This window comes from Talpa europaea (genome assembly GCF_964194135.1).
Source record: "Talpa europaea genome assembly, chromosome: 6".
NCBI lineage: Eukaryota > Metazoa > Chordata > Mammalia > Eulipotyphla > Talpidae > Talpa > Talpa europaea.
Window position 1 is genome coordinate 4,559,695 of NC_140072.1, and position 71,464 is coordinate 4,631,158.

The 71,464-nt window shown below is 50.1% G+C and overlaps 1 protein-coding gene across 1 annotated transcript; it reads left to right on the forward strand.

The window, feature by feature from the left end:
- Nucleotides 1-31,550: 31,550 nt before the first annotated feature.
- TRIB2 (tribbles pseudokinase 2) lies at nt 31,551-54,423 on the forward strand (the record flags this gene model as incomplete). The annotated part of the gene is made up of 3 exons (XM_084234582.1): nt 31,551-31,820; nt 36,465-36,757; nt 53,955-54,423. The coding sequence occupies 3 exons, from the start codon at nt 31,551-31,553 to the stop codon at nt 54,421-54,423; spliced, it is 1,032 nt and encodes a 343-aa protein (XP_084090708.1).
- Between the last annotated feature and the right edge of the window lie 17,041 nt (nt 54,424-71,464).

A 71,464-nucleotide genomic window follows, 5' to 3' on the forward strand; every position in this document is an offset into this window, starting at 1 on the left:
TAGGTCTTAATCTCTATGACAGGCTAAATTCACTGCCTGTGCAGATAACCCACCTCCCTCCAGCACGCCCAGCTGCCGGGCCACCTTGAGACGGCTCCTTGCTCCAGGAAGCCCCCCTCGCATCTTCCCTTGGCTTCCCCTTAGGCCAGGATCCTTCCAGAACCTCGAGCTGTGCCCTTTCTCACCAGCGCCCTGACATCTCATGCACACACTCATCTCTCCTTCCACCCGGACCCAGGCCCTCCCGAACACCCTGCACTGTACACTGCCCGGGTATTGGGGGGAAGTTGTCAGCCACGCTGAGCTGCAAGCTCCCTGGGGGCAGTTTCTGGGTCATTTTAAGCATCACCCTGTGGATCTCAACATCGCAGTGATCAGCATGTATCTGTGAATGGGTGGCCTGTTGACAAATAGCCACAAAATGTGCAGGAGCTTCCACCATCAAGGCTTTCTCCTCCCTCACACAGTCACTCTATTCATGGCGCTCCAATGTGGCTGCCCTCAGGGGCCACTCGGGGGCCTGGGCTGTGTCCACCGTGTGACTCTACTGTCCTCTGGCCGCTGGGGATTGCAGGGCGCCGGGAGGAGGCTGGAGGGATGCACGTTGTTTTCAACCACGGCCCTGTCAGCCAGAACACGTCACACGGCTAACCAAGAACAAGGGCGGCTGGGTGATCCCCACGCTCCACACCCTTCCCGGCACTCTGGGCCTCTGCTTCGGGCACCTGGAAGGACCATGAGGCCCTGAGAGGCCATAGCCTAGAGGACTATGCAAGCAGCCTGAGCTCTCTCTAGGGGAGGGGAAATGAATCACTCAAAACCTAATGCTCTGGAAGGCTCTCTAATCAATCCAGAGATGCTGTAGAGGGCCAGTGCCTCCGGGGCAACGGGCTGGAGGGAGGCGTGAGCAGCCCTGAGTGGGCTGGCGAATGGGTGAGCCGTCTTGCACCCCAGGCAAAGGAGCCCAGACAGTGCTCTGTAGGGAGACAGGCTAACTCAGGCCCTGGTCCTCTTAGCATCCTGCTCTCCCCACCTGTTCAAGAAGTGTCAAAGGAAGTGCAGAAAGACAGGGCCTGGAAAGGGAGGGCAAGAAGTGCTGCTTCAGGGAACCCCGCCAGGCTGACACTAAGGGACTTCAGTGCTGGCCCCCTGGCCCCTGCCCCTCTGGCCCCCTGGTCCCCTGGCCCCCTGGCCCCTGGTCCCCTGGCCTCCTGGCCTCCTGGCCCCCTGGCCCCCTGGCCCCCTGGCCTCCTGCCCCCCTGGCCTCCTGGCATCCTGGTCCCCTGGCCTCCTGGCCCCCGGCCCCCTGGTCCCCTGGCCCCCTGGCCTCTTTCCTGTGTCCACCAGTTTAGGGTTATCTCCACTTTCCCCCTTTTGCTAATCTTTGAGTCGCCGTGTTCCATTTGTTATTTCTTCTATTCAGCTTCTCTGGTCCTCCATTGCCCCTGTCGCTAATTCCCTGCCTTGAAGTCTTCCCATTTTAAAAACTTAAAGAGGCTTCTGCTTTTCTGGAATGACCCACAGGTCTGCTTTCAAATAATAGACAGTCACGCTCCCCTAAAGGTGCCGCCTTAACAACAACACTCGTGTGTTCAAAGCACCTGCCTGAACGGTGACGTCCATCGCAGACGTCCCTCTGATCAGCAAAGATCTCATCTGAAGAGAAGGCCAGTGTTTCCAGTCAGGTAATTCTGAAAGAAAAATCACCCGTTTCTTAAAGTTTTTGCAAGGAATTCAGACACATTATGATGCGCAACTTTTCTAAAAGCTTCATCAATATTTAATTTTATTCTAAAAACTACATTAGGATTAACATTCCAAAGAAAACAGGCTTTTGTTCCAAGGAAAAATGTATCTCTGGGGTATCTCTTGTTTTATCTGCCAGCACAATACCGGGGAGGGCTGTGTATTTGTACGAACAGCAGATTCTTCCCCTGAATTTACACCTCTTGCTACTTCTACAAACCAGCAGGAAGACAGAGCATAAAACTTTGCAACAGCAGGAAGTTCCTTCAAGCTTGGCAGATCTTCGGGTGATCTCAGGAGAAGGTAATGGAAGACTTTTAATAGTTTGCAGAGATTACGTGAACTTCTCTTCTTATTACCTGGGTCTGCTAACATTTGGCAAGAAAGGACGGCCCCGGGACCTCACAAATGGGTCCTGAGTCTCCCCGCTGGTCTCCTCAGAACCAATTTGTAGCTACTTCCTAAGTGCTAAGCTTGAATAGATAGGCTTTTAATAATTAATTTGTTCCTTCAAGTGCTTTGATGTTTCTGATTCATATTCAGCTGGATATATATTTGGCAACTCCAAATCTATTGTGCCAAAACAAAACTGTAATGTTGGAGGAGAAAACATCCCAGTCCCTGTGAGATTCTAGAGAAAGAAGCAAGGATGGTTTTCTGTCTTGACCCTTGAAGACCACCTTGGTGCACCTCCCCAGAAATGCCACTGCAGTTCAAACTAAAATGCCCGCGTGTGCTGGTTGCCTTGCAAGGCAGGTGTCACTCAGTGTGTGGGTGTCTTTGCTCATTCTGTGGCCTGCCTTATCTCTACCCAGCTATTCTGAATCTGCAGAGTCAACCATCACCTCCTCCAGGAAGCCTTCCTTGACTCCTTCCCCTGTTCCTGTTGGTGGACTGGGGAGCCTCCTCTGCTTTCCTGCAGCTCCTCTGCTGTCTGCAGGTGGGCCCCACGTGATCTCTGTGGGGTCTACAGCCCCTGCTGCAAGGGCTCTGGCAGCCTCGATGGCTTCTCCATGTCTGTTTCTTGAACAAAGCTGCACTGAGCTAATAATTCACAAAGTCTAGAAAAGGCCTCTGCAAAGCTGCAAAAGGCAGCAGCCGTCCCTGCAGGCCTGCGCTCCATGACCATTCCAGGACGCAGCCCAACACTCATCTCACTTGCACGAGATCGCCCGCGTGCCGGTGGGGCTTGTGTTCTCCCTTCTCCTTTTGGCTTTCTTCCTGTAAGAATTACACAACCTCCTGTCCTCCTGCATATACTGTACCTCCAGCTTTGAACAGCTAGGAGTAAAGAGAGGCAGCTGGTATGTCGGGATCCGATTACTAATTCAATAAGTGCATACCTTTCCTGTGAGTCCTGCAGTTGAGTTTTCTTGAGAATGGCAAAACCAAATAATCTTTCCATCTCCCCCTCCTGAAAATACGCATCTCAGAAAGGTTGGAAGGGCTTTGCGAGCTCAAGCGCAGGTGCCCCATCCCGGATGGGAGGGTCGGGATAACACACAGGCAGGCCTGGGCTCGGGAAGTCTGCCCCAGTGGCATCCTGCTCCTGACCTCCAGGCCAGCTACTATACCCCTCTGCAATCTGCAGTCTCCATTTCCAAAATAAGGTCAAACCCTGCGCGCAGTGTCTTGGGGAGGATTGGGTTATGCAGACATTGTTATGCAGAGTCTGGGACCTGATGTTGTAAAGTGAGTAAAAATAATAACAACCACAGTAATTTCATCTCGGGTTGCTATCGGCTGGACACCACCCCTCCATAAGGTTAAGGTTGTGAGCGCAGAATGTGGTTCTGCTTGGAGATGGGGTGGCTCAGACATCCAAAAAAGGGGAGCACTCTGGGAGGATGCAGAGGACGCCTCTGCCTGTCGAGGAAAGGTTGCTCATAGCTAACAAAGCCAGGGGGAGCACGGCAGACTGCCTCGCCCGGTCTCAGAGGGACCCATCTGCAGACACCTGCATCTTGGATTCCATCTTCCACCTTGCGAGATGATCCACTTCTGTTATTGCAGCTGCCCCGCCTGTGGTTGTTTGCGTTTGAGGACACCACACGACACCGTGCATGGAGCAGGCCTCTGGAGAAAGCTCAGCCCGTGGCGGGTCAGAGCATGTAGTTGGTTCTGCAAGGGCTTTTTGGTGAGCATCCGATTTGGTCTGTGGTTAATGTGCTGCTTGTGGTCTCCATCCAGCAGTAGGCCTCCTGAGCCTCCCTTCCCTGCACACTCCCAGCATCACCCCATTCCCCCTCCAGCCTTTGGCGTATTTGCATCTCTGAGCTCGCACCTGGGGTAGGAACTCCACCTTCCCATGGGTTTGTGATTCCGTTGGCCTGAGGTGAAACCCAGCCATTACGTTTTTAAATCTCTGAACATGATTTCCAAGTGCATCGGGGCACACAGGATTGCATGCCCCTTGAGCAGGGCCGGGGCTACCTCACCCACCATCTACCAGGGGGCCCAGGGGCTCACCAGTGGTGAGGGTTGGTCACTCGAGTCCTGGGTAACAGGCCAACACACAACTGCAATGACCGCACTGTACTGTCCACCAGTCATGAGCACGTAGACCCTGACAGCTGCCCTGCTGCCCGCAGCAGTCTCCTCTCATGTCCCCTGCTCTGGCGCCTCCTGCCCCACTTGGATCAGCAGCACTTCTCACTGCAGGAGGGATTCTGGCTCTGCACCCCTGCAGTGCGTCCATCCTGGCGCATTTTAAACAACAACCCCGTTTATTCTCAGGCCTATCCAGAAGTGAGAGTGTCCAGTGTGGCCAGTGCTCACTGTGAAATGATAACAGTGATGATCCTATCGAGAACTAAGAAAGAACGTGTTCTCCCTGTTACAAACAATGGAGCAGCTCCCCGGCATCTATTTTCAAACGTCCAATCTGCCGTCAGGGTCTAAAGCGTTGTTGTGTGGGCTGCTTGGCTTTATTTCTTCATTTCTACATGAGTGAAATCATCCAGTCATTTGTCTTTCTCCTCTGACTTACCTCACTTAGCATCATCCCCTCAAGATCATCCAAGTTGTCACAATGGCAACAGTGCATCTTTCTTTTATGGCTGAGTGGTATGAACAGAAACTCTGACAACAGAAGGGTATTGGGGGGGGCGCGGGGTTGGGGGGCGGGGGGAGAGGCAGGTAAAGTGGGTGAAGAGTCGCCTGCAAGGTGGTAGATGGAGACTAGACTTTCCATGGTGACCACGACGCAGGGCATGTAGCCTCTGATGTATAGCGCTGTGCCCTGAAAAATACAAATAATAACATAGGAAAACGTGCAGACCCCTCTTCAGCCCCTCAGTGCCTGCTGCCTTCCTTGCTCCAAACGTCCTAATCCTGTTCCTTCTCCCTGTTCGGCGCCGCGCTCCGCTGAGCCCTGGGACCTTTGCCCCTCCCTCACCCACCCGGCTCCCTCCAGCTCTGTCCTCCTGCTGCCCGTCCTGCCGAGGACGCCTCCTGCCCCACCCAGGACCTGGGCTATTTTTCAACACGTAGTCCCAGAACCTTCTTCCTTCTGGGCCTCCAGCAGGCGAGGTGGGGTCTCGGGGCTCCTGATAGAACTCTCGGCTGGTGCGAGGTGGCTTTGAGTGTGATTATGCGCTTCGTTCTCTCTCCCCGGGCCCCTCAAGTCCCGAGGCCAGTGACGGTCCTGGCCGAGCGCTGAAGGTCAGGGCTCAGCCCTGCCTCTGCACCAGGCAGGATCCCCGGCGAACACCTGTCTCGGGAGGGCGTCACCTTGATGTCATCACTGGCACTTTACGGTCTACAAACAGTCTCCACTGGCAAGTGGTGCAAGCCAGGGGAAGGCAGATCATGCCAGGGGAAGGCATATCATGCGGATCCGCCCAGCCAGGGTTCCTGCCGACCTTGCATTTGAAAGGAGTCCCCGCTCTCCAGGGGCTGCTCTGGAAACAAGCTCAGCTGCCAGGGGAGGGGCCTTGCATCTTGGGCAGAGGGACACTGATCTGATGAGCGACGGGCACCACGACAACAGGCCGCTGCCTCCTCCAGGCAGGAGTCCTGGAAGCCGGCTCTCCCCTGCCTGTGACCCACCCAGGGACAGGTCGTGCTGCGTTTCTGTCCGGGACCCAGGCCTCTCCCAAACAGGCCGCATCCTGAAAGCGAAAGGCTGCTTCCTTCTGGTGCATTCGGGCACGCAGCTCTGGGCAGTTTCTGTCAGCCCCTTGCCAAGGCTTCCCATGAAACCGTTTGGGAATGGTGAGGGGGCCAGGGTCACCTGTTAGGGAGGGAGGAAGGGAGGGAGGGTCCACGCAGCCCCTTGCAGGATCTCCTAAGACAGTAACCCAGCATTAGGATGGGGCATTGCCAGGCCCATCGCCCGCCCACCTGCTTCATCTCTTCAAATCCACTTGCATGGTCCCCCAAGTCCACACGGGAAGCGCCTGCAGAGACAAGCAGTCACCGCATTCTGCCCTGGAATCCAGGTGTGTTGAGGTTGCCCACTTGGCTCCTCCTTGTTCCAGCTTCATCGTCCCCTTTGGCTTCATCTCCTTCGGCTCTAGTCCTTCACCTCCACCCAGGAACCGGCAACTTGACTTCACATCAGCAGTCTCCGCCTGAGCCACCACCCCCCACCCTCTGTCCTCCACCACCCAGCCTCCCCCTGCCTCCAGCACCCACGGGCACATTGCGTGCTGCAACCACTGCTAGAGACTGTCCAGGATCCATGGGCCCCAGGCCTGGTCCTTCTATCCCAGCCCACCTGGGCCGCTGCCCAGCAGGGAGAGGGCCTTGCACCTAGGAACTGTTGCCGCCCACCAGGTGGCTCCGTCCTGGGCTCGCTGCCTGGCATCACCTTCGGGTGGGCTGCGAGCATATTATAAAGCCAGGCCATGCGGAGCCCCTCCTCTGCCTGCCGGGACATCTAACCACTGGGAGCAGACACAGGGATGAGGCCCATCCTTCGTGTACCCAGATTCCTGAGTCTGCCCTGGTCTCCTTCCACTTTCTTTCTCTTTCTTTGTTCTTTATTTCTTCCCTAATTTTTTTTAACTCTCAGATCCTTAGGTAGGATCTCAGATCTCAGATTTTAACCACAGGGAGTGAATAAACGAAAGGTCATGATCAGAGGCACCAAACCAGGAACCCGAGCATGCATGTCACACAGAACATCCTTTGTTCAGCAACCCAATCATTTCTTGAGCACCTACTATGTACCCTGAAGGGCGTGTAGGGGAGCGGTCGAGGGATGGACTGGATTTGGAGTGCCCTGGATGTGAACACCTGTCCCCCTGTCCACCGTGTCCGGGGAGGCTCCAGACTCTACCACTCCAGATGGCATTTCCACTCATACATGTCGAGCACTGAGTCAGAGGGTTGTGCTGGTGACAAAATGAGACATTGCTCATGAGGCCTCTGGCCCAACACGGCATCAGCGCAGCTCACTAAATGTCAGCTCTGCTGCAATTTCCAGGCAGTAGGAAGCAGGACGGCGGCCATCGGCAAGTTTGGATGACGAAACCCAGGTTGCTGTCCCGACTGCCTCCGCTTCCAGCTTCACCGGGGATGAATTGCTGGCTCAAAAGTCCTTTCTGTTCTGTAGATTAGAAATTGGCACAGGACAGATTTATTTTTAAAAAATGGCATAAAGTCGCGATGCACAATTGGGCTCAGCGCTAGAGAATTAATGATTCCATCACAGAGAAAAGTTACCCGGCAGATGGGCCCAACGGGAGCCTGCGGTGCCAGAGCAACAAATCCAGGGTGGAGAAAATGCTCCGTCTGCCCAGTAATAGGCGCAGCATTCTAGACATCGTCGCCGACTGTTGGGCTACATCAGTCTGGAATTTGATCTTTTTTTTTTTTTTCACTTTATTTTCAGATAATCTATCATGTTAACTGAACCGACCAAAAGGACATCTAGAAAGGCACAGACAGAGCGAATGAAAGAAAAGGGCTTTCGCAACCCTGTCGAGAGGGACCCTCCATCCTGCCAACGTGGCTTCTCCCCATGCCCCAACACCAGCAATTCTGGGTCACTGGGACCCCGCCTCTTCCCAGTCTCGCTGTCTGTGCTTGAAATGTGGAAAATAATAGCCACCTTGCTGGGGTGTTTGCGGAGTAACTGACACAAAACCTACAGTTTGCAATATACAATGGGAGCTTAATAATGGCTCGTCTGTCCCCGGTCTTGGCCTGTAGAGCTTTTTCTCTGGAACGTGCCCCTTTCGACTGCTGATCTAGCTGAACCCCCTCTATCTGTCCAGACCATATTCAGTTAATAATTCCTCCCAGAAGTCTTCCCTGCCCTTCCAGTCCACATGGACGTGGCACTTCTAATTCACGGCACACGGGACAGGAACTGTACCTTTGCAAGATTCAAGTCAGAAACTGGTGTTGGATGAAGCAGTCTGAAGACTCCAGTGCGTCCTTCCTCCTATTTCAGCAGAGCTGTGCGAGGCCAGCCCCCAGCTGACTACTTGTAAATACGGTAAGTATAAACCTGTGTGTGTGTGTGTAAAAGAACTGGGGTGCAGGCCAGAGGGGTGGGGGGTGAGAGGATTCACCAGAGACAGAGTGGGGAGCAGAACAGGCAGACTGACGAAATACACTGCTGAGGGGAGCAGCAGGCAAGTCAGAAGAGGTCTGCTGCGCCATGAGGGCCTCTCCCTGGCCAGGGATCGAACTCAGGCCTTAGTGGTGATAGCACTGAGACTTTACCTCTAGGCCACCAGGGAGGCCCAGTATAAACTATTTTTGAGAAGCAGGACCATGTCCATTCTTCTTGGTTGCCTTAGAGTCCAGCACTGTTCTAGAATCATAATAGGGCCCCCGGTACCTTCATTTCTTAGGAGTATTACAAGGAACCACAGACTGGGTGGTGGAACACAGGAGGAATTTATTTCCCCATAGTTCTGGGGTCTGGAAGTCCTACATCAGGCGCTGAGGTCTCGCCACAGTTTCTCATCTGTTCCCATTTCTGGGAGTCCCAGGAGTCTCCTGGCTTATATCATCACCCCCCATATCTGCCTGTGTTATCACATATAATTCTCTGCGTGTGTCTGTCTGAGACCTCACCAGATGTGTTTATAACATCATATTTCTACCAGTAGTCTCTTTAATCTAGGATTTTTCTAGTGTGAGCCTCAAGATTCCTCCAGCTTCTACCCATTATCTTATTCCCAAACCACTCCCTCATTTTTAGGACAGGACTGGCGGTGATATAGAAGGTTGATGGGGAAAGGGATCACGTAAGAGGAGATGAGTCTACCTATTATAAGCTACAGAATTGGGATTTGGAGTCTATTCCAGAATTTTTATGTTTACAAATTAAAGAAATGAAAGGTGCCATGAATTGCTGGTGAGGCCACAGCTGAGCTCACACCGTGGATCTTAGAGGCCTGAGCTGGGGAGACTCAACATGTGCCCTAATAAACATGTCCCTGTCATTTCTTTAACTTGAAAACAGAAGGAAGTTCTGCACTACACACACACACACACACACCACACACACACAAGCTACATATTCTGTAGCTTACAATATGTAGACTCGTCCCTCCTCTTACATGATCCCTTTCCCCATCAACCTTCTATTTTCCTGCCAATCCTGTCCCAATTCCCAGCCTGGGTCCTTGCTCCTCTCCACCCACTGTTAAGCTCACACCATGCGTCTCAGATGCCTGGGGTGGAGACACTCATTGCGTGTCCTGATAAACATGTCCCTCCCAGTAGACAGAAACTGTATCTTGAGAGGAGATTTATTCAGTGGCCAACAGAAGAAGGACAGTTTCCTTGTGTGTTACAACATGAAGTAATAAACCACTTGCCAGGCATGAGCTGGAAGCAGACACCCCGCACACACGTGTTCTAGCCCCATGAGCTGTTGGAGTTACCTGGTGAACAAATTGAACAGGGAGAGTGGCGGAGGGTGATGAGCACACACAGATGCCCCTGAGATCTTGGGCATATGGCAGCTTTTTTGCCAGACATTTTATTTTCTTTAGCCCCAAAGTCTTCCTAATATTTCAGAGACCTGCTGTGATTTTTCAGTAGAATGAAATTACAGCAGCTCAAAATTATATCGATAATTATATCTGCTCAGATGAGAATGCATGAGTGTTCCAAGCTGCTAGCAGGACCTCGCGCAACAGTGAGGAAAGCAGCTTCTTTGTGCCAGATAATTAGGTAGAGGCTTTCAGCAAAAGAGCTGACAGGAGAGACTGTGAGGTCACTCAGACCTGAGAAATTTGCCTCTGTCATCCACTCACCAAAAAGTTCTAGTCTCCTTATTTGAAAATTACATATGTTAATATATTCATCTCATAGAATTGCAATGATTGAAGAATCATTTTTATTTTTTTTAAGATTTATTTTATTTATTTATTTATTTATACAAACACTGGGTACAGTCAGAAGCGCGGGAGGGTGAGAGAATTCACCAGAGCCAGAGCGGGGAGCAGAGCAGGCAGAAGGACCGAAGTACACTGCTGAGGGGAGCAGCGGGCGGCAGGAGAGGTCTGCGCGCCGTGTGGGACCCTCTCCCAGTGGCCGGGGATCGAACAGGCGCTGCAGAGGCTGCGGGCAGCTTCGCAACCCAGCGTTCAACCGCTGCACCACCGGGGAGGCCCGATTTATTTTATTTATTGATGCATGCAAGAACTTGGGTGTAGGCCAGAGATTCAGGGAATGAGAGGATTCACCAGGGACAGAGTGGGGAACAGAACAGTGGATCTACTGAAATCCACTGCTGAGGGGAGCAGCGGGGAGACAGGAGAGGTCTGCTGAACCGTGTGGGTAGCTCCCTGGCCAGGATCTAGCTCAGGCCGCGGTGGCTGGCAGTAACTTGCTGGCACTGAGACTTTAAACCCTGTGCTACCAGAGAGGCTCCATTTTCATTTTTAATGAATCGTTGGACATACAAAGTCACCCATGAGGTAGATGGGCCGATGTTACACTTCGCTCTATGCGCCCCCTTCAAGATTTACATTGCTTCCGTTGATCCTGAAAATAATCTAATGGCAAAAAAAAAAACAGGATAAAAATTCGACCCCTTTTCTACCCAAGGTGGCTGGAGTCACACGGAACTAATGAATTGAAAGTGGAATTTATTACAAGGACCAACTTTCCACCAAGCGAGCAGGCAGGGGGCCACTGTCAGACTCCATGGGGGCTGAGGTGGAGAGACAGGTCCTCTCTCTTCACCAGGGGCCTCGGAGTGGGTTATTTCTGCATTTCTCCACCTTTTGTTTGGCTCAATTGATGTCGGAAGGAGGAAGGCAGGAGAGAGGAAAAGAGTGGAGCCCAACTTTTGGCCCAGAACAAATCTAATGCCATTAGAAAGCTTTTGGACAGGTGATGGGAATGCGTAACTGCAAGTGGCATAATCAGTGAGAGTTTGTAAAGGAATCTGTAAGCGCGTGAATTCTTCAGATAGGAATGTGAGTATCTCGCTCAGTTATGCCAAGTCGCTGCCATCTTCTCTCCTGTTCTCTTGTACAAAGGAGGGAAACATGGGGGTGTGTCCTTTACTTTCATGCTGCTCTTCCACATGCTGCCTCTCTCTGACACCAAGGTGTGCACTGCTGTGCATCAGGTAGTTCTGCAGGACCCTCCGGGCTGCCTGCTGCTAACTCAACTCTGACGCTCTCTAGCTTCAGATCTCCCAAAGCAAGGACTGAGGCCTGCGATAGTGCCCCCATTTCAGAGGTTAACCACGAGTTCAATTTCTGTCTGTGCTTCTGACTTAAATCAGAGGATCCCAAGACCCTCTAGAGTTACTCACATACCTTAGAAAACAGGTTTACTTAGCAGATTGCCAGTTTAAGGATATGAAAGTATACAGATCAGTAGTCCAGAAGGATCCTGAGCCCAGGAGCTTCTGTCCTGGGGAGTCTAGGCCACCTCCTGGCATGGGGATGCCAACCTGGTGACTCCTATGTTCAGAGATTTTCTGGGTTTTTATGGAGGCTCCATTACATAAGAGGACTGATTAAATCATCATCCATGGATGATTGAACTTAATCTGCAGCCCCTGTACCCACCCTGGAGGGTGGGGGTTAGGGCCAAAAATTCCACTCCTCCAATCAAGGCTGGTTTTGCTGGCAACCAGTCCCTGTCCCTAGGGGCTTTCCAAAAGTTATCTTATTAACCAGACATTGGGTATAATTAAAAAGGAGTTATGTGTTACAGAAGACACTCAATTCACCTTTATTTTTCTAGAACTATTTCTGAAACTGAGGTTAAAGCTAGATATTATAGCACATGGTGTCCCTATGGCTAGAGTGTAGGAAATTACAAAGATTTTAGGTATGTCAGGAGCAGTGGATGAAGACCAAGTACATATTCCTTCTTATAAATCACCTGTCACATCGTGGCTTTCCCTTTATGGTCTCATGATACAGCCAAAGCCTCAAGCATCACTACCTTGCACAATGAATTCAAGTCGTGAGGGACAGGAACATATTTCCCAATATATTTTCCTGACTTCCATCATTCATGATTGTATCACATATCCTTGTTAAATTGTAAGGAAGCCTGGAGGAAAATGTATCTGGCATTTTAGCCTCTGGAAGGAAAAGAATTGGAAGCCCCTAAAAGGGTCGGGGAATGTCTGCTGGCTCTGGGTAGAGGTATCTGCACATCAGTTATGTGAACACTCATAGAAGACTTGCTAATACAGATGTGGGATGAGTCTCTGTTTGCTTAGTGACACATGTCAACTTCAGTTCTCAAATGGGAACAGTAAATGATACTTTAGATTTATGATACAACCTGTGATATTTCTTGTGCTTCTCCTCTATGGAAGGGTCTCCCCATGATAAAAAATGAATTTTTTCTTAAATGTCACATGCACAGTCATGCAGAAAATGTCTTTTATCTTCCTTGATCTTACACCTAGTCAATGACTACATTAAGAAAATGGAACCAAGAATGAAATAAAGCAATAAAATCGCTGCACAATGCACCTAGAAGCCAATCACTGTGGCACCAGCTTTTGAGAGAAGAGCAATGTTTTATTATGAGTTGGCTAGCAAGAAGATAGGAGACAAGGCGCAAATATGTCTCCCCAAATTGGGATCTATGCATGATTTTATAACAATGGGATAGGGGCTTGGAGATAAACGATAGAAATGTAAAGATGATGGACTTAGCAAAGTCGGGTTAATTACAAATTGGTCCACATATGGAAAGGGTGTCTGGATGGCTGGGATGAACCTTCACTTCAAAATATGGTCTTGGTTTTCCCATTTTGTCCTCTGTTTTCTGAGTTCCATGTCAGTAGTTTCTTTGTTTTGATGGGCTTGGAATTTGGCTTAAACTTCATTGTTTCTGTGCATGCTCAGATTATATGACTCAAAGGTGAACATCACGCTCTGTTGTCTCTGTAAGATCATCAGGTAGTTAAACATGCATCTGTGGAATCAGTCATGGTTTCAAGAACAGGCGAAGATCTAGTACATGCCAGACTCTTTCCTAAATGAGACGTTGTCTCATTTAGCCCTGTCACTGACATGATGAGGCAGGCATTAACAGGAAACAGAGGCTTACTAGCTCAAGTCTTGTCACCAGTCTGAGAGCCGTGAGGTCAGAGAGCTGGTGTCCTTCTGTGGCCCACGTGACTCTAAAGAGCAACCTTTTAGGACCTGCTGGGAGGCGAATCTACAAAAATTTGAATGTGCCACTCTACTTTGTAAACACTCCAGCTGGTAAAACTCAGCACCGATAATCGGCAGATGTCTCTTTCAAGTCGTCTCTTATTTATTAATTTATTACCTCGCAAGGCCTCACACTGTCAGGCCCACTTTCATAGTCAAGAAAATCTATACAGATTGTACAATGATAGCCACAAATCACATTCAAAATGACTGAGACTAAAAATACCAAAGGGTTTGCCTGAGGTTTGCAAAACCTTTCATCCAAAAGATTACGTAATTTGTTTTTAACCTACACATTCATTATTCATTCAACAGATATTAACAGAGTATCTGCCATGCAGCAAGCCCTGTGCACATATAGATGTTTATAGATGTTGATTGTGATGAGTCTTTATTACAGCAAATATTTCCTGATTATCTATTATGTGCCAGATATTGTGATAGTTCTGAAAAGTTCAAGAAAGAAGCAAAAAGACTCCTACCCTCAGCAACACTGTCACCTAACAATTACCCTTGAATGACTGCAGAAGGAAGAAAACAATTTCCTGCCCTTTTCCCTACTAGGAAGTCACATGTGAACTGTATTAAGTTATGGGAAGCAGAGGAAGTTTCCACCGACCCCTCTATGTCCTTGTTAGTCTGGTCAGGCAATCAAATTAATATCACAGTTTAGAGGTAGAAAAAATTAATTACATACAAACGAAGAACCCGCATTGATGTGGATTCCAAAGTCAGTGGGGCAAATTGAGGATATAGAAGGCAAACAAAGGAATGGGATAGGGGCTTGGGGCTTCAAGGAGGGGAACCATGAAGACCAGATTTCCAATAAGCGTGCATTTGTCCTGCTGTTGAGACGGGCTTATTTAGTAGAAAGGTTATTTCTAGTAAACCCTAATTTGGGTAACACTCTATCTTCACTCTTCTTAGTAGTTAAGAGAGTGGTGTAAGTTTCTGGCGAGTCTTCAGGGCCTAGATTGACCTGGGCTCAGAATAATCCACATGCCAGTGACGTGTGTCTTGGGGATGCTTATTCTTTTTTTTTTTTTTTTAAATTTTTTTTTTTAATTTTTTTTTTTTAAGATTTATTTATTTATACAAGCACTGGGTACAGTCAGAAGCGCGGGAGGGTGAGAGAATTCACCAGAGCCAGAGCGGCGAGCAGAGCAGGCAGAGGGACCGAAGGACACTGCTGAGGGGAGCAGCGGGCGGCAGGAGAGGTCTGCGCGCCATGTGGGACCCTCCTCCGGTGGCCGGGGAGCAGCCGGGGATCGAACCGGCGCTGCAGAGGCTGCGGGCAGCTTCACAGCCCAGCTCTCAACTGCTGCGCCACCGGGGAGGCCCTTGGGGATGCTTATTCTGAACATCCTGGGAGGCCGCTCCTTCAAAGTGGTGGACTACGCGTGGCTATTTCTGCGTCCACTCCTCCGGGTTTATTCTCCGCTCCTGTGCACTGCCTGCTCTGCAGAAGGCCCATCCTCGTGGCCTGCATGATCTGGGCTCTTTCCCCTGATCCCTCCATGGGGCGGGGGCCGGGGGGGGGGGTGGACACCACAGAGGGCCCTGTGGGGAACTGGTAGGTGGAGGAGACAAGACAAAGATTAGTTTATTCCTTTTCTGCCACTTCTCACTTTAGCACTGTGTGTCTGGGAAGGCCCTGGTGGGGTCCCCCTCCCCTTCAGCCACCCCAGAGGTCCAGGGCTCATAGGGCTGCAGGAGCATTCATGACTTTTTATCCTTTGGCCGTAGTAGTAGTCATGCTTTTACTTATCTCTGGGCGTTTCACTTTCTTTTTGTTCTTTTAACCTGGCACACATGTCCAGAGAGGCCCTTCATTAAAATCTCAACGCTTGAACCATCGGGGCAAATCCTGCTTCCTCTGGGGACCCTGGCTCCTCAGGATGTTGAAACTGACAGAAACTTAAGAAATCATCTGACCTTTACTTTTCATTGTACACGGACTGACATGGGGTGACAGAGACTCAGTTGCCCGAGGCCATCCATTCTTTCTCATCTTGTGGGAAGAAAAAGCACCAGGCATCTGCCTCTCGGGCCCAGATTCCTGGGACCTGCACCCCACACCACCTCCCGGTGTGAGGACCCCCTCGGTGGGGTCTGATCTTCCCAACTTTGCACAACGGTCCCTTCTGCAGGCTTTTAAAGTCTGCAAGCTCGGGACATGAATGAACTGAGTCATCCCCACAGAGCTTCATTAATTTTCAGGCAATTTAAGATTTCTGAGTCATAGGTTTCAGTCATTTAGACTTTCCCAGCTGGTATGTACTTGCCTGCACACATTTTTCTTTAAAGATTGCATCTCTGTCTAGATGTGTGGCTCTGCCCACTCTTCATCAGATTGTGAGAGAAACCGACCTGGTAGAGCGACCCCTCCCGATCTCTGCCACTGCCGTCCTCTGATTCATTTTAATCTTTGCATGAGAGCTGATGCCATTAGCCGTCTGCTGCTCGCTCGGACCCTACCCGCCAGAGACGCGCACAATTCCAAATTCTATATCCAACACAATATTTTACCCAGCCTCCAAGGAAACTCAGTTAGACCATATGGTGACTCCACTCATTGAATAATATTTAGCAACTTGATGAACAAGGGCTGAATCATATCTCAACCATCTTGGCCAAACATTGTTTTATATAGCAACAGTATTAGCAATATATATGTTTTATTTTTTACACCAGCACTTCCTGCTACGCCCACTGGAAATTAAGAGCTAGACCTCACTGGAAGAAGACTGCACAATAAAAGTGTTCTCGCGCATTAGGGATCTTCAATTCAATATTGCATTGTATGTAGGATGCATTCAGAAGGTCTGCTCTTGCTTTTCCTCCAGAACAGCTGCTGGGATTGAGCAATAGTCTCCCAGGGTAACGCAGCAGGGAATCCTGGGGCACTTCCCAGACATGGAAACAAAGGAGATGTATCCATGGGGAGAAGAGGGCTTGAGTTCACCTCCCTCCCAACGAGGAGAAGTCCATATTCCTGGGATCGGGGAGGACGAGTAGCAAGTCTTTCTGCAGGGCCCCTGTGGTGGGGTGATCTTAAAGTCACTTTCCTCTCTGAGCCACAGCTCAGTGGTTCTTCAGAGATAAAAATGAACCCCTTTGAAAGAGAGTGTGCAAGTGCTGTCTGTGATTTGTGGTGTGCAGACAGTGTTTACACTTTCTATATGCGACCGTGACTAAGACGCCACCCACATGCTCCGTGAACTGACAAGTCGAAGAGAAGGACTTGCCGAGATCCTTTCAGCATACTCTGGCTCAGCCAAGGGAGGCTAAGTGGAGAGCCTCTCCGCTCAACCCGTGTCCCTGCAAGGGCTGACATTTGGGATGACTCTTGGCAGGGTTTATGGGGAGAGAAGAGCATCTCACACAGTCCAGAGTATGAGCCTCTGTGACTGGAGCATGGAGAGCATTGCACAGAGCGGCAGGGAAGAAGGTCATATCGAGAAATACTAGTTATCGTACTACAGCATCAGTGTCTTCTGAAACTCAGGAAAGGGGTCTCTAGGCGAGACCTCCGTCTTGGGTGGCAGTGTCAGCACTCCAGATGCTGTGGCAACCACTGTGCCCTCCCCGTGGAGTCCACTTGCTGTGAGATGTGCAAGTTATACCAACCAGGAGGAAGGAGTCATCCTGCTTCAGCTGGGTGCTCCTTAGCATGTGGATCCCGAAAGAAAGGGACCCCCATCTGCATTCTTGGGGCAACTTGTATTGTTCTCCATGACCCAGGGAAGCTCTTTATGAGAGTGGGGCTACCGGTGCTTAACGAATAAGTGCATAAGCCAACTGCTCCTCCTTGGGATACTGAGCATCACAGATGGGAGGAACCTGAGTATCATTTAGTGTAATGTCCTTATTTTACAGATGAAGTGACTGAATTCTAGGGAGAGAGAGTCACTCGCTCACAGGCACCTGGTGAATTAGTAGTGGAACAAGAACAGGTAGAGGTGCCCTGAATGTCAAGGGCCTTCCAAAGGTTGGAGGGATTCGGAAGCCTGCGGGCCAAAAGCAGTCATTGTTTTCTCAATGGGTCCTCACTCTCTCCCCATGTATGGGTTCCCAATACTAGGCAAAAGGGGGCAGAGGAGGGAACTCTGGACCTCAGGGAACTGGTGCTGGACCTCAGGGAACTCTGGATCCAGAAAAGGCAATGCTCAATTTATACAGTATTGACAGATTAATCAAAATGCATTATAAAATTATTGTCCAATGATATCAGACACATCCAAAAAAAAAGGGAGATATTATTCCCTTAGCAGATTTGTCAGAAGGAGGGCTTGAGATTTGCTCAATATGTGTATATTAAATATCTTAACATAGGATTTTTTTTTTTCACTCCTTTGCTTAACACTCCCTAAAGAAAATGCCTTAAAGACCAAAAAGGACACCGTACTACATTGTTTCAATTATCCATTTCTGTTCCAGTGGTGGAACAGCAATAGCTGAGTAAAAAGTAACTGGCACTTAATGGTCTTAAACAACCACCGCTGTATTAGATCGTGAATTTGTAGGGCAGGCACTTGGGCAGATGGTATTTTGGGGATCACTGTAGAATTCTGTTGGCTGCTGGTCTGGCCTGGAGGAGTCAAGATGGGGTCGTTTTCTTGCCTAAAGCCTTGTCAAGCTTCTGCTGGAAGGTCCGCCCCACTGAGGCCCCTCCCTCTCCATATAGCTGTGGGCCCTTTCTTTGTGCTTTATCCAGCAGGGGAGTTGATTGGATTTATTGCCTGGTGGCCTTAGAATTCCAAGTCACTAAGGCAGGCACTTCCAGCCCCTTCAAAGGAAAGACCTAGAATGGGTGATACTCGAGTCTGCCATTTTCTCTTGGCCCAAGCAATTTCGGACCAGCCCAGCCAAGGAAAGGGTGATGAACGCCACCTCTTAATGATATGAGTGTCAAAAGCTTGTGCCCATCTGTCCTTGACATATTTACCTCTCTACCTGTGGTCACTTTGTGTGTAAAAAACTCTTGAAGATTGAGGACTCAAGTAAGAATGTGGTAGGATATAAAAAGAAAAATTTCAGCTGAGAAGCAGGGCAGTGTGTGAGCAGCCTTGAGCTCTGCCATTCTGCCTCGAGGTCATCCTCCACCTCGCCCTGCGTGCGCACCACCTCTCAGGGCGTTGGCGCCGGAAGGTGACCCTCCGACAGAACCAAGCTAACTGATGCCTTTTACTATATTGGTTGTTATATGAGTGAATTTCTCATAGGAAACCACCAGGAAAGGTGCCAGGGGAATCTTATTGCAAAACAAGACATTTTATTGGGTTGACAAAGAGAACATTCAATTAAGGAGATTTTTTCAGAACACAATGGAACCGTTTTTGTTGTGAAATGTGGATTTAGAAAGTAATCACTTACAAAGATCCGAGAAACATTTGAAGAGTGGATGACAAAACACAGCCCCTTCCACTCAAGGGTCTCGGTGGGCTGAGGAGCAGAGGTATGGGTCTCACTGCAGAGTGTTGGTCTCACTGCTCTGCTCCAAGGCCAGGTTCTTTGATAACACTAGGCTTCTAAGAGAATGTCAGGAAGCAATGTGATGCCCACCCTGGCCCGTCACTGCACTGACATTGTGGGTATAGAGGAAAGTAGAGCACACAGGGCACAGAGCCATGCCCTCCAGGGCAACTTCTGCCAGTCATTAGAGTCTGGGGAATGTGTGGGTGTCATGAGGTAGAACAAGATGGTGGGGGCAGAGAGGTTGAGGTGATTACTGCCCGATCATGGATCTGCCAAGCCAGAGCAACACTAGAAGAATCTAGAGGCATAGCAACTCTCTCAAGGTAGGTCCACAGATTTTTGCTTCTGCCCCTTCATGAGAAACATAATCTCCACCTCAAGATTCTGATATTCCATAACGCCAGGGCAGCCACTTCTGAAATGCTCCCACCTTCTGGTGTTCGAGGCAGTTGTAGCCCCCACTCTGTGTTCAGGATGGCCCTGTGGCCTGCGTCTAATGAGCAGGATATGGCAGAGTGATGCAAGACGTCACTGCAAGATCAGGCTGTGAAGGACTGTGACTTCCCTCTGGCTGGCACTGTCTCTAGCAGCTCTCAGGAGGCAAGATGCCATGAGACTGCACCGGGGAGAAGTCAATGCTTCTGGAAAAGGAAGGTGGTCCCCAGTCAGCACCCAGTGAGGAAGTGAGAGCCTCAATCCAGCACATTTAAGAACCAGAGTTCCACCAACAACTATATGAATGACCTTGGAAGTGGAAGCCTTGGGGGGTTAATTTGTTATGCAGCAATAGATAACTGATACAGCTGTGTAAAAGAAGGAAATGCTAGTAGCTCAGGCCTGGTCTAGGGCACTTTCCATTATACTGTCTGACCTCTGGCCAATAAGGACATTTCACCCAGAGGCCAGTAGAATGAGGTCCTGACCTTCCAGCACAGCAGTTGCACTCCCCCAGGGACTAGCAGGCTCTTCTCCCCTTCCACAGCCTCTGCTTCTGCCCCAGCAAACCTGACTGCTGTGTCTGCCCCGGCAGCCCTCTGCAGCCCCTTCCTGCCTTCTTCCAGGACTTGATGCAGCATCTTCTAGAAACTGTCTTCCATTTTCACCTGCAGAAACTTTCCCTGCTTCATCTCCCAACTGGAGACATTCCTTTGTTTCTTCTCCAGAGCTTGGGAACGTAATCAGACAGAGGTGTAGGCCCTCTTTTGTGCCAGGGACAACTCTAAGGGAACAAGCAAAATCCCTTATCCTTAGGAAGTTTGTATTTTATAATTACAGTGTCCATAGGTTGGGTCACTTTATGTAAATCCATAAACTCTGAGGGCGAGGTACTCTCTTACTAATCTCTGTGATGTTAATAGTAACAAAATCTCCAGGGCACAGTGATTGTTGTGAACTTAATATGAAGTATGTCCTCCCTAAATTCATCTGCTGAAGCCATTAGCTCCCAAGGTGATGCATTTGGAGACAGGGTCTCTAAGGCGGTAACAGATAAATGAGGTCATAAGGATGGGGCCCTGATCCAATAGGTCTGTGCCCCAGAAGAGTAGAAAGGACACCAGGAGTGACCATATGAGGAAAGGCTATATGAGGACAGAGTGAGGAGGTGACCATCTGCAAGACAAGGAGAGAGGCCTCAGGACCAGGGAAACCTGCTAAGACCTTGATCTCCAGGCTCCAGTGGGATTTCCTTATGGCTGCCCGAGCAGACCATCAAGGAGTCAGTCAACCACCACCAGAGACTGAGTAGGGGGTCAGACTCACTGAGTTCAAATCCCTTCCTCTCTCTTGCACTACTCATCAAGACTCCCCCTTGCTGGATGGGGTGAGACTTGCCTCTATCTCGCTGTGATCATGAGGAAGAGGTGAAGTGGTGTCTGCACAGGGCTTGGCATGAAACAATGCAGAAAAAAAACAATTCTGTTTCCTCCTTTCTTTTCTTTCTCCTCCCAAGGAAAGACAGGGAGGCACCTGGGCCAGGTGGAGCCTGAGGCAAAGGGAAAAACTCAGAGGTAGGAACTACTCATTTTTTTAAAAGATATTTCATTTTTGTTTTTTCATTTGTATTTATTTTATTTTATACATTTTTTACATCATTTTTTCATTTTTGCACAATGTATGCATTTTATCTTGGTTATAGTCCCCGTACAGTTCCCACCCCCCTTGTTTTGATCCTACTCCCTCCTACCCACCCCCCCAGATTTATGGTCAACTAATCTTTGACAAAGGAGCAAAGAATATGCAATGGAACTATAAACCAGAGTAACTACTATTTAAGATCTGGACATGCTCCATCGCAAATTCTTTTCAGCTTTAATTTTTATTTTATATCTTACATGTTACATTCAAGTATTATCTCTTGATGATTGTGTTTTGGGGTGGCCCTTTAAGTGTGGAGGCTGAAACAAGGGCTTTGCTCTCCTCCCCTCCTCTGAGGAGGCCCACCCTGATTCTTGGTGAGTACCCCAACTCTGACATGGCCTGCACCCCAGGCCCCGGCAGGCTCCGTGGGGAGCTCTCTGGTCTGCGATGTGGGGAGATTCTCTCACCAGCTGGGGAACTTAGGGATTCTTACAGACTTCAGGGTAACATTTTTTGCGGAGACCCAGGAAGAAGTCCAGGCAGGAGGGGAGATGAACAAAGGGAAGAACCTTCCAAATGTGATTGGCTGCCAGTTTCACACGCGTGTTCCCCTGAGGACTTTCTGTGTGTGGGAACAGGGGTCTGACCTGCTGAGGCTTTGTAAGCTCCTGAGGGAGCCTCACTGTAGCCGCGCCCCCAGCTGAGCCTTCTGCTGGGGCACCTGTGCCTGGGGCACCCGTATCTCCCACCATGCCAGGGGGAGAGTGGCTTCAGGGGGGCAGGAGGCCTTAAATCACCTTGAACTTACTGTGTGGCAGAGGGTCATCTGGAAGAGACGGGGAGATATGTGGGGGGAAATGGAGTCAGGGAGGAGAAAATGACACTGGCAGTGCTGGGGTGCAGGTGGTGGGAATGTAACAGGGTGGTCCCCAGAAAAGGGGGAGGTTGGAAACCTGGAACCTCCCCCTTTCCTGGGGACCACGCTGTTATAGGAAGACTAGCCCTCCCCACTCTCCAGGCACAAGCTCTGCGCTCTCCTCCCCCTCTTCACCCTCAAGGTGCCTGAGGTCTGGACTGTTACCCTGTAGGGGCAGGAACAAGGCACTGAGCAGGTTTTCTGATCCAGCAGACCGGGTAAAAGAGGAGTCAGAGACCTCAGTGGCTTTTGCAGGCTTTTATTTAGATTTACCAGGCACATGGCAGGTAGGGGTGCTGGGGGGACCGGGAGGCTGGCAGGCCTCCCAGCCCCCAGCAGGTCTTCACTCTATCTGGGCTCTCCGGCCTTCTCTTGTGTTCTCTCTGCTCTCCTGCTTCTGTTCGTTCTTGGCTTCTCTGCTTCTGCTGGTGTCCCCATGACACGGCCCTTAAAAGCCCAGTCTCAGCCCAGGTGAATCCCATCTACCTAGGCCCACACCCTGCTCCAGGTGCCGCCCTCAGGCATGCATTCAGGACCGCAGATCCGTCATCTATCCTGATGGTGGGGGGGCAGAGAAGCCTGATAACATTTACTTACCCTACACACCCCACATGTGAAACAGCAGAAAGGCGGGTTTAGGGCTTTTCCATCATTGCCTGAGGTCACGGAGCTGCTGAACTGCTGAGTCAGTGCTCCAGCAACATTTTCTCCACCTGTGGAATGATGCTTGATTGATGTTTGGTTTTAGCTCTGCTTTCTAGTCTCAGTTTCCCTGCTTCCATCAAGGCTCAGTCCCTGTGGGCACTGAGCAGCTGTGGGAGGTAGAAAGTAGCTTCCTTCCTGGAGTCAAAGTCTCCTACAGGTCAGATTTGCTAGCAGACTCTTTTATTATGCAAACGAAGAGAAGGAAGTTGGCTCTGAGACAGACCTCCCATTTAGAACAAGGAGCTTTACTTCATCAGTCTTCTGGGTTTTTGTTTGTTTGTTTGCTATTTAAACACTGTTTGAATATTTCATCAAATGAGATATTCAAAATGTAAGTTAAAAAAAATCCAAACTTCAGAAACAAGTTTTAAAAAGTGGGTGTCATGTCCTTCCAACACGCGTCAGGGGAGTAGGCCCACACACAGATTTTGGGAATGGACTTGGTTCACCTGTTTACTATTTCTTAATGACTTAGTCAAGTTGGTAGAGAGACGATTACTTTCAGTCTGGGGGGAAATAATACATTCTAATAGTGTTGATGTCTCTGGAGGTTATTAAACAATTTTATATTATAACATTTCTATGTTATGACTTAAAAAATTTTTTATTAATTGCCAGAAATACCTAGCTCCTCAAATACTCTGAGTATTACTACAGTTTGCACATCCAGGACCAGGAATCCTTTTCCCAGCCCTCTCCTGCCCTCCCGCCACCCCACCCCCACCACACAGAGAGAAGGACCCAGTTTCTAAAGGGCCAACTTAATTGCTAGGGGCCAACCACCCAATCGAAGCAAGCCTCAGTCTTTCTGAGTGCTGGGACCCAATCTGAAGGATATAAAATCTCATATTGTCTTTAGAGATTGCAATTATACTTGGATGTATGTTTCAGTTGCCTGAAAGGAAAGAAAACCAATATTATGAAATTGGTTATTTGTTTACATGTTTGTATTTTATTAACCACAAAACACAGGCATATTTGAAAGTGAGTTGCAAGACAGGGGTGAGACATATTTATTCCACTGAAAGTCTACTCAGCAGACTTTCCCACACAGCTGTGGGGTGGGGTGGGGGGCCCTGTTCTCTGCTCCATGCCCATCTGGAGATCCAGGGCTTCTAACTGGGAGACGGCTGTTCTGTATATACCTCTGTAAGGGCAGGACTGGGCACAGTGCAGGTCCTCCGATCCAGCAGACCGGGCAAAGGAGGAGTAAGAGTCCTCAGTGGTTTTGCAGGTCTTTTATTGGGGTTCACCAGGCATATGGCAGGCAGGGGTGCTGGCTGTGGGGCGGGGAGGCTGGCAGGCCTCCCAGCCCCCAGCAAGTCTTCACTCTATCTGAGCTCTCTGGAGTTTGTTCTGCTGCTTCTCGGCTTCTCTTTCGGCTTCAGCTTCTACTGCTGCTGCTGGCGTCCCCGTGACGCCGCCCTTAAAAAAGCACAGTCTTAGCTCAGCTGAATCCCATCTACCTATGCCCACACCCTATTCCAGGTGCCCGCCATCAGGCATGCATTCAGGACAAGGATCCATCATCTATCCTGATGGCGGAAGGGCAGAAAAGCCTGACATTTTCTTTACCCTACAAACTCCTTTTTGTTTTTCAGACAAGCTTTCTGGTTTGCAACTTTTATTATTGTAGTCAAATGAAATGCTGTGCCCCCATGTGTTACCCCCAAAATGGTTATAGGGCCTCCCTGGTGACATAAGGGGTTAAGCACCACACTTGAAGCAATCCACAGCCTCTGCAGCATGAGATCGATCCCTGGGCGGCCAGGGAGAAACCCACATGGCGAGGCAGACCTCTCCTGTCTCACCCGCTGCTCCCCTCAGCAGTGTATTTCAGTCAGTCTGCCTGTTCTGTTCCCCGCTCCGTCTCTGGGGGATCCTCTCACCCCCCCACATCTCCAGCCTGTACCCCAGCTCTTGTATGCATAAATAAATAAATCTTAAAAAAAATTAAAATATGGTTATAAATGTATCTGGCTGCAGATGGAACTAGAGGAGAGTCAGCGAGGAGGGAAGGGGGTGAGGACAAGCGGCAGGGAACTGGCAGTGAGAGGAAGAAAGAACCATAACAGGAAGGGAACATGGGGTCTGTGTCTCCTGCAGTCTGTCTGGGGGCCACTGTGGAACCCCACTCTGGTCTGACCAGAGTCCCTGTCCTAGCAGCTATTTTCACAGGAACCCAGCAGGCCAGGGGTGGGGGGTATAGCTGGTGCTGGACTGGCTGGCTACTTTTTCTATCTTCACTTACCTCTTTTAGCTGCTCAGCGGGACATCACAGGGAGGCAGACAATTTCTAAAACCCAGAATATTCCCATCTGCTGGTTTCCCACCCTCTTCTGATTTAAGAGTAACCACCAGAATGTGCCTGTATTCATTTCATTTGTGAGCATTCAACAACTATAGAGCCACAAAATGGGGCCTGGGGAAAAATTTCTTCTGTGTTTTTTACATTGGACTTTTCCACGTGGATCATTTATTCAAAGAGAAAAACACATCCTTAGTCTAGTCATGCTAAAAGCAAGCAAAAGTTTGTTTTACTTTTAGGACTCAGAGGCACTACTAGGAATCACTAATTTTCATAGGTACTATTAGAGCTATTGTTCTTTGAACACAAGCTGTTTTAAACAAAAAGAAATTTGAGAAAAGAAATCATTGATAAGGACGAATGTAAGATTGATCTTACAATCTCAATGGATAGACCTCTCTAGAAAGGACTATGATATTGTAAAACACCATATAGTTTTAGAGGAAACTCATCCCTTGCCACTTCCTTCCCTGCACACACACACACATGCACGCACACACACAATCTGAACAGACATGGAGCAATGGGCCACCACGGAAAAAAATCACTTATTAATCTTTTTGGAGTCTGGTTCCCACATCTGTCAAGTGCAGATAATAATACCTATTTGGAAGGACTATATAAGAACCAGAGAGAAAGCGACTGGTCTAGCACTCAGAGGCATAATTAATGTGTAACAAACTAAGTTAAAAATAGTGCAATTTGTGATAAGCAGCCTGGACACAAGCCCAGGTCTCACGGCCACTAGAAACGGTATCCCTGTCGTGACCAGATACAAACCCCAGGATGGTGGTGGCCTGACTGAATGCCTCTCTAGGGGCTGCAGCAGCTGCAAAGGTGTGAGCCGACTTCCCTGGCCTCTTCCTTTCTCCTTACACACAAGGATGACACAAACCCTCTCTAGGCTTTACAGACTACTCAAGGAAGGCAACCAGGGGATAGCTGAGGGCAAACTAACACAAGATTAATGGAAACCTGGGTTTCCCTTTAAGATAGAGAACCTCTTAGAACTGTAACAGAGCAGGAAAGTAGGAAAAGTATCTGGATTTGGTTTCCCCTACATGGTTTTTAAATCTTGCACAGAGTAATGAGGGCCATTTTTTTTTTTTCTTGGCTACTTTTACTAACTCTGATGCTAAACAATCTGCAGATTCTATCAAGAGCAGTACCTAGGTTGCAACTTACACGTTAGCACCACAAACCTCCCCATTACTGGCCAACTGCACCCAGACTCCTGGATTTTAAACAAGCCACTTCAAACTGGGAAGCGGAGAGTTGAAAGCTGAGCAGCTGAGGAAAAGATTTGGCCAGGGTTCGTCCTAGCACAGCAGGGCACACTGATCATGGAGGAGGAAGGGCTCAGTCCTAGGTACAGAGGTGGGACCTGGAGTCCATGGGTGGTGAGCAGCTGGTGGACATGTGTCCAAGAAGAGTGGGAGATGAAATTGTTGAGCAGTTATTGAATTTCAGGCCAACCTGCCTATGCCCAGGGGTTCATGCATGACCAGAAAGGCTGTATGACTCCTGGGGTGCCATTCATAGAGATCTCAGTGTGAATGGAATGTTCTGGAGTCATGTGGTCCATAGCCTGCACATCAGCCGGAGGTGGCATACTCCACAGCCTCTCCATGTCATAGACTTTTGAGCCTAGGCATGGCTCATTATTCAAGTTATTTAGTCTTAAGAGTGGTTATCAAAAACCAAAAGTCATTTATTTGGTCGACAAGCACAGCACTTAGCTTAGGGTTTCACACCTAACAGATACCCAAACTGTATGTTTGCCAAATGTATGAACTAGTGATCGATGAAGCGAATAGAGAATGTTCCATCTCAACACAGAGAATGTTCTGAAAACATGCACAGCAGACTGATGACGGAGGGCAACTGGATTTGACTGGCCTATAGGGCAGATTGGTTAAAACACATCTCCCTGTAATTACATCAGCCTTATTTTGATCCCACACATTTTATCATTGCTACATATTGTATTTAACTATTCCTACGACTGTAGCCTTAACAACTCCCACACTTCTTATTGATACTGTAAGTTATTTCATGTGCCATTAATGTCATTATTGCCTATGGCACGTTGAATTGCTCTCTATGGCTGAACTGCAACAGCAAGGGAAGGGTGACTATTTCTGAGAGGCAAGATCTTGCAGTAATTGCTTATGTGAGTCTTTGCTAATTCTCAACCTTTAGGAAAATTTCAGATTATATCTACTTTGTAATTCAACATTTTCAAGATATTCAAAATTCATCAAATGTCGTGTAGCTAAAAAGTGAATGAGATTCCCACCCAGATTTTTCTGATGTGGGTTTTTTTTTTTCCCCCCAACCTGATCAACGTCACTATGCATAGGTATAAAACTTACATTGCTTGAAAAATTTTCTCATTTCCCCTACAATGCAAAAGTTCCCAAAGGTCATAAATTTGGCTTCTGAGAATGGGCAGGATAGAGATCATAAAATTTCATCAGAAGTAGCAGGTAAACTATCAGTCCTGTGTGGCATCAATTACCCATTACCAGAAGTTTATCATTTTCTTAAAGATTTATTTTTATTTATGTATGAATACAAGAACTGGGGTGTAGGCCAGAGGTACAGGGGGTGAGAGGATTCACCAGAGATGGAGCAGGGAGCAGAACAGGCAGATCCACCGAAATATGCTGCCAAGGGTAGCAGCAGGCGAGGCAGGAGAGGTCTGCTGTGCCCTGTGGGTAGCTCCCTGGCTGGGGATCAAACTCATGCTGCAGTGGCTGTGGAAGCTTCACAGTGCTGAGACTTTGCCCCTGCACCACCGGGGAGGCCCCAGGTTTATCATTTTTTGATCTCTCCAGGCTACAGCCTGTCCCCTGGAAGTTCTCTTGAATACTCACTCCACCTGACCTCCATATCTGTAAAGCCCCAAACCTACCAAGTCACTTCCTGACTCCTGCTATCTGTGGCAGCCACTCCATGTCCTCCTCAGGCTACCCTAGCCGGGACCAGTCCCTCCTCATGTTGATCCCAACAGGCCTTCCACTGTCCCCAAGCTGCCAATACTGAAGTCATGGTAAATTGCTAGAAATTTCAGAACATCCCACTCCTTTGCTTTTGCACATTCTTTCTCTTTGCCTGAAATGCCAATGACAATCTCTTATTCATTTTTTTTTTTTATGACTCATAGAACATTTTCAAGGTCCATGAAGACAGGACACATATTTTTAAAATCACTGAGTCTCCAAACCCAGAGTTTGGCACATAGTAGGTTTTGATGCCTATTTGCTCTGGGTTAATTCAAGGTTGAAAAAAAAATCACATTTTCTGGGAAAACTCCCTGAAGTCCAGGAAAACTTATTTCCTCCTCCCTGCTCCTTTGATGCCGGCATGGTCTAATTGCTGCATTGTTACACAATGAAATGATGTGTCTCTGTGTCTTTCTCTGGGGCCAAGCTCGGAGCTCCTGGGTGGCAGAGACCAAATCTTACTCATACTCTGGTCCTTAACACCCAACACAGGGCTCGGCTTATAGTAAGCCTTCATAGATTTCCTGGAATTGAAAATAGAATTCTAAAGGAATCACGTGCACGGAGCAGGGTGGGGTGGAGGGGTGTTATGCTTCTCATTTTACAGTTGAAGAAACTGGGACCCAGGAGGGAAAAAAAAAAAAAAAAAGCTTGACTCAATTTTCCTTTGAAATCAGAGGCCCCTCCAGGGCTGGGACAAGATCTGCCCACCCCGGTTATTACAAAGCACTGTTGGTGGCCACCACGTGGAGGAGGGCAGGAGCTCCTTCTGGTCTCAGATCTGCAGGAGGCTGGCAGGAACATGCCAGTAGCTTCCTGGGGGACCAGAATGGATTGGGGACCCTATGTAGCAGACATGGTGATAGTCAGGGGAACACAGGCCCCCTAGGGTCAGGGACTGAGTTCTGGGCAGCATTGTGAGGAGGAGGACGGTGACATGGGCCAGAGGCTGGGAGGCTGGGGGCCACTTCTTGACGTTTTTTTCCAAATGTAACCCTGTGGTGCCTACTTCCTAAGCACTATTAATCACTGGAGAGACTCCATGGTGCATAATTATGTCACATATGTGTGGGGGGGTTGGGGGGAATTATAAATAGCTATCCTTTTCAAATGTCCTACTGTGGGCAATAAATTACATGGACTCCCCCACTAGAAAATATGCAGCCTTGCATGGAAAAAAATATCATGGGCCCCTCCCCCAGCACACTAGCAACTATGCAGCCGTGCAGGGTGCGTGCACAAGCGCGGAGACTCCTAAGTGGCTTTTAAAGTCTCCCAAGTCCCAGCTCTCTTATTTCTGAAGTTTGCCTCCCAGCCGGCTTGCTCCTGCTGCACCGGGATGTGTGAGGTCAGGCCTGTCAAGTCTCTGCCTGAGCTCCAGGGCCTTTCCTGCTTCTCCCCAAGCCAGGGGACTGGAGCCTCCCCAGGAAGTAGAGAATAATTCCGGAGTGAAACCGCAGCCCTCACTCGAGTCTCCAGAAGACATGCCTGTCAGCCCCGGCGCGTGGGCGCGCGGGTGGGGGGGCCTCGCCGACCCCAGAGGTCAGAGCCCGGCTGCGCGCGGGCCTGGAGCCAGGCTCCCGGCGGGAGGTCTGAGCGCTGAGCTTCATTTCTTTGAGCCACCCAGGCCCTGCGGGCACTGCCCTGGCAGGGGGAGAATGTGATTCCTTTTGGTCTGAGTCAAAGGTGCCTTCAGCTGGTCTTCCGCTGCAAACACCTACCGCCTAAAGTGGGGGGCTGGGTGCGCCCGAGGGGGACACCAAGGACACGCAAACGATGGCTCTTGTTAAAAGGGGAGCGGGTGTTGGCAAGAGGTAATGAAACGAATCTCTGAAACTTCCTGCAGCAGCCCAGACGCAAGCTCCTTCTTCCAAACCAGAGCCGAGCTCGGGGTTCGGGGCCACCTCTGGCCGCGGTGCCGGCGCCCCGGGGATGCCGGGCTGCCCGGGGACAGCGCGGGGAGGACAAACTGCGCACCGCGAAGTGCAGGAGGCAGCGCGAGGCCGCCCGGGGAGACCGCTAGGCAGCCGCTGCCCGGGGCGCCTATGCCCAGCGGCTGGGCAGCGGGGCGCGCGGTCCCGGGGAGCAGCGGGGCGCCCCGATCCCAGCGCCCGGGCGCGGAAGGACCCGTCTGGCCCTTCCAGCCTGGAGGAGAGGCCGGGGGGAGCGGCCGGGGCGCAGCGGCAGCGGCAGCCGCCCGCACCCGGGCGAGCGCAGGGGGCGGCGCGGGGCCCGGCCGCCCGCGCTTGATTGATGGGCGCCCCGCTCAATGAAGGGGGCCCGCGCGGGGGCGGGGCGGGGCCGGCTCCGGGCTGAGCCAGTCGCGGGGGCCGCGGGGGGAGGCGGAGGCTCGTGGAAATGTGCCGGTGACATTGAATGGGGAGCCCGGGCGCGAGCGAGGCGCGCGCGCGCACACCCGCGCACACCCGGCCCGGCTCGCCCCGAGATCCCGGCCACGTAAGTAACTATTAATACCGCGCGCCGGGCGTGCGGGAGGCTGCGCTCGGGCACCGGCCTCGGGCTCGCCGGCCACCCCTTCCCCTGCAGACCCTCGCCCCGCCGGCCGCCGAGGGCGCAAAGGAAAAAAGCATAAAAGGAGAAGAAGAAAAGCCGACAATTGTCTCCAAAGCCAACCTTGCCGGGCAGTTGGGGGTTCGGGCTGGGGACCCCGAGCGCTCGCTCGCCAGTTACCCCAGGCGCGAGCCAGGCCCCCCGCGGGACAGGAGCGCGGCGCGTTGGCCGGCCCGGGGCGCACCCCCTCTCCAGCGCCCGGAGGACCCTCGGAGCGCCCGCCGGGCAGGAGACCGCGGACCGCCCGGGTCCCCGCGCGCCCTTCTCGCCGCGGCCGGGGACGAGCGGAGCGCGAGGCCGCGGCGCCAGCATGAGCCCGCGCTGACCCGCGCCCGAGGCCGAGCCCCGGCTTTGTCCGGGTCCCTGCGCCCGGCCCGCGCCCGACTCTGCGCCCCGCTGCTGCCGTCTTTTGTTGGCAGCGCTGACCGCTCCAAGTTAAATGCTCTCTTGCAATTTTTTTGTCTGTTTGTTTAATTTTTGGAGCGCTTTGGCGAGCTTGGAAAAGCCTCAGACGCCATCTACAGTTAAAACGTAGGTAACGACCGGCTCCGGCACCCCCTCCTTCCACGCCCCCCACCCTTTCCACCAAAAAAGGGGGTGCAGCGCGGATTCCGCCTGCCGTGCGGCGCGAGCCGGGAGACCCGGGCTTCTGTCCTTTTTTCTTTTTGTTTGGCGTCTCCCGCGCTGCGCCCCAGCCGCCGCCGGGCGCTCCCCGAAGCCTGCACGCGCCCCGGCCGCGCTCGTCGCCCCGTCTGCGATTCGGAAGCCTGCGTGGGGGTCCGGCGCTGCGGCTCCCCACCTTGGCAGCGCGGCCGCGCGCCCAGATCCCCGCCGGGAGGAGAGCGCGCGAGACACAAAGTGTGGAGAGTCTGCAGACCGCCGGCCGCTGGGGGTAACAAAAGGACCCGAGTTGCTGCAGGGCGAGCACCCCCGGGAGCCGGGCTCGGACGAGGTGCCCGGCGGCGCCCATCCCGGGGCTTCCAACTCCTTCTCCGCGTCGCCCCCTTCGCGTCGCCCCCGCTCGGCCCCTGGGCACCGCGGGGCACGGGCGCGCCGGCGGCGGCTCTCGCCAGCGGCTCATCTCTCCAGCGGGTTTTTCCTGTGGGTCGTGTGCGCTCCCCACACTCATGAACATACACAGGTCCACCCCCATCACCATAGCGAGATATGGGCGAGCGCGGAACAAAACCCAGGATTTCGAGGAGCTGTCGTCGCTGAGGTCCGCCGAGCCCCACCAGAGTTTCAGCCCGAACCTCGGCTCCCCGAGCCCGCCCGAGACTCCCAACTTGTCGCATTGCGTTTCTTGCATCGGGAAATACTTATTGTTGGAGCCTCTGGAGGGAGACCACGTTTTCCGCGCCGTGCATCTGCACAGCGGGGAGCAGCTGGTGTGCAAGGTAAGGAGCCCGGGGCTCGCTGTTTGCTTTTTTTTTTGTCTTTTTAGGAAACATTTCCCTGCGCTTTGGAGAGGCCCGGGGCGGGCGGGGGTCGCCTGTCCCCGGAGCCCGGGGGAGGGAGAGTCACCGGATAATCGCCCGTGGCCTCCTCCGAGGGTTTTGTGTTTGGGTTTTTTTTTTATTATTTGTGCAGGTTGGACGAGTTGCGAAGTTTTTAGCCCTTTGCAGACAATGGGGCGCGCCGCGGCGGGGGCGTTTTGGGGAGAGCCCGGGCGGGGAGGCGGCGGGACCGCGCGGGGGCCGGGGACGCGGGCGCGCCGGGGCTGGTGGAGCGCCCCAGAGCCCGGCCGGGTCCCGCAGCCTCGGGGCGCCCCGGCCCCTCCCCTCCCAGCACCGAGCAGGGGATCCCCCGCTAATTTTAAGGCGCCGGTGACTTGGTTCGCTTCACGGCCATTGTTCTTGGCGGCGCGCAGGTGGGAAACCTTTGTTCGCAAGGTGCCCTTCGCAGGAGGCGCGCGGAGGTGTTCCCTGCGGCCGAGCGCCGGGGCCCGCGCGGGAGCGGTGCACAAAGCGCTTTCTTCTGCCTGGAGCCTTGAAAAGGGGGGCCGGGGGTGGAAATCAAAGCCGCGAGGGCACCTTTGGGTGTAGGAAATAGTGACTCCTTGGGTCTTTCTCGTCTCCAGACTTCCCCTGGCTGCCCGCCACCCGCCCCGCCCCGCCTCCCGCCCCGGCACACACCTTTGCCTGCCCCTTTTGGAGGCCAGCGTTTGGAGCCCCAAGAATTTGCAGCGCCCCTGCAGACATGGACACTTCAGTTTCCTTTTTGTCTTTGACCCTGCGCAGTGACTGGGGTGTGTGTGTGTGTCTTTGTGTGCACCCCCTGCGCTCCAGACAAGGGAATGAACTGGGGAATAGTTGCAAAGCACAAAAAAAAAAAAAAAAAAAAAGGCCGGTAGAGCTCACCGCCGCCACCCAGGAATTGGACATAGATCAAGAATTCATTGTCACTTAATTTTAGATTTGCTCGCTGTTGTTTTTTTTCGTGGGGTGGGTGGGGGGAGTGGAGACCCCTGCTGTCTTTGAAGCAGGCCCTGTGCACAGCCCTGCTGCACAGAAAGCATCGAACTTTCACCACTAACCACAGACTGCTGTGTGGACTTGCTTTCTTTCATAGGGCACTGGAGTGTTTCATTGTAAAAAATGGGTTTTGTGGATGTCTCCCGTCAGTTTTGCAATTGTTCAGTTCAGACCTCAGGGGAAAAGCAGACTCTTTAAATATCACTCTCTGCATGTACGACGAGCTTTTGGTATTTTGCATCTTCTCCAAGTGACTGGGGACCCAGAGCCACTGTGCCTGGTTAACCAAAATTCACGAGGCTATTCAGAACCAGATTGAATTCTCAGAAGATCTATGTGTTATACAATAGGGTAGTCATCCTTTGAAATGAATGAATTCCTCAGAGCTGCCACTCTCCTAGGAAATATGCACAATCACCCAGCAGTGAGTGTTTTCACTCCTTTTGCTCAACTTGGCTACAGTATTTTAATATTTTTCAAAGGCTGAAGTCCAGGAACTCTGTTGCCAAATTCTGCAAGAACATCTTGCTGTTTTTTTCTTTGTCTCAAAGCAGAGGTGATCTGGCCCCTACTCTTTCTTCCTCCCTTCAGATTCTTCAAGACATACTTCACTTTGAGCTGACCTTACAATGTCATTGGTAGACTTGCTCTCTGGCCTGGAACTGTACTTAATCTGCTGGTTTAGTTATTGCAAAGATTGAATCAGCCCTCACCAATTACTGTGTGGCTGCAAGTGGATTTAAGTGCAGTATCATTGTTCTGCTTGACAGAGGTCATCCCTTTAAGACACAGAGGCTTCTGTTTTCCTGCCTTTTTAGCAGAGGTGATGTGGGTGACTTCTTATGCAAGCATGGCTGAATACATCCTGGGAAGCTCTAAGTGGTTTTAGAAGGCTGTTTCTAGGATCTACCCTCAGATCTGTACTGTGGACTCCTTAGCTGCCTGCAAGGCTCAGTGAAATCTACACGTTAAATCAAGTTCCTTTTGATGTTTTTGAGTGTAGAGTCCATGTCTCCTAGCCCTGGGTTGATCCAAAAAAAAAAAAAAAAAATGCTCTTTGCAAAAGCAGATAAATGCAAAGATGCCAATTGATATAGAGATTTCTATAGGACACTATGTGGGGAGACAGATTTGAGGGGTGATTTAACTCAAACAATCAGGCCTGTATATTGTCTCCAGGTGCCTACTTTTAGCTAGGCAAATGAAGGAAGGGAGATTTAGGGGGGCTTTAGTTTATTGCTTTCATGGAAATGCTGGTAGCTACCATTTAGATTGACATAATTACTATCTTGGTAGAATGGGCTTTTTTTTTTTTTTTTTTTTTGCAAATGCTATTAATGATGGTCTAATCTTAGTGTCTTATCTGAACTGTCACATTATATAACTAAGGCTCCAAATTAAACATTTAAAAGAAGCTGGCAACCAGGCTGATGGCTTGATTTTGCACTTGAAGGTAATGGTTTTAAATACCAATCCAAGCCCATAAATGCCTGTTACAGCTACTAATAAAACTTTGGCTGCTGCCCATTTGGGAAAACACCAGTATTTGCTTTATTTTTCATACTCTGTCCACCATCTTGGAATTTGGTCTCTTCTGCAAAGGGGGTGGCTGCGTTTTGAAGCTGCCATCAATGTTGTCTTTTTTGGCTTTTGACTCTGTGTCCATTTAGCTTTTCAGCCGTGGGGCAGGACCACAGACTAAAGGCGCTCAGCAAAAATCACCTTTGATTTTGTTTTTGAAAAAAATGCCACTTGAAGCAGGAAGTGCATCATAAATAACCCCAACTCCCTCAGCCCTGGCGACAGAGCCCGCAGCCTGCTGCCTCAGAGCACATCACCCTCATTACATAACACGGAGTGTTTACATTAGCCTCTGCACAGCATTTATTTCTCTCTGTGAAATTTTTGAGGCTTTCCTGGGTTTCTGCTGCCTGCTGTCTGGGTGTTAAAGTTGACTCAAGCATTTCAGATTCCTAATTGAACGGACCTCTGAGGTCACCGCTCGTAGGTCATCATTTGACAGTATCACAGTGTGATTTGTGGTCTCTGGAGAGGGTGAAGTATTCATTCTTAAATTCTAGGTTATAGTGGCAGCAGCTGTGCGGCTTTCCTGCACTGCCTCATTATGGTTCATTCACAACCTTACCTTGCTTCCTCGCCGGGCTGTGAGCACCAGCCTCCTGAGCTACTTACTTTCCCTGTTTGACTCGCAGATTTTTTTTTTTTTTTCAAGCGAACTAAGAGTGATTTAACTCATGGATTCCTAAAGGGCAGCCTGTGGCTGCTGGGTGGCTTTTAGAAAGCTGAGTTGCCCACGCAAACAGAGCCAGTGCTCTATTCACAAAGGGGCACTGTCAACTCAGAGGAGACAGCTTTCAGCAGATTCTCCTGTGGGAGGCAGAACCCTCCAAAGGTTAATGACATTCTCAATCAAGGTCTTCAGTTTATGAAGAGGAGGGAGGTGCAGGGACCCCCGGGCTTTATCTGCTTCATCCACAGTCTTGGTGGGTGAGCAGGGACCGGACTTCATATTTGGACATTTTCCAGGCCAGCTTTCCTGATGGTGGATGCTTCTAGCAAAGCCCCCTCCTTCCTGCAGGCCTAGCGGAGCATCAGCCGCCCCCATTCCCAGGCACAGAGCTAAACGGCACCCAAATCCAGGCTTGGAATTTAGTGGAGGTCTGGGAATGAATGAAAGCTTTCCCTTATAACCTCAAAAATTCTCTGCCAGGTTAATTCCTTTTAGGTCTGTTACAAAAAGGTATTGAGGGTGGATTCTTTTTAAATAGCCTCCACAATGAGGTGGCATTTCACAGGCTAATTTTGATTCATAGAAAACCATTACATAACAGATTCATTGAGCTCAAGCCTGTGCAGGGAGTAGAGAAAGGAGTGTCTGCTGCCTTCCTGTTAAAGGGAAGTGTGTCCTATTCCCCGTGCTGCCGCCAGGGGCTGGGTGTGACCTGTTCTCTGAGCCTGGATTCCCACATCAATAAAATAAGGGTGCTGTGTAAGGTCACCTTTGGGCAAAGTTTAAATAATTAATCTATTAATTGCCCATCTGCTGTATCCTGGGGTACAACAGAATGTGTAGCACAAAGCATGTATACCTGCTGTTGTGCGGGGCTGATGTCCATTTTTGTGGGTGTTGGGAAGGTAGTAGGTGTGCTCAGTGGCTTGGCGTGGGTCGGTCACTTTTTCGAACTTTGTCCTTCATTCTATAAACAGGCAATGGGTGTAGAGAGAAAAAAATAATAACTTACATTAGTGTAGTGCATTCTGTCCCACACAGCAGGTTTGCCTTCATTTTCTAGTAGAATCCTCCCCAGCCTGTGAGTCAGGTATCATTTACCCACTTTACACATGGGGATGTGGAGGCCCAGAGGGACAAGTGCTTGCTCTTCCAGGCCACCGAGCTCTGGGAGGCCGGGTCAGTGAGGTCTGGGTCCAAGTTCAGCACACTCCTTGCCGCGGCGCCTGTACCTGTGGCACCTGTGCCAGGTGTGTGCCCTCTGAGATTCGGCTGTGTCAGGCCCCGCTGACGCCTGGTCTCTTATCCCGCCCTAGGTGTTTGACATCAGCTGCTACCAGGAGTCCCTGGCCCCGTGCTTTTGCCTGTCTGCACACAGCAACATCAACCAAATCACAGAGATCATCCTGGGAGAGACCAAAGCCTATGTGTTCTTCGAGCGCAGCTATGGGGACATGCATTCCTTCGTGCGCACCTGCAAGAAGCTGAGGGAGGAGGAGGCGGCCAGACTGTTCTACCAGATCGCCTCGGCCGTGGCCCACTGCCATGACGGGGGGCTGGTGCTGCGCGATCTCAAGCTGCGGAAATTCATCTTCAAGGATGAAGAAAGGTGAGTCTCGTTCCCGGCCAGACTGCGTCCTGGGGTGGGTGGCTCAGAGCTGGTGGCTGGAAAGGTTGGGGTGGGCATTTTTTGCAGCCTCTGGTCCTGGTGAGAAGAAGGAAAGCCAGAGGGGGGGGTGACTACTGGAATGTTCTAAGTGCCCTTTGAAAAATCAGTCATCAGGACTCTAAAGCTGTCATCTGATGCAGAAAGGGCAGATGCTTCGCTCTTCTGTGACCTGGTTGTGCTTTGGCGTCATGGACTCAAGGTGGCTGCATCATTTTCAATGTATTCTAAAAATCTGAACTTCAGAAGTCTCTCTGCCTGGCATGACTCACTTATAATTCAGTCGTATAGCTATTTCTTACCTGCAAAATTAGAGATTTTATTTCAAGATATATACAGAAATACAGATGTTGTATTCATAGGTAATAGGTATCTCCTAAGTATATTTCATGTGTTGTGATCACGATGCTTAGTACTCTGGGTTGCAAGGTGACTTGGCTAGTCAGTTCACCTATCAAGGAAGAGTTACAGGCCCTACGCGAAGTTATGCTCTGGGTACCATGGAAACTGGGGGCTGGGATGTCAGTTCTAATGAAGACTGGGAGAGTTAAGAAGCTTTATAAGAGAGATGATTTTGGAGCCAAGACTTGAAAGGTCTATGTTTCAGGCCCTTGGAAGGACCAGCATCCCAGGTGAGGAAACTGCCAGTGCAAACCTTGGCCACATGAGGGTCTCAGTCATTTTAGGACACAGCTGGACAGGATGCTTGGCATCTGGGTCCCCTTCATTATTCTTCCATTAAATCATTTCATTCTGCTCAGTGACCCCCGGGAGGGTCCCACCTCCTCCAGCTACTTCATTTGTGAAAACTCATCCAAGACAATTTTTGCTTTTTAAGAATGTGCTTTTTTAGAAGAGTGGAGGCAACTGATTTATATTCATCGCTGACTGTGTACCGAGAATTGTTCTAGTGTTTCTACAAACACGTTGTCACGGGTTTCTCGAGCTGCCTGGCATCCTCCTGGCCCACTAGGATTGTGGCTGACAGCGCTATTCAGGACCATCTGAGCACACGGCGAGTGCATGTTGTGCTTCCACTCAACAGACATGTCTCAAGTACCTTATCTGTGTCTGGCACGGCTCTTGCTAGCAAGACCTGACTTCTAGTTAGCTTGTTGATCCCAGTGACTGGTGATAGTTAATTTTTTTAAGATTTTTAAAAATATTATTTATTTATTTGTTTTTGCATAGAACTGGGGTGCAGGCCAGAGGTACAGGGGGTGAGAGGATTCACCAGAGACAGAGTGGGGAGCAGAACAGGTGGATCCACTGAAATCCACTGCTGAGGGGAGCAGCAGGGAGTCAGGAGAGGTCTGTTGCGCCATGTGGGTCAGCTCCCTGGCTGGGGATCGAACTCAGGCCATAGCAGTGATATTGCTGTGACTTAACCCCTCGGCCACTAGGGAGGCCCAGTTTTAGGCTGTTTTTAGAGCTGGTATCCAAACAAGCGAGATCCAGTGGAGGGCACTTTGGTTTTTTCACCTTCGGGATTTGAGCTAATTGGGGAGTAAATGTCTGGGAAGTGGTCAGGGTTAGCCAAGATAAAGGACCAGTTGTTACTTACCCCAATGGAACACATTTCATGAGTGTTTATAGCGCGGCTGAATATACGAAGCCCAGATGCCTGCTGGGTGTCCTAGACCCACAGAGGTGGGTTCACCAGTGAAGGGTGTTATCTGCCTGGGTGGCACTGACTATCCTGATTAAGGGTGACTTTTATGACACTGAAGCAGGGGGCTATCCTAAGGCCAGATGCTTCTGTCCTTGGAGCCTGGAGCCCCTAGTTCCTGGTTTTGCCTGTAATACCCGTGGCGACCTTAGATGGGGTCATGACCCAGCCTTGTGTTCCTCATCCTTACTGTCCTGGCTCTGTTCTATTGACTAAGGCTTTTCTGAATTATAACATTCAGGTGTGTGCTTTGAGTACTCTCATTTGGAAGATAAATATGCACCCAGCCCCCCATCAAAATTACCCACTTGGCTTTTCTGTGGTCCAGCTTCTGGGTGCTCGAATAACTACAAACTATAAAAATGAGAGGTCATAGGTGGTGACCTCTCTGACGTCCTCCTACACACTTATCACTTAATTCATTAACCTCAGTCTCTCCACTGACTGGAAAGGAATCCTCTCACGCCCATTTTGTAGATGAGGACGCTCAGGCACAGCTTGGTAATACCTCAGATGTTAGGAAGGAGCAGAAGGGAGGGTGTATTTCCCATGAAATGAGTCCTAAGAAATGTCTTTGCTTGGGGCGGGGGCGGGTGTGAGGACAGCGGATGCTCTTGCCAAGTGCTCGGTGGTTCTGAGCATTTTGATTGTGTCTTTTCAGAGAAGAATTCAGGGCTGGTAGGTCCAGGAACAGCTCTGCCCCGGTAATGCCTGTTTGTGGGGTGGACCAAAGGATGTGTGAGAGTACCAGGGGTCGGGTGGACGCCCCTGGGTTGAAGAAGGTGGAAGCAGGAGGGGGTGCTGGAGGGGCCGAGGGTCCCTGCTTCCATTCCCTGGCTCTGCTCCCCGGAAGCAGATCCCAGGAAGGAGGAGGGTCCCCAGGGCCCACAGCACCAGAGTTATATTTGACTTTTATGAGAGATCGTGACCTTTTCAGAAACGAAGAGATGTAGATGTGAGGCCAGAACACGTCACTCTAGCCAGCATGTCCGTGCTCAAGCCTTTGCACGTCCAAGAGGTTTTCCTTCTGAAAATGAAAATGTCAGTGATGTGTAGCAACCACTCATCATGTGATTGGACTCTGAGCACCGGAGTCCATGCGTGTCACCCGCTTCCCCAGGGACCAGCTGGCTGGTGAGCTGCTGGGCCACAGGAGGTAAGTGACCTTGCTCAAGGTCACACAGCTTGGAAACCTATCAATTCACTCCAGCACTTTCTCTGCCAAAGTTCCAGTGAACGGACCGTCCCCAGATGTGCCAGGTGTCTCTGGGCGGCTCTGAGAAGTTGCTTCCCCTTGCAAGGATGTGGTGAATGTTCCCCCCAAATTCCTAGGTGAGAGGAACTTTCTTCCACCCAGCTATTGATTTTTTGCCAGGTTATCTTTTTCCTTGAGCATTTATTTGACTGTAAATTGTGAGGCCCTGGTTTTATCACTCAGAATTCTCCTTCCGCCCTCTGCTCCCCTCTGCCAGTGAGTTTCTGGCACAGTCCCTGGCTCTGGCCTGCTCAGTGGCCTCTGTACAGCACTTCGTGGTCACCCTCATGTCCATCCCCATGCACAGGAGCCCATGGACAGGTATTTCAGGAAGACCAGTGCTTCCTCCTTGTAGCGGCAGTGTAAGGGCAGGACGGGACCACTGAGCAGGTTCTCTGATCCCATGCAGACCGGGTCAAGGAGGAGTCAGAGTTTTCAGTGGTTTTGCAGGTTTTTATTGGGGTTCAGCGGGTACGTGGCAGGCAGGGGTGCTGGGGGGCTGGGAGGCCTGCCAGCCTCCCAGCCCCCAGCAAATCTTCACTCTATCTGGGCTCTCCGGCCTTCTCTGCTTCTGCTTTGGGCTTTTTCTCTTTCGGCTTCTACCGGCATCCCCGTGACACCGCCCTTAAAAACACAGTCTTAGCACAGGTGCACCCACTTTAGGTGCCCGCCCTCAGGCATGCATTCAGGATCACAGGGTTCCCTCATCTATCCTGATGGCAGGAGGGCAGAGAAGCCTGATTTTTTACCTTACCCTACAGGCAGGAAGACACGGAGCAGGATCTCTGTGACCTGAGCAGACAGGGTAAAGGAGTCCTGTTGTCCTTGGTGGCTTTTCAGGCTCTTATTGGGATTTACCAGGTACACAGCAGGCAGGGGTGCTGGGGGGCACCCAGCAAGTCTTCACTCTGTCTGGGCTCTCCGGCCTTCTCTGGTGGTCTACACTTCTCTCGTGGCTCTGCTCCTTCTGGTAGTTCTGTTCTTCTGGCGTCGCCATGACTCCGCCCTTAAAAAGCACAGTCTCAGCCCAGGTGAATCCCATCTACATGTGCCCACACCCTGCTCCAGGTGCCGCCATCAGGCATGCATTCGGGACCGCAGGGTTCCCTCATCTATCCTGATGACGGGAGGGCAGAAAAGCCTGATGCTTTTTTAGCTTACCCTACAGTCCTCTTCTGATGATGCCCAAGGTATGCGGCTCAGTGTGTGGAGCTGGAAGGGCTTTGGGGTCGAGAAGCCGAAGCGGTGAGGTCTGGGTCTGTCCTGGCTCCTTAGGCAGGGGAAGCAACGGGTGAGCACGGAAGAGACTTCTGGAAGTGCTGCTCACTGAGCTTCCGGTCCAGACAGCTGCACGTCAGCCTTCTCCCCCACGGGGCTGCTTCTCCTTTGATGCTCGGGAAAGGGATTGAAATTGGCTGCTCCCCACCTGGTCCAGAATGTGACCTGCCTGTGCTGTGGGCTCACACCTGCTCTCTCTCACCTCTGGGCTGTCCGGAACCCCAAATCCATATCTGCGGGGACTCGTGGGACTGCCAGCACTGTAAGTACAGCTTCGCACTGGCGCCTTTCAGTTATGACACCCAGTGACACCCCACTCCTGTGAGGATCCCACGTGACGTGCCTCCCGCCTGGGAATTAGCGGCACCTTCCGTTCTTTCTGCTTCTGCTACTCGCTTTAATTTTGTTTTAGCTGCAAATTCAGACTCTGCCACTGGGGATAAGTCAGGTAAGATTTCTCAGCTGCAGTTTCCTGAGAGAAGAAATGCTAACAGCATCACTGTAGCCGAGGGGGTGGCGAGGGCTGGGGATGCGGGCAGCATGTGGCCCCTTTCTCAGCCAAGTCCATGGGTGAGTCCGTTCTGTGGAACGGCGACCCTGCATCGGTGCTGGGGTGGGTGCAAGGTCATCCTGGAGCACAGACTTAAGGTGCATGAAATATATGTGAGGAAGGGACTCTAGGGACACCAGGCATTTGAGGGACCCGGCCTGGGGCCTCCCCACACTGTCCCCACCCCGCTCCGCTACTTCTCTGTCCCCTGGGATGCTTCTGCAGGGCCCAGCCTCGGTCCTATTGTTTGCACTAATGAAAGGGAAAAACCTAAATCCCACAGGTCCTGAGCAGCATTTTGAGGAAGTTAAGCTCCGACCCTAAGTCACGCTGACATACCCTCACCTCACGTCTCTACAGTGAGGTCCCAGATGGCCCTGGGAGTGGGGGTGGGTTGGGGCCCTGAATTGGGTAGCGGGCAATGCCCAAACCCCAAAAGCTGGGCCCACTCCCCAGCCCTATCTTCGTGGCACCGGAGTGATGCTGTGCCTGGGCGCTCGTCCCGGATGCCGGGCTTCCACCTGAGCCAAGGGGAGGGCAGCGCTGGGGAGAACCGTTTACTCCTGAGAATAGGCAGAGGCTACTCCTACACTCAGCTTACCCTGGCCTAGTCCCCTCTCCTGCCCAGATTGCTCCATCTGCAATGTGGAAATAGCAAGAAGACTTGCCTCATAATGGGCGCCCATGCTAGTAAGCACCCAGCTTGGCACCGCATTAGTAGGGCCCGGTGTGGCCTCCTGGGCCCTGGCCAGCTTGCTGGGTAAGGGTGTGAAGCGCCCTCAGGCTGCTGCACTGCAGAGCAGCAGACACCCTGGGGCTGCAGACCCCCTGCTTAAAGAAAGTGCCTTGTTGGAGCAGCAGCCCTGCCCAGGGCTTCTTGATAGCTCTTCCCCTTGGAACAAAGCCCCCCGCCCTCCCCACCCCTCATCATGGTTCAGTGTTGACATTTCATTGCACAAAAATACCCCAAGTGAACTGAGCAACTTGCCTCTGTATGTGTTTCTTCTTTGGTGAAAAGATCTTTATCTCTTGACGTCATAGGTTTCATTTCCTCTGCTTTGTGGAAGCTGAGCGGTGCCTGCTGCTGCAGGAGAGGAGCTGGGAGTCTTTGTAGGGACCCGGTGCCCTGGGGAGTTCAGTGTAATGAATGCCATCTGCCCGGGCACAGACCCGTGTTCCCCACGGGGCGGGAGTGTCTTCCCCTCCCTCTGCCACTCACTGAGGTCAGGGCTCTTGCGAAGGTGTTTGCACCTGTGTTGGCTCTTCCCTTTGCGCTGCAAGCCGTTCCTGCCTCTCTGGAGGCATCAGACCTAACCAAGTGCAGTGGGCAGGCCCAGGAACCCTAGAGGTGCGATTTTGCTTTCCTTTCATTAATAGCCATTTATGTTATTTTAAGCTGTGGCTCGTTGTATTTTAGGAAAACACCTCTTTGCTTTGAAGGAGACAGTTCCTGAAATGCCCTCATTTCTTTGAGATCCCTTTCATGTACTGCTGGTACTGCAGGCACAGCCCACCCCAGGGGAGTGCTCACCCCCCAATTCTTGCCAGGATGGTGTATGTATGACCCCCTCCCACTCACAGTGCGTCTCCCCTCTGTTTTATTTCTTTTTTTAAAAGATTTATTTTTTATTGATCTATGCGTACAAGAACTGCGGTACAGGCCAGAGGTGTGGGGGGTGAGAAGATTCATCAGAGACAGAGTTGGGGGCAGAACAGGAGGATCTACTGAAATACACTGCCGAGGGGGGCAGTAGGAGAGGTCTGCTGTACCATGTGGGTCAGCTCCCTGGCCGGGGATGGAATTCGTGCTGTAGTGGCTGCAGATAGCTTCATAGTGCTGCGACTTCATGCCATGCACCACCGGGGAGGCCCCTCCCCTCTGTTTTATTTTATTTTTAAAGATTTATTTATTTATACATGCACTGGGTACAGCCAGAAGCGCGGGAGGGTGAGAGAATTCACCAGAGCCAGAGGGGAGAGCAGAGCAGGCAGACTGACAAGGTACGCTGCTGAGGGGAGCAGCGGGCGGCAGGAGAGGTCTGTGTGCCATGTGGGACCCTCGCCCGATGGCCGGGAATCAAACCGGGGATCGAACCGGCGCTGCAGAGGCTGCTGGCAGCTTTGCAACCCAGCGCTCAACTGCTGTGCCACCGGGGAGGCCCCCTCCCCTCTGTTGTAATTGTGCATGTATCTAGACTGTTTTCCTCTCCTGCTGGGCTGGAAGCTTCTTGGGGGCAGAGGCTGTCATCTGCTCACTGCTCCCAGGCCATGGTGGACCTTGCACGAATGACCTAGCTCTTCAGAGTGGACTGTAAGGGCAGATGAGAGAGGCAGGCGTAAGAACACCGCCTTGGCACTAGGTGGTGCCCAGAAAGGAAGCCCTGAAGACATCATGTCTCTCCCACCTAGACACGTTTCAAGACTTTCCAAGTTTCACATCGAGTGAGAAGTGCACCCAACCTTTCCATTTTGATTTCAAGAATTTTGCAGAGTGACGTTATTTAAGACCCCCTCAGCAGTGTCTAAAGGGCGAGTGGTTTTGTCTATGAAGGAGTCTTGAATCACAGCGAGCAGGGAGGACATCCTAGGGGTTCTGTGTGCATAGAAACAGACTAGACTGTAGGTATCTCTGCAGGATGTCTGCTGGGCTGTTTACTATTAATATTTATGTGTAATAAATACGCTGATGGCTGCAGTGGGACCCTGAGCCCAAAGGGAGCAGCGTAAGATTTTTGATTCCTCCATTTAGCCGTCTGGCCTTGACCTTCCTTCTCGGATGTGGATTGGAGAGAATCAGCCTGGCGCGTCCAGCACAGTGCATCCACCCTGGTGCCCTCCCTGGACTTAAAGAAGTGGGTGTCAGGCTGCTGTGGCGCCCCAGCTGATAAGCTCAGCCTCCTGTCAGCCCCAGTCCATCCATTTCTTTGTCCAACAAATAGTCGTTGAGCACATGTTCTGTGTCAGTGCTTTTCCAGGGGGACAGAACAGTGCCAGCCCAAGGGAGACGGAAGGCCAGCCCGCAGGGACTTGTGTTCGGTGAAATAGCATCCAGGGTCTGCCATGGACCAGCCTGATCTCAGTGAGACACTTAACTCCCGTAATTCTAATCACTACTATATTTTTTTATTTATTTATTTTTAGAGATTGATTTATTTATTTATACAAGCACTGGGTACAGTCAGAAGCGCGGGAGGGTGAGAGAATTCACCAGAGCCATAGCTGGGAGCAGAACAGGCAGAAGGACCGAGGTACACTGCTGAGGGGAGCAGTGGGTGGCAGGAGAGGTCTGCGCGCCATGTGGGACGCTTGCTCGTCGGTCGGGGATCGAACAGGCACTGCAGAGGCTGTGGGCAGCTTTGCACCCAGCGCTCAACTGCTGCGCCACTGGGGAGGCCCTACTACTATATTTAAATCTACCAATTTAAACCCAATAAGTAAGTCACTGTTGTTACAACCGTGTTACAGTTGAGGGTCTTAGAACTAATCGGTGGCGGGCCTGGGGTGTGTGCCCAGGAGACCTGACTATCTTGAAATTGTTGATGAAGCACCTGCCATGCACAACTCAGTGCTGGTGTTGCAGGGCAGGGAGGGGAGGCACCCTGTTACACTAGTGTAAGAACTCACAGTGGAGGTGTAAGAATTGATTCTGGAGAGTACTTGCCTGATGGGAATATTTTTCTGAGGCTCTAGTCTGGGGGCAGGAGGAGCAGAATTCCAGCAGAGAATGGGTGTGCCAGGGAGGAGGTGGGCTCCATCACAGGGCCGGTTTGAGTGATGGGGTAGGGAAGGAGAAGGGGCCAGAAGGTGTAACAAAGGTGAGAGAGTGTCTGGGGAGGACTTGCTGCTGCAGGGTACAGGGGGGCAGACATGAGGCCTAGCACTTTGTATACATGTCTGTGACCTCAAATTTGACCCAAAATCCAGAAAGTGCCACTGAAGAGTTTTTCTAGACAGGGCAGGACAGGGTCAGCTTGTATCCTAGAAGCGCTCTGTGGCTGAGGAGGGACATCTACTCCAGGACAGAGGAGGCTGGAACCAAGGGGAGGCAGTGGGATTGGGGGCGGGGGTGGAAGGGGGGATTTATGCTTAACAGCTTTATCTTTAAAGATACAGATGCAGAAAGGGGTGGGGGTGCATGTTCTTCCTGTGGCGTGTTAGTGGCAGGACCAAAACAGAGCCAGGGTTTTCAAATCCCCTGAATGCTTCAGGGAGTGACTTGGGCCATCTCGGGGAGCCCCAGCCCAGGAGCATCCGTCTGGCCCAGTGTGGACAGACAGCTTCCAGGGCCCCCTGGTTGGTGGGGGACCTGGCCTGAGCTCTGCTCTTCCCTCGCCAGTGGTGTACGGATAGGAATGTTCTGGAACCGTAGTCAGCCTCCGCAGTCAGTCAGCAGTAGGTTACAGCAGTAACCTTGGCGGAATCAGGACTGGGTGGGCCCTCGGGGCAGGGCTGTCCAGCAGAACAGTAGGTTACCTTCGGAAGCATTTCTGCAAGGCTGACTTGATTGATTGGAGTCGGGGGATCCTCTGGAGCCAGGTCTAAATGCAGGGGAGGCGAGGGGGATGGGGTATGGATGGGGAGGCAGAGCCGCATCCCAGTTCTAGGGTTTCCCTGTCTGTTCCTATGGAGACGGCGCTGCTCTCCTGCGGTGCCTTCCCGCCAAGGCGTCTGAGGTGGAATGGCTTCCCCTTCTCCCAGCGGCCTCGATGAGTCAGGCACGGATGTGCATCTGCACGCAGGCAGCACAGACCTTTCCAGGCTGGGGGCCGCTGCTGGGGGAAGCAGCCAGAGAATCCCCTGGTGCCGGAGCTGGACCGGGCTTCTCCCGCTAGCCGCGCCGTCTCCTTCACAAGTTGCTCCGTCTTTCTAAGCCGCTGTTCTCCCCATAACAAGCCGAGGCTGAGACCCTCATCACCCGGATTGTGGCAAGGTAATGAGAGGAGCGCTCCTTGCGGGAGTCCTGAGCCCCTCTCCTTGGGCCCCCAAACAGTCTGTTGTGACCCCACGCTCAGTGTGTGCCCTGCTGGTTTCTACCAGCTGCCTGCCTGCCTGCAGCCTGACCAGCCTGAGCCAGGAGCTGGGTGTGTTTGTGTCTGGAGGGCCCAGGGCATCCGTGGCTGTCAGAGCTGACCTTCAGGTAACTGTGCGTGCAGGACAGAATGAGAGGAGCCACGGTCACTGGCAGTCTGGGATGGCCAGGGCAGGATAACGTGGCCCCCTGAGGCTGGGGCGACTCTTCCCTGGCCCCACCAGCCGTGGCCCAGGTGGGACTCCAGCTTGTACAAGGGCAGCTCGCAGGAGCGCAGGGCCAGGCCAGGCCTGGCTGCCGCTGACCTTGCTCGCTTGACCCTTTGCCTGCTGGGACCCGCCCCACGGGACACCGTCAGTGACTTCTCGGTTTCCACTGACCTCGGGCCACCGGACTTCCCGTCCCGGCCAGGCCCACATCTTCTGGCTGAACTCCCGGTGGGGCCCCGCCCCGGCCCACCCTGTCCTGATCTCTTCCTGCTGTGGTTAGAGGTTTAAAGCAAAGCATGATTTGCTGGTGTAGCTGTTTTGATATTTTGGAGGGAGCTCTCCATTTGGTGAGCGCAGTTCTGGGGTGGAACCCTGGCCCCCGGCTCCGCCAGCTCGCGGAGCGCTCCGGACAAGTCCCGTCTGCCTCTGTGCCTCAGTTTCTTCGTCTAGTAAGTGGGCGGGTGCAGTCACCTGTATCCATGTCACCAGCTCAGTAGAGCACATGTGGCGTGGGCAGACTTGTGTCTGTAAACCCAGGGCCTCCCTTTAGAAGTTTCTCTGTTTCTCACATTAAGTTAAATCTGTGACATCGGTGCCAGGGTGTCGTTCAGAGAGCGTCAGAATCCTCTCGACATGGGCTCCATCTCTGTGTTTTCACTCCCCCTTCCTAGGACGCTCACTTCTGTTTGCCTCAGTTTCCTTCTTTTTCGGGAAGTCTGTACACACCTTTCTGTTGTGTTAGAGGCTGGGCTGGGCATTTAGTAGCTGCTACATTCCTCGTGGCTTTTGTTGTTACTCTACAGTATTATGATTATGTGGATGTCAGGTAAGAAATGTTGCCATTTCTATAGCTAAAGTTGTTGTTGTTGTTGTTGTTTGTATGCCGCAGACTTTATTTTTCAACCTTTTAGCTGAATCAATTCTCTTTAACAAATCTTTACAAAATGCTAAGACATCAAGGGGCATCTAGCTAAAGATTGAAAGGAAACTTAAAATCCTGCAGGAATTTAGAAGCTAGAAGAGTCCCCTGGAGACCATGCAACTATTTGTTCTCTTTCTTCAGAGGGAAACTGAGTCTGAGGGAGCCTGTGGTCTCACCTCTTACTTAGACTTCGTGGCCCACAGGGCGAGGATGCCACTCCTGCCCCTGATGAGGGTGGGTGGGTTGTCATCATGCTGCGAGGCCCCTGGGCGTGTGGTGGCTTCACAGAGGGAGGCTGGAGTGGAGCCAGTCCTGCTGTCCCTGGCTTTCTCTCCTGGCCCCACATCCCATGACACGGGCCTGGCGAGGGGCTGAGCCAGCCGTGAGCACACAAGCTGCCCCCAGTGGAGTCTGTTCATTCACAGGTGGAAAGCAGAGCAGGCTGTGCTGCAGGCCAGGGACAGGTTGCAAAATACCCACAGGGATGCAGCTTCTGGGCCAAATTAGTCCAGCTTCCACCTCCTGGCTCGCTGTTCTGAGAAGCTGCAGGAGATAACCACCATCATTTACAGCTTCTTGGTGAGAAAAGTCTCCACCTGCCCCTGACTTGTCACTTCCAGCAATCTCTAATACCACCACCTCCATGAAGCCCATTCCGATTACCTCAGGACTGAATAAAGTGAGCAGGAGTGAGCTGGGCACATAGCTGGAGGAAGAACATTCCAGACAGAGGGAAAAACAATTGCCAAGGGCCTGGAAGACACATGGTCACAGAAATCACCTCCACTTGCATCCGCTTGAGGCTGGTGTTTCTTCATCCTTGCTCATCTGTCTGGTTGGGGGGTGGAGGTCTTAATAAGATCAATGAGAATGTCCACCATTTTGTATAGCTCTATTGTGCTAGGCTCTGTGACAGGTGCTGCACTTACCCTGTTTCATTTAGTCCTCACAGAACCTGAGAAGATGGCTGTCCTGTCACGTCTGTTCCCCCACGCCATTCCGGGTGCCTGGATAACGAGTGGGGCATTTGAATGATTGGGGCCACTGAGGCTTTGATTTTTTTTTTTTTTAATAAAAATTGATTTCTTTGCCTAGAAAATTCATAATCCCTGGACTGTTAAGGGGACATTGCAAGGGGAAAGACCATTCATTTCCTCTCCTCCTGACACACCCATGCCCCGCCGGGGCCCCTGCACAGCCACAGAGGAGAGGGCGGCCAGGCCATGGTCCTCTTTTCCCAGGGGAGGGAGCCCTGCCCTGAGCTTATCCCTGGGGACCTGCCTGCAACTCCAGCTGCCTGTCTGACCTCCCTCAGGTCCCCAGGGATGTGCTGTGCCCTCCCTGCCCCCAGGGTCCTTGCCTGAGGAAGCAGTCTGGTGCTGGCCTTGACCCCTGCAGTGATGTAAACAAGCTCAGGATGTTCTGAGAGCAAACCCTGCACATCCTCCCTAGCTCTTTCTTTAGATGCTTTTCCCCTCCTTCTGTCCCTGGCCAGGGATGCATAAACTCCTAAGCTGAAGCAGGCTCCTGCCCCCCAAACCCACTCCCTGACCTTGGGCCACATGTGCACCCTATTTTGATGAAACCTAGTTGACCGAGACACCCTGGGTGTGGTTTCCTCCTTGGGTGCTTGGGTGGGTGGGGCGGGCCTGAGGCTGGCTGCTCACAGCCTGCAGCGGACAGTGCTCCCTGCACCAGTCCCGGGAGCTGAGTCCCCTGGCTTGTGAGCTGCTCGCCCTCGCTGATCCTTAGCCTCAGCATCCGCGCAACAGAAGACCGATTCCTGCTTCGGACATAGGCCTTACAGACTTGAAAGAGAAAATAGTCTATAAATACCTAGCACAGGGGCAACAGCGGTGATGTATTCGGTGCTCAGTAATTTTCAAAGTCAGAGTTTGAACACAGGTTTCTGACTTCAAGGCTCGAGCCGGCCTGGCTCCTGGGTGGCCGCCCACTGAGGCTGAGGGGTGTGAGCAGCTCCAGCCCCGCCTGCTGGCAGCCCCGCCTCTGGGGGAGAAGGAGGCCAAACCCAGACAGATCAGCTGAGAGGCAGGCAGGTGGGCGGGGTCTCTGCCTTTCACCCTGGCATGCACCAAGTGTTTGCACAGCTACCCAGTCCTGTCTTGGGGTTGGGGGGAGAGGTGAACTTTGCAAGGGGGGGTCATTAACCATTTTTAAGGCACTTTTCAAGGATCCAGTGCAGAGGAGTTGGGAGGAAAGTGCCGTCACCCTACCTGCAGGTGGTTGGTGGCTGTAGTTAGCAGGTTGAAGGACAAAGTCAGAGATTAGGATTGTGACCTGGAAGGGATAAGAATGAAAAGGGACTTTAGATTGGCTTAGCATAGAGAATGAAGTCTGTCCCCGAAAGGGCCAAGCCAGTCGTAGTTCAAGTCCCTAAAACCACGTCTGTCGCCCACCCTCAAGCGCATTGCAATTTACAAAGCCTGTTCTCCGTGGCTCCTACGCGTGACCTCCTGGCCAGGTCTGCAAGCTGGGGTCATTGTTCTCTAAAGGGCGAGCATCCTGAAACCCCAAGAGTGTAGCAGTGTTCTGGGTTGGGTGTCTGCCCTGCGCTGGGAACTAGCCTGGGTGCCGGGGCTACACCAGTGATGTGATCAGCTTCTCTTCACAGCCTGACCTCTGCCACCTCCCACTAGCTCTTGCATGTGGGGAATGAGGCTGTCACCCTGAAATGACCCCAGGAATCACACAGACCACCCAACGGTGGACGGGGCCTCTTGGGGATGGAAGGATCCCTTTATGTGGGATGCTCAGGGAAGATCTCTTTACTAAAGTTCTTGGCAGCAGAGCCCTGAAGGAGGGGAGCAGGGGTGAGATGGGGAGGTCATGCTGTTCTGAGCTGGGGTGTTGGGACAACCTGTGGTCAGTCCTCCTACTTGAGAAACCACGAAGAGGCTGCAACAGAGTCCGGGAGTGGGGCTACAGATGTGGTTGAGCGGCGAGGGATTCAGTCTGCCTCCTTGGGGAACGCAGAGCCCCCACATGGCTGAGCTGAGGCTCCCTACAGGGGATTGGCAGAGGGACCCAGCCCCAAACATTATCCTCAGATTCCAGGTCCTTGTTCGATCCCTTGGTTCCCCAACCTTGTCTCACATCTGGGAGGGCTCAACTTTATTATTATTTTCACTGTACCAATTCCCATGGCTGCTCTGCTGCCCAGACGGTGAACTTGGAAGTGGAGAGTCTGGCCAGGCAGGAGCTGCAGACAGCACCCACCGTGCCTGCAGGTAGCTGCCACCCCTCCGCTCCTGGGGTGTCACTGCCTCACCGCCAGTCTCAGACTGTCAAGGAGGCTGGTGTGATTAGCGCCACCTGCCATTTTCAATTGGCAAAAGCCAAAGGAGGATTTCTTTTTAATCAGTTGAATTCCAGATTAGTGCTTCTAGCTCCTTCCTGTTTTTATAGAGCATTTGCTATAAAGAGAGGAGAATGTGTGTATATAGAAAATGGGTGTGTATAGAAAACATACAGAAAGTGGTTGAGCCAGTAGAGAAGATGTGTTGCTATATTTTATAGAATCCAAAGATATTAAAAGTGGCAGAAGAGCAAAGCCTTTCATTCAGCTGCAGCACAGCAACGTGGATGTCCTTCATGCCTCTGGACTGTACACTTAAACATTAAATCGATTTTAAGTCATGTTAATTTTGCCACAGCAACAAAAATAAAACTTAAAAGAAAAGGCCTCCTTATCCAAAGACAGCGAGACACAGGGAGGTTGGGTGACTCATGTGTAGCTACACAGCAGGTCAGATGCAGTGTGACCGAGAAGTCACTTTCCTACCCCTCCCTGTCTAGCACCTTTTCTAGAGCCTACAAACATTTCTTTCTTTTTGAGTGTTATCTCAAATGCATTGTCTTTTATTTCCTTGGGAAGACTATATCTCTTTTTCTTCCACTCTTAAATTCCGACAGTGCAAAGTCAGAGTCCTTTGTGAATACAGATTTTAGATCCATTTTTGCTATATGTCCCCAGTGATGGATTTTCCACCTGTTTTGCTTTGTTCTTCAATGTTTTGAACTAGCACTCTGCTAGGTACTGGAAATAAAAAGGCATCTCATTCAGGAATTATTCAGGAGGAAATGTGCCTGCATTTCGAGTTTTAATTCCTGGATTTAGTCGGGCTGTGTAATGGAACTGCCATCAGCTGTTGTCCTGCTGCGTCAAGTTTCTTCATGTTGAGATCAAGAGAATGTCTTTGCCTCTGGCCATAGGAGTAGTTGGGAATGATCAGCCTAAAGCTAAGCCCTTTCCTTTAGAAACTTACAGGTATTATTAAAACTGTGGAGGAGTGAACCCTTTTCTTGTATGTGTTATCTAGAGTCTCTGGTTCACATATATTTCTTGTTCATTGGTGGGAATGAGTAGAAGGAAGTAATTATTTTTCGGTCTTTGAAATCCCTGCATCCAAAATGAGATTTGAGAATCAGCCTAGTAGTCTGTCGTAATTTGGGCTTCCGGTCACTCTCCTTTGGTTAACTTGAGCCTCCCTTCCCTTTTGGCTCTCTGTGGGGATAGCACTGAAAGGCCAGTTGGAAGAGAAAGAGGCAGGGTCACAATCCCTAACTTAGGACTAAGGCCAAATCGTGGTTTTTCCCAGCACATTCCTGTTCTCCACTCATTAGCTCATCCTCCACCTCAGGACATGGGGTGGATGCTTTGGTGTGTGCTTCTGAGATGAAGGACCCAACTGATGTGAGTGATTTGGACTTTGTGGGTACTCACTGTGAGGTCCTGACCCCCAACTCCTACACCTCCTCCTGTCCCATGCCACTTTCCTGCCAAACCTTCTGTCAGTGTGATGCTGTGGGATTAGCTGGATCCATGGGGCCTGAGAATGCCTGGAGCTCCTCCCCATGGGAGTGTTCTGCCAGGAGAGGAGCAGGAGGAGGATTTCAGTTTCAAAGGCTGAAAGGGCAGCGATTGCTAACTTTCCACTCAAAGACCAGCAGCGCAGGGGATTCCCAGGAGGCTCCTGGGCTAAGGAGAGAACACTTAGCCTGGAGCTTGGGGCTAAGTCTTCAGTCTTGATTACTGAACTTGGAACTCCTGATTCTCAACTTGGTTTACTAGGAATTTATAATTCTAAGAATTCACCTCTCTTCCAAAAGTATTTAGTGAATATTTGTTTTATACCCAATGATGATATCCACCCTGCCATGAAAAGCTGAGTGCTAGGTTCCAGGGACTCATTTAATTTGGAATTTTTTGGCTGTTTTCCTCCCAGAGCACCCAACAGAGTCCTGTACATTCATCAGCCAGAACAGTCATACTTAAAATGGCATGGAGAAGACTGGGAACAATGTGATGCGTTGGAGGATGACCTTGGGCTTGTGCCACTATTTACATACACATACACACACACACACACACACACACTCTCCTTCATGCACACAAACACGTCCATACACCAAGGTGCCCACATGAGAAATCAGAATCTGAGATGTGTTGGCACAGTTGGAGGAAACAAGTAATCTAATAAGTTTCACCTCAAGGGTCAGGCCCTGGGAGTGTGATGGCCAGGACAGGAGGCAACTTGAACAGGAAGTCTCAGTGAGAACTGGGTTACTTATGAGGATGTCTGCCTAAAAAGGACAAGGTGCTGAGAGTCCACTCTCGAGGGAACAGTCCGGGACTTCTCCTTTGTCGTAAAGAGGCAGATTGGTAGAGTGGAAGGAGTAACAGTGTTGACTTGGGAAGATGCAGAGTCAAGAGTCCTTTATTTTCCAGCTAAAAGACTCTGGGAAAGTTTACTTTTTTTGAGCCTCGATGTTTGGATCTGTACAACAGGATAGTAAAATCCTCCATGTTTAACAAAAGTGCTGTTGTTGACTAGGTTTGAGTTCAAGTCCTGTGAGCCCCTGTCATGACTCAGCTGTGAGCTTGAGAAAAATGACTTAATCTCTTGTCACTAAAAGGGGCTGATAGTGATGTGATGTGACTTGCTTCCAGGCTGAAGGTGCGAGTCCCTTGCTAAGTTATGAGCTTCTCGAGGAGGTCTGTTCCCTCCTGAGTCCGTGGTCGTGGAGTAGCCACTGACATCCAGGAGGTGCTCATGCAGTAATCTTTGGTTGGCTGAGTGAACAAATGAGTGAGTGAATGAATGAGACTCACAGCAGGAGTTGGATCTTAGGAGCTACGTTAGAGCAGGAAGAGTCACGTGTCTTCAAGCACCCTCGGGAACTCACGTTTTCCTGCTTTTCTTGCAGGACTCGGGTCAAGCTGGAGAGCCTGGAAGACGCCTACATTCTGCGGGGAGACGATGACTCCCTCTCCGACAAGCACGGCTGCCCCGCGTACGTGAGCCCCGAGATCTTGAACACCAGTGGCAGCTACTCGGGCAAAGCCGCCGACGTGTGGAGCTTGGGCGTGATGCTCTACACCATGTTGGTAGGCCGGTACCCTTTCCATGACATTGAGCCCAGTTCCCTCTTCAGCAAGATCCGGCGTGGCCAGTTCAACATTCCCGAGACTCTGTCACCCAAGGCCAAGTGCCTCATCCGCAGCATCCTGCGGCGGGAGCCCTCAGAGCGGCTGACCTCCCAGGAAATTCTGGACCACCCTTGGTTTTCTACAGATTTTAGCGTCTCAAATTCAGGATATGGTGCTAAGGAGGCGTCGGATCAGCTGGTGCCGGATGTCAACATGGAAGAAAACTTGGACCCTTTCTTTAACTGAGCTCATGCCCCGCAGAGACTTAGCAGGTACCAGAAGCGAGAGAGAGCAGTGGAAAGTTCTTCCAGGGAACACACATCGCTTGGCTTGGTGGCAAGACAGACTCTCACACTCACAGGTTTCTTTTTCAAAGAAGGAAGACCTTCAAGGAGCTGACCAAACATGTAGCATGGGGGCAGGAGGGGGGCCAGGGGGAGGGCTCTGGGTAGGGTCGGCCACAAGGGAGGTGCCCCCAAGAGGTAGCTCCCCCAGACCACCCGGTCGGTTGAGCACTTCCACCTACCCCCCTTTGCCCACTTTTCATTTTGTTCAAAAATAGTTGCAGATCCCGACAGAATCGAAACTCTGCCTCCAACTCACATCTCGGCATCGCACTGTTAGCATTTAACTTCTTGTCACAATTCAGGGAAGGTACAATTGGCCAAGGGTTTCCTTTTCTTTTCTTTTTTTTTTCCTTTTTCTTTTTCAACAAGCCAACCACCTATCTGATAACTAATGGGATTCACTTAAAAAAAAAAAAAATTCGGTGCACACAGACTGACATCAAACCTGGGTGCTAAATCAAAAAGAAAATAAAAGTCCAGTTTGTGTCTCTTTATCACTCTCTTCAACTCATTTCTTCTAAGTAAACGATTTAATAGCCTGGTCAGGAAAGACATGTTCGTGCTTTGCTCCCTGAAGGGGGGGAAAAAAAATCTGTTCTTTCAACAAGCTCGTCTGTTTGGTGTCCGATGGGCCACGGCAGGAAGCTACTAGAAGTCAGACTTCCAGATGCAGTACTGCGATCGTCATTTAAAGAAGGAGAAAAAGGCAAAAGAGAAATTCGACGCCTTCTGGATCTTTGCTTTGGCAGCAGGAGGGCTGCGTGGCAGGCGTCCCTGCGCCGGGATGAAATGAGGGTGTGCGTGAGCCTAAAGCTCTTGGAGTCGGAAGCTTTGGCAACACTCTGATCTCGACTAAACATTTTGTCTTTGTTTCATTGGAAACTGGTGAAACCAAGCAGGTTGTCCCACGTGTATAAAATACAGGGCAGCTATTTATAGTTTTCTTTATGAAGAATGATCCTTCTGGCTTGAGACGCCCTCTGGTTTGGACGAAAACCCTCGGTGGAGACAAGCAGGAAGGAGAAGCTGAAAGCTAGGATGATATAAATAAGAACAGCTCTCTATCCCAATGACGCACCTTTGTATTTTCGAGAACTCTTCTATTTATTAAGGAAAATGTCACATTGTGATGTATTAAGCCAGTACTTCAATTACGGGTTGACTTGGGATGACATGTTACATGCTGTAGTTAACATTTATATTTTTTTTTCCTTGTTTTGAGTATTTCTGTCCCCGAAATAACTTTTTATTTGGCTTTTCTAGATAGCTTTATTTGATTTCGAGTGGCAAATGTTTTTTATTATGGCTTTTCTATTGCTGTATGATACAGAACCCTTTTGGCATAAACATTTGTGTTTCAGTACCTCAGTTGTTTCGATTTTCCTGCCTGTATACGTTTTGTGAAATGGTCATGTTTTGGGGTAGCTAACACATGGACTTTAGTATGTAAATGTACTTGAATCTGTGCTTTCATTAGCGTATGTGGCATGTGTGTGCAGACCTTGAATGCTTACCCTGCTCAGCAGGACCCGTCCTCACGTTCCCTGGAGGGCGGCTTAACCATTCAGAGTCAGGAGACAAGGCGGCCATGGATTTTTCCCTTGATTCTATTTTGATAAAGGAAGACATGGAGGAGAGAGGTTTTTTACATTCTGAAGATGGTGCTGTGTCAAGAAGGACCTTTTTTTCTTCCCTCTCCCCTATTTTTTAAGTGCTGGGCGGGAGGAAAGGTTGACGACATGCATGGCGGGGATCTATGGCCTCTGGTGCTTTGTCCTGTATTTGGTTCAATGTTTTTGTCCTAATCTCTTCAATCAATAAAATTGTGCGTATTTAACTAAAGTGCCAGGGTCTGGAGAGTGCTGATTTCCTCCACCTGTGGCTGGTATCGCCTGCCTGCCCACCAGGACCCCAGAGGCTCTGTGGTTGGCGTGACCATGTCCACTCTTGGTACAAACAACAGCCCCTGCCATCATGTTTTGGGTCAATGGCCACCGATATAGATGCCAGGCCTCACCGAGTCCTTGGTCACCACCACCTTCACCGTTGTGAGTCACATTCCTATCAGCAATTGGGAAATAAGCCCTAAAGGTGTGAGACTTGCCAAGGTTAAGCAACCTTAAGTGATAGAGTCAGAAGTGACCTCCCTCTTTCTACAGCGTCAGAGCCCAGAGGGTCACATCACGAGTCTAGTGAGAGCTCTGAAGTGACCAGATTTACCCGAGGGCTTAAGTAATCTGGGCTTCCACATGAATCCTCAGCAAAAGCAGCATCTGCTGCCAAGCTTGTTGGAAATACCCAAGGAGGATGTTTCCTGGCCTCCCAGAAATGCCCTCGGCCCAGGAGCTCCCCTCTCCACTCCAGATCCCGGACACCAGAGCTAGCTGGGTGCTGCAGCGGTGCCATCCCCATGCATCTCACTTTGCCACAGTAATTAAGCCCAGAGGGGGTCAATTCAGTACCTCGTTTCAGTGTAGGTTGAGGAGACACACTTGGAAACAGACAAGGCAGTGGGAAGAATCGAGTGTGAGGATAAGCATGGGTGCCCCTAAGATAGGCACCCACCTGCCCTTCAGGAGGCTTCCTGGAGGCGGTGGCATCTGGATCAGATCCCAGAGAGAAATAGCCTTAGGCACTGAAGGCAGAGAAACACCGGAGCTCTCCAAGCAAGGGGAGCCTTATGTGCGAGGTAGCTAGAGACCGGGCCAAGTGAGCAGATCAGTGCCAAGCTGGGGGGGTGCGGAGGGCTCATCAAAGTCCTCGCCAGGGCAGGACTGTGGTGACAGGGACCGTGGCCGAAGCAGAACCTGTCCAGCCAATGGGCCAGTCTTTAAATTCACAAAGTGCTTCTTCATCGGCAGACATCACCTGTCTCCCCAGCAGCGCCTGACCCGGTGCCCGGCATGCAGGAGGTGTTCAGTAAATAACAGTTAATTGATGTATAATTTGATCCAGGGCCACATGATATGCTGCTCGAGTCCCTTCCAAGCCCAGGCTCCTGAGAGGTACATCATTCGGAAACAGCCTTTGCATGTCTCGAAGCTACCGGTGCTTTTGCTCGGGCTCAGATAGGCTGATCCAATTTCTTTGCTCTTTCACTGCCTGTGATTAAGCAGAAATGGGCCTGCTGCCTAATGAATGCCTGCTTGAATTGTGTTCTGTCAAACCTTCCATGCGGCTCACAGGGGGAGGGAGCCGTTGGCTTGAACACTCCCAGCCTCTGTGTGGAGCTTCCACCTTGGTGTGGAACCAGAATCAGCAGGCTCATCCCCCTGAATGTCTCCGAGCTTAGCCAGCAGAAATCTTACATTCTCTAGTCCTTGGGGGACAAAGGGCTTCTTCACCCCTCTGCTACCTATTCTGGACCAGGGTCAGGGGTACTGGGATGGGGGTAGGGGTTGGGAGCAGGCCAGGTCTATGAGTCCTGACTATCATATAAACTGTGATGCTCGGGCCTCCCTAGAGGCCTAGGTGTTAAATCTTAGCATTATCACCTCTACGGCCTGAGTTTAATCCCTGGTCAGGGAGCTACCCACATGGCGCAGCAGAACCCTTGGGTCTCCCCGCTGCTCCCCTCAGCAATGTATTTCAGTAGATCTGCCTGTACTGTTCCCCACTCTGGTGAATCCTCTCACCCCCCACACCTCTGGCCTGTACACCCAGTTCTTCTATATAAAAATGAAAATCTTAAAAAAAAAAACCAACTGTGGGGCCTCCCCTGGTGGCGCAGCAGTTGGGTGCTGGGCTGCGGGGCTGCCCACAGCCTCTGCAGCGCCGGTTCATTCCCCGGCCACCGGCGAGGGTCCCACACACACAAAAAATAAATAAATAAAAAATAAAATAAACCGTGATACTCAACTTTGATAAGAGCCAAGAGTTTTGTGGGGATCAGTTGTGTCAGGGGATGTTAAGACCTTAGCCCAGGTGGACTGGAAAATAGACTTCCTGTTACGAGCCAAGGATGTAACAGGGCAGAGTTCTTTTGGCTGAAGGATGGTCGTGGAACTGAGGATTTATCCAGAACCATCAGGGAGAGGAGAGAGGGATACACTGAGCGCCCTCCCCTCTCCTCCTTCATTGAAGAAACTTCATTTCTACTGTTTTGCTGTGTGTTGTGCTAATGCAGTTATAGGGAAGAGAAAAATCTAGCTGCTAGAGAAATTTGAAGACTCTGAAGTCCCACCCTCGATAAGGCATAGACGAAGCCCCAGAGACCCAGCGAAATCAAGCCTATTCCCAGAACAGGTCAAGGACCCTGAGCTGGAAGGCCGGGGCGCGGGGGGCGGCGGGTGGGTGTCTCTAAGGAACTTCAGTGGTTTTGCTGCTCACCTACCTGCTGTCTGATCAGGCCCTTTCCACAGCGACCTTCTTCCCTGCCCCAACCCAGACTACTTAGCCCAGTGACTAGTCTTTAGATGATCTAATAATCTGCAAGGATTATAAATTATTAGTTATAGAAATAAATGAAATGTCTAAACTAAAGGCTTTTTACTCATTATCTATTCCTGTTAGATGGTTCCACTCATCCAAGTTGGACATTTGACTCGTGTCCCGAGAGCAGGCAAATAGCTCAACTTTGGAGATACAAGTCCCTCGCACCCCAGGAATTGTGGTGTCGCTGCAGGAGTGAAATTTTGAATCTTAGGTCTGGTCTAGGAGGTGAAGGGAAAGAGGAAAACATCTACTTATTCTACTGGTCAACCTTTCAAAGCAGGCAGCAAATTTGTAAAAGCGTGAAGGGCCTTCCCGGGAAATCACTCGAAAGATGTCACCCAGCTGGTTAACACTGAATCTTCTCTTTGACTCCGCTTCGCAATCCTCCAATCCCTGTCATGCCTCCAAATAAACGCTGATGTCTCCCCATGCAGAGACCTGTGTGGACGGGGAAACCTGGCCGCTCTGACCAGGACTCTCTCCCTGTCTCACACCCACTCTGAAATTTTCAACGATTAAGTCTCTCTGCAGCTCCCACAGCAAGGGACGAAGAGTTGAAAGCAAAGTCGATGCTAAATGCACGTTTTACTTGTCTTTGAACTTAATCACAATTAAATCAGATTTGGACTAAAGCCTTTGTATGCAGGAGTCTCCCTTTTTTCCCTAAAGAGAAGTTTCTCTTCACTCAGATTATTGCCTTTTTTCAGCGTGGGCATCCAGACGTAATGAAAAGACAAGAGGGTTTGGAACGAGCAGATCTCAATCCACGTGCCCATCCTGTCACTGGTTTCCTCTGTGATCAGTGGCAGATTCCTTCACTCGTCTCAGTTTTCTCATATGTGAGGTAGAAACAAAGGGATATTATGACGATAACAAATCTCTTATACGTTACATGCTATGTAAACTGTAAAGTAGTCTACAAACGCTTTTACCAGGACAGATGGCCTGAGAAATGCGATAGCTTTTAGGCACTAAAATTGAAATTCTAAGTTGGATTCAAGGGTGAAGGCAAAATAGGACTCAACTGGGGCGAATCAGCCATGGTGGGGGATGGGCCGTCGGCGCCGCACCCCAGGGTGCAGCTGCTGCACCAGCGATGTGTTACTCCTTCAAGGTCCCTTGATAGCGCCTCAAGAAATATCCAGGATCTCTAAGAGAAGTTCCAGAGATTGATGGAAAGCTCCAGAAGAAGGAGGCTGATCATCAGGCTGCCTCCCCCTGTGATACTATTTCCGGTCTTGAGTTCACAAAGCAGACCATTCCTGTCAGAAGCTCCAAGATGTCCCAGCCCTTCTCCATCCATCCCATGATGGGCTGTCAATACCTTACCTCGACCTAATAGCCACTGTGCAGTCTTCTTTCAAGCAGGGAATGAATGGTGTAGTCATTTATTCTTTAATCTGAAGATGATCTCCTTGATCACTGGATCTTTCAAAACTTTGGTGAAGTGTCAGGGCCCTGGATGTTCACGAGGCTTTTCTCCCCACCCTTGATATAGGGGCATGTTAATAATGCCAGCCCATCCTTGCTCTTCCTTCCTGATCATCATAACGTTATCAATGTCACGGATTAACGTGGTGTTCTGGGGGATTCTCAGTTGGTTCGGCTCTATTCAGAGACTTGATTGTGGAAAAAAAAATGGTATTGATGCAGCTCCAGGTGAAGCAGAAAATGCATAATGCTGTCTATTCCGTGTCAATACAAACAGCTTTCAGATCTTCTTTATTAATAGACTCTAGCCATGATACCATATCTACTAAAGCATCTTGAGGCTCCTGGTCTACCTTGGGGCAGTATGAATGCATTCTCCAGCATCTATTTGGCTCAGTAAGAAGTAAATTTCTGCATTAAATGGATATGTAAGAGGGACCATCACTCCTTCATCCTTTAGATGTCTTTGCATGCCTTGATTCCCACCATCTGACTGAGGATGTGATGCTGTTTTTTATTTACTTATCTTATCAGTAAGGGGGAGGGAGCACTAGTTTCCAGGGCTCCTTTTAAATTCATGACTATGGCAACTTTTATCCCATGGGCGAAGGCCCAATGTGGGAGTCATTGCTTATGCTGAGTATGTCAAAGCCAATTATACTTTTGGATAAAGAGGACATGATGATCTACTATCTGCAGACTCAGTGGACCCAGCATGAGGTGAGCAAGGACTTTACTACTTGACCCCTTCCTATACACAAACAATAAATCTGAAGAAGAAATCAAAAAACCATCCCTTTTATTATCAAAACAAAAAAAATCAAATATTTGGGAATAAATCTAACAAAAGAGGTAAAGGACCTATACAAAGAAAACTATAAAACACTGTTAAAAGAAATAGAAGAAGACACAAAGAAATGGAAAGACATTCCCTGCTCATGGATTGGAAGGATAAACATTATTAAAATGGCCATCCTACCAAAAGCAATCTACAGATTCAATGCTATTCCAATCAAAACTTCAATGTCATTCTTCAAAGAAATAGAACAATTATTGATGAAATTCATATGGAATCACAAAAAACCCCGAATTGCCAAAGCTCTCCTGAAAAGAAGGGAATGGAGGCATCACACTCCCAGACTTCAAACTCTACTACAAAGCCATAATCATCAAAACTACATGGTATTGGAACAAGAACAGACATACAGACCAATGGAATCAAATAGAAAATCCAGAAATAAACCCACAGATTTATGGTCAACTAATCTTTGACAAAGGAGCAAAGACTATGCATTGGAGCAAAGAAAGTTTGTTCAATAAATGGTGCTGGGAAAACTGGGTCGCTACATGCAAAAGAATGAAGCTTGACCACTACCTCACACCACACACAAAAATCAACTCAAAATGGATTAAAGAACTAGACATAAGACCTGAAACCATAAAATACATAGAAGGAAATATAGGCGAAACACTACGTGATTTGCACATCAAAGACATCTTTACAGACACATCACCCAAAGCAGTGATAGTGAAGACAAAGATAAACAGCTGGGACTACATCAAATTAAAGAGCTTCTGCACAGCAAAAGAGACAATAACAAAAACAAAGAGAAACCCCACCAACTGGGAGAACATTTTTGCACACAACACTAATGATAAAGGACTGATCACAAAAATCTGCAAAGAGCTGATGAGACTCAGCAACAACAAAGTAAATAATCCAGTCAAAAAATGGGCAGAAGAGCTAAAAAGAAACTTCTCTGAAGAGGAAATGCAAATGGCCAACAGACATATGAAAAAATGTTCACCATCACTTGTCATCAGGCAAATTCAAATCAAAACTACCATGAGATACCATCTCACACCAGTGAGAATGGCACATATTAAAAAAACTAGCAACAGCAAATGTTGGTGAGGTTGTGGAGAAAAAGGAACTCTTCTGCACTGCTGGTGGGAGTGCAAACTGGACCAACCACTATGGAGAGCTGTGTGGAGATTTCTGGACCTACTAAACATAGAGCTTCCATATGATCCAGCAATTCCACTCCTAGGTATTTACCCAAAGGACACAGAAACATCCATTCCAAAGAACACCTGCACCCCTATGTTTATAGCAGCACTGTTTACAATAGCTAAGCTTTGGAAACAGCCCAAATGCCCAAAAATAGATGACTGGATCAAGAAGATGTGGTACATATATACCATGGAATATTACTCAGCATTCAAAAAAGATAAACTCATGCAATTTGCAGCAACATGGATGGCGCTGGAAGGGATCATGCTCAGCGAAATAAGCCAAAAAGAAAAAGAAAAATCCCGGATGGTCTCACTCATAGCAGGAATCTAGAAAACTTAAATAAGGGACCAGGAAAATGAATAACTATAAGAAAGTGAAAATCAAAATCAACAAAAAACTATGAACCAGAGACACTTTTTGGGGGGTGGGGGCTGGGAGGGGAGGGATTGGGGTCAGAATGGGGGGTTTGCAATTGTGTGGGGGAATATAAAAATAAAATTTATTATTAAAAAAAAATCGAAAATCAAGCCTCAATGACACCAGGGTCTCTGGTTATCAGTGTCAGTCTTACTTTGTGTCCAGAGGTCTTTCAAATGTCTAGATTTCTGCATTCTCAGTTATAGTCACCCCATCGATGAATGGCTTTAGTTCCATCTAGGAAACAGCTGAGATCATGAGACTGTACCTGTTGTGGGGTGACTGGGTGATTCTGCCAAGGATCCAACTTCTTTCATGTCAGCGGGTCTGGATCTGAAAACTTCAGTTCCCCGGTGTTGTTTGGACACTGGACAAAATAAATGAGATTTTATTAGAGTCATTTTATTGTGCTCAGGCTCCTGAGTATCATTCTTACTTTCCTTCTGATGCTTTACAAACATCATGGTAATTGTGACCTTTTGAATTTCGACAATTTGTTGTCCACACTTGACCTCACTGCTTCAGGGCACCGCCATCCCTATTGTTATCCGCTAGTCATCTCCATGACAGCCTCCCTTCCTTAGCTGTGACATCCAGGAACTTCCCAGCGACATCTATCACCAGCACCTCCCTGGTGACCTTGGAGATTTGGAGGCGCCACGATGAATCATAACCCTCTGGTGGGTCTCCTGGCTTCCTGCACTACACCCATTCTAGCATGCTCTCTCCCCTGAGCATTAACCCCTTTCTCTACTATTTGCCTTAGTAATAAGGCACTTAATCTTGCCTCTGTGTTGAGCACCGCTTACTTCAGGCCTTTAGAGACCACCCTAACTGCATGATGTCCCATCCTATAGGGTCCTCGCTGTGACACAGAATAGCTTTCTACTGCTGCTAACAAATTACAAACCTACTGATCTAAAATAATACAAATGTATCATCGGCTCTGTGTGGAGAAGTCAACCTCAGGCCTCACAGGTGTCGGCAGGGCTGCCTTCCTATCTGGAGGCTCTGGGAGAAAATCCCAGAGCCTAACTCGGGAGGCGGCATAGGGCGATGTCTGCCCTTAGAGTCTGGACCTTTGTGTCATCATCTTGGTTAGTCATTCACTGGGCCACCCAGAGAAAAGCAAGACTCTGAAAGAATTAACAGCTGCTGGTCACCAACTAGCAACTCAAGTGATCCTTTCCAGAGGGGGGTCTGAATCGAACCTTCCTGGGTCCCCAGCCTCTGTCCACCCCATTCTTGGGGGAGATCATACATATAACCCTCAGAAAAAGAGAAATTTCACTCTGAACTCTTGGTCTTTCCAGTTAAATATGCCCTGATCACTGTGTGAGCCTGGCATGAGCTGTGCCTCCTACTCTGAAGGAGCGGAGCAGCTTGTTGGAGAGACACACGTTAGAGGCAGTCCATGTCTGAAGCCGGGGGACTCTCAGTCCTCTGATCATTTCTTATGAAAAAGGAATAAATTCAGACTTCAAAAGGAAGTCACATCTCTGGAACAAGCCGGTCCAGAAGAAGCAAAAACAACGAGGTTACATCCTTACTCCAGCTTTTCCTCTTCCAGTACGGAAGTGGAGATCGACAGGGCCTGGCAGGAATGTGAAGCCCCAGATCCTCCCTCCTCCCTGGCTATGGAGGCCAAGACTCGGGGCCTTGGAGGAAGCTGAGAAGGTGGCATGGGTGGGGGGTGGTGTTGCAGGAGACCCACCCACCGCGTATCTTCTGCTGCCAGCACTGCCATTACCACAGTGCTCAGGGATGCAGAGTGGGGAGGTGAAGAGATTTGCCCCGTGGGGCCAGCTGTCAGAGACTGATTATCACCCCTTTCTGGTAAGACACGGAGCCAAGCCCAGGCCCAGGTCTCTGGACTCCCGGTATACTGCCCATCAAACCTCACCAGACCAAGGGCGTGAACAGAAACCTTAAAATAAGATCTTTATTAACTATAAATCCCAACACTTATCCTAAGTCATCTCTGTGCCTAACCCTGCACAGCTACTGTCCTTAAATATTTTCGACATGGATGGATGGCAAAGAAATTAAGAACATCCACCTCGGCTCGCCATTTACGTGGATGGGGACACTGAAGGTCAGGGAGGGAAAGAAAAAAACAGCAGTTCTCACGTCAACCTTCAAGACCCTGGGGTTGCCTGTGCCAGAAAGCTGAGACTGGACCACCTGGCACCCTCCCTGGGGCCTTGCCTCCACCCTGGATGGCAGTTTTCTAGAGGGCAGAATTCAGTCTCCTACACCTCCACAGTCCTGGTGGCCCACAGAGCAGTCGGTGCTCCTGGAACATGTGTTGAATAAAGGAAGAGAGACAGAGGCGTCCTCAGGGTGAGATCAGAGAAACCAGGCCAAGGTGGCTTCCAGGCTCGGCAGCCTGCCAGGATTCTCCCAGCTGAGCTGGGCAGGCCAGGGCGGGGAAGAGAGCCTGTGGGGAGGACAGCGAGGAGCAACTGGCGAGTTAGAGGAAGTTCCCTTTCTCAAGACTGCCGGCAATTTTCCTCATTACACAGGAAGCTTTGTAGTTTTTAATAGATTGAATCCAGCTGGCAGCTGGGGTGGCGCGCACGTTGTGCTGCCTCAAGTACAACCACATTCAGGGAGGTCTGCACCCCGCATCACATGAAGGCCTGAGATCTAGACTATCTGGCCTCCTGAGCAGGCACCACGTTGCTTATTCTTGAGCCTTCTACCAGATCTGGTAGATGATGGCCTTCACATTCACGGGAAGAATGAATGATGTTCCCCCGACAGCTGAACCCTCATGAACTCCATGACGAGTTTGATACCTTTCTTCCAGGGATGTGAGTCTATAGCTCAACTTAGAAGAGAGTAACTCACATGGTCCAATGTGAGCTAACGTCGTTTATTCTTGTGTGCACCACTGTCCATATGGAATCTGTCAAGATACTTAGGGGGATGACCTGGGAATGTCCTTTCCAGTATAAATTCAAGCCCTGGTACATGAAGCTCCAAGTGACAGTGCTTTTTCTTCCCCCCCTTTTTTTTTTAAGAACCAAAAGAATTGTATTTACAAAATTTCTCACTTGGTGGGTGGTGAGAACCAAGAAACAAAACAGCAAGAAATAATCAATTGAGACACTGTGCATATTCTTTGGGCCAGTTCATGAAGAGAACAACCCCAGCAGCTCCTGAGGATGAGGCTGGAAAATGTCCCTTGCACATCCCTCAAGGGCACACGATACTGCTTTAGCGACAGGCTCTTTGCTGGGAGCTCAGCTCTGTCCCAGCTTCTGGAGAGCTGTTCCTGGTCTACCTGACAAAGCTGTGGCACTGCTTTTGTTGAGTTCGTTCTTTTTCTCCTCTTTTGTGGAGTTTTTTTCTCCTTCTCTGCTGGCTCCTTTCTTTCTGCTCCATCCTCAGCTGCTTTTTTTCCTGCACTGTTGCATCCTCCCTCCACTTCTGTGTCCTGAACATTGGTATAAAATGCTTTACCACAGCTTTCCTGGTTCTGGGCAATTTCAGTGGCAGAGTTGTACCCTGGGGGCAAAGAGGGCCTCCCTACTGGAACCCCAAGGACAGCCCAGTGGCTGCAGAGCGAGATCCTTGCTGTGCCATTGTCTCCTACAACCCGTCAAACTTCAGGCGGAAGCAGCGCTACTTCTTCTTTTTTAATATTTCATTTTATGTAATTCTTACATCATTTTTCATTTTTGCACAATGTATGCATTTTCATTTTGGTTATATTCCCCGTACAATTCTCATGCCCCTTATTTTGGCCCTAACCCTCCTCTCTTCCCTCCCTCCCCCCAGTTGGTGTCTCTGGTTTATAGTCGCTTGTTGCTTGTGATTTTTCCTTTTTTCTTTGTCTTTTTCCTGGTCCCTTATTTAGGTTTTCTACATTCCTGCTATGGGTGAGACCATCCGGTATTTTTCTTTTACTTCCTGGCTTATTTTCCTGAGCATGATCCCTTCTTTTTCTTCCATCCTGATTTGGAGGGCTTCTGGGTCTCAAGAGCGCCCTGAAACATGCGTGTGAGGACGGTGTCAGCTCGTAGGCGACCTCAGCAGGCTTCGCGGCTCTTACGGTCCAACCCATCTCCAGACCCAGCCAAGCCCAGGGCGCCATCTTGCCGGCTGTCACTTCCGGAGCCGTCAACATGGCGCCTGCCTCACTTTCCGGAAGTGACGTCGGTGGGCGCCGGCCATGAGTCTGGCCGTCGCTCCATCCCAGCCGTTCACGTGGAAGTTTGGATGTTTTCTCTGAGTTTATCTCCACTTTATTTTCATGATGAAGAAAATTTTGTTAAACTTTATTTTCCGTAGTGATTTTTTTTTTTTTAGAATGACTATCATTTTCTAAGTATAAACTTGCTATGTCATTAAGATGCTTTTTAAAGGCACATATGGATCATCCGCCCCAAATGGGATTCTGACATCCCCCTGTGGATGTGTTCCTGCAAGTCTTCACTCATCAGGTCACAGAACAGACCCCCGACCCAACGACCCATATCACTAAGTTCCACAGATATCTCAGGACCTTAGCAATTACAAGGCAGTAGGATGGCGGGGAAATAGACAATCACAACTCAAATTCCAATGCTGCTACTCATTCAAGATGAGAATTTGGTCAAATTGCTCAGACCCTTGGAGTCTATATTTGATTTATAAAGTTGGAATATTGGCGACTTTGTGCTGATTTCTAAACTACCCTGTGATGGAGCTGGCCTGGGGGGAGTGGTGGTGGGAACTGCAGACAGCAGGATGGGGGAGGGTCAGGCTGACAAGCAGCCTCCCTGGTTCTTTGGCTCGAGCTGTTTCCTTGCAGACTGTCCCAAGGGACAGTCTCAAAGACAACAGCATTCCCACCGGCTTACATATTGCTTTCCCAGGGAAGAAGGGTCTGGAAGTTGCATCTTTGATCTAACACACGGTTTTATAGTTCTTACCCATGAAGGCTATTGATTGTGCCCTATTTACCTCCGTGACATATGTGCACAAACAGTTCCCTTCTGTGTGATTCTGGGCTGTGCTGAGTCCCAGGATCTGGTCAGTCATATTGGTTTGAATACAGTCAAGTCATTTCATAGAGGTACTACACATTTTATAATTTTTCTTTACTTATGTCACTCTCTTTCTTGAAAAGATATTACTATGCAACTCTAAGGATAGAAATCAACCAATAAAGGATACAGGAGGAAGAAGTTAATAGCTTAAAACTCTAAGATGATAATCTTGAGGCTTTGACATGAATCTAGTCCTCTCTCTCTCTCTCTCTCTCTCTCTCTCTCTCTCTCTCTCTCTCTCTCTTTCATTCCATCCTCTCTCCTTTCTCTCCTTCCCTTTGTGTCTTTATTCAGTCAGATATTAGACCAGCAAATATTCCTGATGACTATTTCTCCATCCTGCATTGTTCAGAGATGCATATGTGAAAAAGGATGTGTTCTTTCTGCCCCTAAGGAACTCAGGGGGCAGGGCGGGAGATGACAAGAAAGGAGAGAAGCACCGTGCCCTGAGAGACTCCCCAGGATGCAGGTGAGTTACAGGAGTTAGGGGGTCACTTGATCTAGTCTACAGGAAGAAGCAGCAGGAATCACTGGGAACAAATTTAACCAGACTGACTCGTGAAGGATAAATAAGGATTTGTGAAGTAAAGGTAGGTAAGTTAGGTAGAAGTTTCGAGAGCCTGTCAGGAGATGAGCTATATTACACCCAGAAGTAAACATGAATGTTTAGCAAATGCACTGTGTCTGCCTAAAAATAATAAAAAGCATTAGTAATTAATCAGCAAAGACACACTTTCTGTGATCAAATGCTGAAATACTGCTTTTCTCAGGTGTTAGAAAGAGCATTGACAGCATTGACAGCAATGACAGTGACATGAGGAACAAAGTTTCAGGGTCCCTTTTTGTCACGTATAGATGCAGATTGCGTCAGGTTACATTTTACCATTCCTCAGTCCAAGGCCCTAGGAGTGTGCACATGTCACTGAGGTGGGTGGCCCGCCTCCCAGAGGACACAGAAGCCTTGAGATATGAGACAGCTCTGCAGCCACCAACGCCATCCCAGAAGGCTCCTGGAAGGACGCCTCTAGGGCTGAACCTTGACTGAAGTTCTAGGATCACAGTCTCTACCAGAGGGACTGGCAGTGGCTCTTGCAGCTGGGTTTGGGGTCCTCCTGCTGCACAGCAACCCAGGTTGACAGGCCAAACTGGGCACAATCAAAGCAGGAGTGTCGGACGGAGTTCTGGCTCAGACCTTGTCCACTTGTACCCCTTTTCCTTCTGTACCCCTAAATGACCATAATGACCCCATGTCACCACGACTCCCAGTTTACATCAGCAGTATTGTACCACATGGAGAAAACAGCTCATCCTTATTTCCCCAAAAGCTTATTAGCTCCATTTGCCTGAAGATGTACTAGAAGCTGAAAACAGAAGAACAGAGTAAGATGTTCCTGATCTGAATTCTGGCCTCTCTTTGAAGCAGAATGATGTCGGGTAAACTCCAGGTCTCTGAGGTTCCTCTACTTTGTCTGTAATTTGGGGATGAGATTACCTACCTCATGAGATCTACCGTGATATTTATGTGAATAGTGCATAAGAGAGATGTAGGCAGGCCTTCTTATTAATTAAGCAGTGCTAGCCTCTCTGTCTTACTCTGCTTCCTGGGAACCCTAGGAACCTCTGGGACAAACATTTGCTTACAGGAAAGGGAAAGCAGCACGATTGCCCACTGGCAGCGAGGAGCTGTGGCTCCCTGGGAGGCCTTTGGAAGAGAGTCTGTGTGTTCCACGGACCCAGCAGAGTGCACAGGGTGTGCTGGGCTGGGTGGGGTCAGGGCTGGGGCTGGAGGTGACCTCAGGTGTCCCCGTGCATAGCAGTTCAATCACTCAGGAGAGATCCTATGGAAACAGGGGTGTGGGTGCCAGGAGGTGTCGCAATATTATCTTAGAGGATCCATCTGCTTAGTATTATAGTTCTCCTCATTTAACCCTCAGAGGCTTTGGACTCTGTCTGGTGTGAAATTTTTTTTCTGTTTAGAAAGAGTCCCGCTCATTGCTCATTACTTCAGCAGACTGCACATTGAGAGAACTTGTTTATCCTGCTAAGTGAGTCATCAGTGCCCTGCTCCACACCGAGCCATGCATGGCAGATTTGGAAGGACCACGGGCTCATCTTGTCCAGCCCCCTCACTTTCCAGTGGGGTGACGGAGGCCCCAAGAAGAGGGCTTACCTCTAATCATACCACCGTGGACCTGGGCCTAAAACGCAGGCCCCCTGTTCCAAGTCTGATGTGGATTCTGCTCAATGCAACAGATGCCTGCAGAGTTCTGGGGCAGCCATGCACATCATGTTCCAATTAAACCTCTCAGAAGCTCTGGAAGACACTCATATTTAAGGAGGGGAATATGGTGTTTAGCTAGATACAAGTAAACATAACTCTATCATTCATTCTGTATCAAAATTATTTCTGTGTGTGCTCCCCAGCCACTGTACTAGACACTGGGATGTGGTGGAGAATGACAAACATGGCCCCTGCTCTCACTGAGTTTATGGTCTAGTGGTCTAGCAAGTTCTGGAGTATGCTCTACACGGGTGGTTTGAAGGCTGGCTGCTTGAACACAAGAGTGTCACAGGGGTGCCTGGAGGTCGACTATAGGGCATAAAAGGGGGTGAGATGAGCTCCACCTCACTCCTCCTACCCATCCCCACATCGACTATAGCAATGCCAAGTTATTTCTCTCTAGACTGCGACTTCATTCGAAGGTAGGATTCCTTTGATTAATCTACCAAGCTGATTCCCATCGGTTTCCATTCAGAAAAACTTCAACCATAAGCACCAAACATAACATACATTTTCTTGGGAACCATCAACTTTACGGGAACTCTGGATACATCCAGTTTTAGGTTCAGTCAGTTCAGGACAGACTTGCACCCTCTTTTTGACTTCAGATAAGCCTAGAGTCGAGAACTTAAATAAGGGTCTCAGTATTTGTTCTCTCTACTCTGTTTATGTCTCTTTGACTTCACTCATCATAATCTACCTCCAGGTAATAACTCTAGATGATGTGATGTGACTTACAACATTCCAGCAGAAAGAAATATTTCCCCCCTATATTCATATAGCCACCCCAGGGAAGAATATTGTTGGTTCTGTTTGGGTCTTTTGCTTATCTTGGGACAAATCGGCAGAGCCAGTGGCATAGTGATATTACTGCTGCTCAACCAGTGCCGATGCTAAGAAGGGTGCCTGGCTGACAGTCCCATCAGTATCACAGAGGAAGGCCGAATTCTTTCGTAGAAAGAATAAGACTTTCCAGGTGAGAAGACCCAACTATGGCAGACCCTTCCTTTCTTGTGAAGTTCATATCGATGCGTCCTCAGGGGCCTAGCACCTTCCTCTATTTAACATGTTCTCTTTAATGTTGACTCATTGCAAAGATGATTCCAGGCAGGCAGTTCAAAATAAAGTGTAGGCAAGATGAAACTCCACCTCTCAACTCAACGTAAAGGTCAAAAGGTCTATCCCCAGATCCCCGTCTGAGAGACGCTATAAGCATCAAACAAAATCTTAGCCTTGGGTTCTCAGCCAAGAAAAAGGAAGGGCAGGCCCACAGCTGTCGCTGTCTAATGTTAGAATCTAGTTTCCAAGGGGTAACACACTT